Source organism: Dermacentor albipictus, chromosome 4 (assembly GCF_038994185.2).
Source record: "Dermacentor albipictus isolate Rhodes 1998 colony chromosome 4, USDA_Dalb.pri_finalv2, whole genome shotgun sequence".
In the NCBI taxonomy this organism is placed as follows: Eukaryota; Metazoa; Arthropoda; class Arachnida; order Ixodida; family Ixodidae; genus Dermacentor; species Dermacentor albipictus.
This window is the reverse complement of record NC_091824.1, coordinates 154918879-154990967: the sequence shown is the minus strand read 5'-3', so window position 1 is coordinate 154990967 and position 72089 is coordinate 154918879.

Below are 72089 nucleotides of genomic sequence, written 5' to 3'. Positions count from 1 at the left end.
TACTTGAGATGCGCCAGAAAACCTTTAACGCCTTCCTCAATTTATCATTCACTGCATAAAAGAAAATGCTCCAAAAGAGATTTGTGCTGACGGCGTCTCATGAGCCAGGTTCATTCACGGAAAATTATCTACGTAAACGGATAGCTTGGATTTTCTGCTCAACTTCATTGCCTCTTCTATTCTTAGGATAAAGCATGCGGCACTGAAACAAGTACGTTTATCTGAAAGAGGGAGAGAACTCCCGCGAGGGTTGTTCTCAAATTAAAAGAACTTGACGCGAGTTGCACTTGCATTTGTAGGCCTGCTCAGACAGTAAATCAGCTTTTCAACGCGCTTAGACGTATGGCCTAGAGTATGATGGCCACAACAGTCTTGATCATGACGTCGTAAATGCATGATGGGGTAAATGTAAGTAACGGCGAGACATTGGAAGAGTAGTTGTTCAATTGATCTTGCATATAGAGATTTTGGAAGCTCAGTGCCGCAATTGTCAGAAATCTTACATCGTGTTCCCACAATATCTGTCCTATTCTGCAGATGTCTTAGCTACAACTCAGCGCAACATATGAAGTGAAGATAGTTAAGATGCTATGCAAAATAACTAAGAAAATATTTGCGAGTTTTCGTGCTACGTTCTGACTGCAGCGCGATGCCTGTTGTCCAGTGGTTGTGCGTCTCGATGCGACGGGCTCAACGTGCACTTCTGAAATGTCTCAAAGATTCCGGCATGACTTCGTGTTTCTAGTTTTTCTTCTTTGTTAGTGACGAGACCTCCGACATTATTTTTTCGGCTTTTAGCACTCTTTTAATAGTGATTACTGATTCCTAGCATTCTTTTATTCATTATATGTTGTTCCCTATATACAACAGCTTTCTACCTTTTGTCATTGTTCTGCTTAAGCCATTCAGAATTGTCATTTTGTTATTTTCTTTTCTCGTTATCCTTTCCTTCTTCCTATTTTCCATTGTTATGTGTCTGTCTCCTCCGTCTTCTTGAAGAGCAGGCAGGCATTGCTCCCCTTGCGGTGGCAGCAGCCAGCCTGCTCCTTGCTCTCTCTTTCTCTTCTTAAAGTGTATATACGTTTTCAAACGAAATAATAATAAAAATGTATGCGTGGCTCTTCTATCACAAATACCAGAGACCAGCCGAGTTGGGGGAAGGCCAGAAAAGTAGTACCAGAGTCCTTCCATGTTTTTCTGGTCACGAAACTCCGCCGTCACTCTATGGGAGAGGTTCATATACTGCCCAAAGGTGCCGCGACGCGGCGCCACTGTGCCACAGAGGGCATCGTTCGCGTACCGAAATGCGTGCGCAGTGCGAGGCGAGCTGACTGATCGGGTGCGTTCTGTGCGTGTGCTGTGCTATTTTTCGAGTGTTGGGCTGTTTGGTTGAAGTGGTGGGGTGGGACAACGATGCCGAACACGTGTTGCGTGCCTGGGTGCCGTTCCGGCAACAAGGGCACGACTGAAAACGTGTCGTTGTTCTGTTTACCAAATAACAAGGATCAGCGCGAGAAATGGAAGCGGGCCATACCGCGGCAGGGAAGTGGCGGTTTTAATTTCGAATCGAAGTATACACGTGTGTGCGCGAGACACTTTGACGCCTCGGACATCGTCACAGCAAAGGGGCGAGCTTCATGTCCAGCAGGGGGTGGTAGGAAACCAACCAGTTGAAGTGGTACCAGTTAAAGGGACGCAGTAGGTATCACGATTATCGTGTAAAGGTGACCACCTACAAAAAATTGCGATGCTGATGATGAAGGAGAATAAGGGTGTTGTGAGATCTGATCAGGGCATTGATGACAAAACACATTTGCTTTATGCTTTGTTGCAACCTCAATTTGTGTTATACCAGGATAGAGTAGTTCACAGCAATAGCGCCCTTACCCCGACCATCTATGAAAGGTATAGCATTAGAATTCCTTTAAATGCAAGTGTTAAAACAGAATAATATGCATTGTTTTATTTTCCATTGTCCTTTAGTCTTGGCTATTGGTGGGCTACAATTCTTCAATTGCATGTACTTTTAAGTCTATAAGCTGCTATGAGTAAGAAGGTTATTAGCACACTGTTAGCTACATTTGTATTGTGATTTGCTGAGCAAGTTTTGTTTGCATGTTTAAGTAACAGCTGAAGAAGTAGAAAGGTGGTATCTCTAACAAGCCATTTAAAAAAAATTGCTGTATTTGTGATGTGGCTACTTGTGTTCGTTGAGCAGCGTGAATAAGTGCTGAGCTTACTGACGCTTCTAAACGACTGCTTGCTAAGGCAATTGCCTAATTACAGCTAGTTTCAACTGTGCAGGTCCTAACACTTCAGGTTCGCCTTAATCCGTTGTTAAAAGCCGCACCGAAGACATTTAGTAGCGAAGTTCGTCTTGCATTAATTCTACCTAAGTCTTATTCAGAAATGGCATCGCTTCGCAAGAAATCTTAAGCGCATGGAGCAGCTCAGTTCCCTTTTCTTTGTCATTAAGTATTCTACGGTAGCAGCCCTTTGCAATAGCAATTTCATTCTTTTGATCTCGTTATAAGATTCTGCCCACAGAGTCCTTCTCTGCCACAGTTTAACAGAAACTGAACAGCTGTGCTCGGCGAACAATCTGGCGCTATGCGCAACGGAGAATTGGCGCTTACTCATCTGGTGATAAGTGGGACCACTGGCGTTTTGTTGCGAATGCGCGGTGTTTAATTTAAGGCCAATATTAAAAAGCGGAGCCCACCGAAGCGTTGAGGCGAACGATGATGACGAAGCAATCCGGACCGAGACCGCCCGGCCGTGTACAGCGGACGCATTTCGACGGGGGCGAAATGCAAAACACCCGTTTATTTAAATTCAGGTGCATTTTAAAGGATCCCAGGTGATCAAAACTAATCCCGAGTCCCCCACTACGGCGTGCCTCATAATCGTATCGCGGTTCTGGCTCTTGAAATTCCAGATCTTTTTTTTTTTCGGTCTGAGACCGCCGCAAGCTCCATGTTATGAGCGGCTTTTTTTTTTTGTCCCTTGCGCTCATATCATCGCAGAAGACACGCTCAGGCAGTAATTTAATTATATTCAATGTTAAAAATAGTTACGTGAGAGTAAAGCGATCGTTGAGGAAGTTGAGAAAGCTAGAATACCGAGACTGCCCCACACACAACCACAGCGGTAGCGGCGTTCGCATGCCCTCTCATGCACGGTTGCGCCTCTAGCGGCGGGCGCTGGCGCTATATGAAACTGAGGCGGCAGTTTCGTGACCAGAAAAAACATGGAAGGACTCTGGTAGTACTAAACCACACACTTAGTCTAACTTCTGCTGTGATTCCCCCAGCTCCGCTGGTCTCTCGTGTTTCTGATAGCACAGCGACAGATAATTTTTTTGTACTGCCAGAAAGACGACGGCCGAAGCAAGCGCGCGGGTCTTATCGGAGAGAAATGACGCCACCCCACCTGTGTCCCCGCCGCGCCGCTACTTCTCCCCCGCTAGGCTGCACCCACCCTCGCCGCGTGGTTATGGTGCGCGATGCTGTTTTCATACTTTGCTTTCACTCTCTCTCAGTTCTCTCTTTCCCAGCTCGGCGAAGCTGCGAACGTCAAGAGAAACCCAGCGAGGTTCTAATACCTCCACTGTGTCAGAATTCCGTAAACTGGCATAATTTTTCGCACTGCCACAATGAGGTGAGGGTTTAGTTGTTGATTATTAGACCTTTTCTGCAAAATGTAGCCTGGCGATTCTTTTTTTTGAGAAGCCCCATGTAAAATTTATACCAGATAGGTCATAATGTTTTAATTATTTTAGAACCTATTTTTGAGAGAAACTGCGAACATCGCTTTCGGGCTTGGAACGTTCTACCGGTGCCCATCACTAAACGCCATGAGTAAATATCTGTAAGTGTCCCAACTATCAAATGGAAAACTTCTTGGTAGAGTTGGCTTTTATTGAACTGAACATTACACTGCAGCGAAAGATGTATGAGATCACTCTAATTGTAACCCTAAGTCATTGGGAATACGGGAGATGCAATCTGGCGAAAGACGCAATGTAAATGTGGAACTTTCTCTGTGCTGTATTTATCCAGAAGGTTAAGGTTCAGTCAGGGCAAGGAAAGCAAGCGGAATGGCATGTTGTGACACGTGCAATCCACTGCGGCCACACTGGGACTACCAATTCAGCTACCGCTATAGAGCTATAGAGATATAAGATAATGCAGAGAAAGGCAGGGAGGTTAACCAGAGGTAGTTCCAGTTGGCTATCCTGCGCAGGAGGAAGGATTAAGGGGGGTAAAAAGAAAAACAGAGTGGAAGGGGGAGATAGAAAGAAAAAGAGACAAGCACGAACAAAGCGCGTACACTACAGAGCGGTAGGGGGCGGCATTCTTAGAGTCTGTCGTGAAGCCCCGTAGGCCGCAGGAACCTTAATAACGCGAGTAAGGCCTTCAACGTGGATGCTCTTTTGGAACATTGGCCTAAAGCTTTTAGTTCTGATAGTGGACGATTGTCCAACTGGTCCAGTACTCTGCACATCACTTGTCTCTGAGCACTCTACCGCGGGCAGACACAGATAATATGTGCGGCGTAGGGCTGTTCGCCATTCCAATTAGGAAAGCATATGAGTTCGTAAAGGCAACGCCTAGCCACAGACGGCAGAGCATGGTCTGTTCACGTCGGGGTAATGCAGGCGGGACGTGCATCCGTATGTACGGAGACAATGAACGAAACCGACGCATGGTGAAGACATTTCAGTCCCACAGGGGCAAAGAACAATCACGGGACATCAATCGCAGCCCAGCCACAGCGTCTGTTCGCGAAAGCGGAATCAACACACTTTGACCACTTTTATTTGCAGATCGGGCGGCTTCGTCGGCGTGGTCATTCCCGCTGATGTTACAATGTCCTGGAAGCCACTGAAAGATTATGTTGTGTCCCTTCTCATGACTTTTATGATATATGTGCCGAATTTCTGAGGCCAGTTGTTTATTGGGTCCGTAGCGCATTGGGCTTCGTGTGCACTGAAGGGCTGCCTTGGAGTCACTAAAGACTGTCCATTGTTGCGGTGGTTTCGCTTAATGAAATCAAGTGCAGCATGGAGCGCCGCTAGTTCTGCACCCATCGATGTGGTCACACATGAAGTTCTTAATTTGATTTCCTCAGGTTGTGCAGGGATGATGACTGCAGCAGCAGGGCTGTTGAGTTTTACTGAACCATCTGTGTATGCATGTTTCCGGGATCTGTGCACGTTGTGAATGTGCTCCAAACTTGCTTGTTACAAAGCTTGCAATGGCGCTCCAGCTCTCTTTCTGATTCCTGGAATTGTCAGTTGCACTTGCGGCCGGTGCATACGCCACAATGGATCTGACAATCGTGTAGTGGGCGTAAATTATGATGGCAAGTAGGGCTGATGTCTTACAATAGCTTAGCAAAAGTTGAAGGTGGCTTTTTGCTGACAAGCAAGCAAGATGGTGTGAAGGAATCCGAGTCAGGTGTCGGATGTGCGCTCTCAGGACATCTGTATCAATGTAGACTGCCAAAGGAACGTCTCTGGTTATGGCCACTGTCGCTATGGATGACGTAGTTTTGGGGATGCCGAGACAAGCCCTGAGTGCTTGGGCTTGCACGCTCTGTAGCTTGCGGATATTCGTATTGCAAGTATTTCCTTGTTAAGCTGTACCGAAGGAAGCGCAAAAACAGTGCTACATATAGTTGCAACATTGACGGTACTGTTGCGCCCCAGGACTTCCCGCCGAGAAAGGCAAGAAGGTCTGCAATGGCGGCCAAACGCTTTGTCATGTACGAGATGTCGAGATGTGAAGGCTCCAAGACAAGTCTCTATCAATGATGACGCCAAGAAATCAGTGCGTTCATCTATATCGTATATTTTGGTCATTAATCCGCAAAGCATACGGGGCCATCGCCTTGCGAGTAAAAGCAACAAGTGCACATTTCTCAGCGGAAAGCTCCAGACCTTGTCTTCTTAGGTACGTTTACACAGCTGATGAGGCTTTCTGAAGTCCTGCGCAGGCTTGTACACGTGTCACGCCTGAAGCCCATATGCAAATGTCGTCTGCATATACGGAGAGCTGAACGGTTTGCGGTAACGAATGAGCGAGGCCAACGAGCACCAGGTTGAAAAAAGGGTAGGGCTGAGTACTCTACCTTGCGGTACACCACGGCTGGTATGGCTAGGCGGTGTTGGCGCGTCTTCAGTCAAAGTAAAAAAAGATCTGTCATTCAAATAGTTGCCTATCCAGCGAAAGGTGTGTTCACCAATCCCTACAGCTTCTAAGGCGGCCAGATTTGCATGATGGTCTACATTGCTGCACGCGCCTTTAACATCTAGGAATAGGGCCGCAGTGATTTGTTTCAGATGTTTCTCGTGTTGTACGTATGTTACAAGGTCGATAACGTTATCTATTGACGAGCGGCCGCATTGAAAACCAGCCATTACCTCTGGATAGACGTAAAATTCTACGTACCATTCTATTCGTGTAAGGATTGTTCTCTCCATTACCTTGCTGACACAGCTGGCCAGTTCTATTGGACGGTAAAATGACAATTCCAACGGGGATTTGCCAGCCTTGAGGAGTGGAAGAAGCCGACTGGATTTCCACGATGTAGGGACCAGGCCGCCACGCCATGATGTGCTGTATAGGCCAAGAAGGTCATCTCTGGCCTCTTGACGAAGGTTTGCAAGTGCAGAGTATGTGATGTCATCGTGTCCTGGTGATGAAGATCGCCTGCACCCAGCAAGTGCGGCCTCCAGTTCTTCGATGGAGAAAGGAGGGTCCATACGAGGATCTCTGGAGCAAGGGGGGACAACGGCAATAGGTGCGCAAGGTGAATACCTGAGCGCCGGACCCGCGGTCCTTGCGCAGTAATCTTCGGCTACCTCGCCTTCTCGGCGTCCTTGATGTAGGTCTAGAGACTTAAATGGACGACGCTGTTGAGGAGCTGTTCGAAGTCCACGGATTGTTGTACAGGCAACCGACAGAGGTTTACGCGGGTCGAGAGACTCACAAAACGATTTCCAGTGTTGATTTTGCAGTACAGCAAGGCCACGCTGAATTTTCTTTTGAATGCGTCTGGCCTCTCTAAGGTCGTAGAACGATTTGGTCCGTCTGTACCATCGCTCCGCTCGCCGGCGGACTGCACGGAGGCTCTGTATTTCCGAATCAAAATCTGTGTATTTCTCTAATGGCCGAATTGAATGCATATTATCCTGCATAGCCTTGGCGATCTCAAATTCTAGTGTGGACGAAATGCCTTCGTGGCATGCGTCTTCCATAAATGATTTAAACACTCGTCAATTTATTGTTTGTTTAAAATTTGATGGAACGGATTTGTTAAGGCCTTTTATCTTCAGGTAGGTAGGAATGTGATCGCTTCCGTGTGTTTCTATATCTGCGAACCAGTGGACGCTGGGAGTGCGGCATCGGGAAACAAAGTCTAAGTCTAAACAATTACTGTACGTCCGGCCACGCAGAAACGTGGGACTCCCATCATTTAGACAACAAAGTTCATGGTCGCAAGCAAAGGACACGAGGTTTCTTCCTTTGGAATTTATCTTGCTGCTTCCCCAAACTGAATGATGCACGTTGAAGTCCCCAACAACAATCCATGAACCAGGTGTCGCATCTATGATGTCACTCAGTCTCTGCCTATCGAAACGACTAGACGGAGAAAGGCAAGCGCCCACTAAAGTAAATGCAAGTTTTTTTTCACGGTCAAACACACATACTGATTATTGTCATGTGGCCGCATTGGATGAACAACGTAAGTCAGTTCGCACCATATGTAGATGATCACTTTGCTAATGTCATTGCAAGGCGATGACACATGAGGTTCATTGCCTGAGATCCGGATGGGTTTCTGTAGCTTCGGTTCACAGACGACAACAATGGGGTGAAAACAACATTGGTGAAAACGTAATGGCAAAAATCAACGCGAGATTTCGGGCCACGCGCATTCCATTGCATAATAGATGCTTCCTTGACTTGTCTGAAGAACGGCTGACGCGGTAGAGCCATAGTGCTTGCTACTCGAGGCTCGCAAGAACCGGATCCAGGCCGTCCTGCACTTGTAGTGCACCTCGAGCCGATGGCATCTGCATGTCATTTATGAACACGCGAATGACTTTCATTAGAGATTTTATTATGGCGATTACTTGCTTGTCTTGGACCTCACACGTGACCTGTGCCCTCATTGGTTCGCCGGTAGTCCACCGTCGACCTTTGTTGGGCTGGATGGCTTAATGTCGGAAGTGCAGGCCAGTCGTTTGCAGTAGAGGTATTCACTGCGTCACCAGACACCGTGTTGTTAGTGTCAGTGAGCGCCTTGGGAGCACTCGCCTCAGGAAGTAGCGTCTGTCTTGCGACGGTATCAGTATTGCTTGTAGACGAGGATCATCTGAGGTGACGGCGGACACGACGCCATCGCACTTTGGCGGCGGCCTCTCTCTGAGTTGAATTGTCTCTCACCATTTGTTTGAGGACTTTCCGCTCTGTCTTGTGTCTCGGGCAGTCTTTCGAGGATGCTTCATGGGGACCAGAGCAACTGGCACACTTGAAGTGAGTCGCACGACAAGTATCAGCGCTGTGCTGCTAAGAACATCTTGCGCACACGATCGAATTTTTGCATATGCCGCTGACATGCCCGATCTTCAAACAATTACGGCACTGAAGTGGTCTCAGAACGAACGGTCGCATTGGATGACGAAAAAATCCAAATTTCACGTGGGACGGCAAGATACCTCCCTTGAATGTTGTCCTCACACAGCGTGAATTTCCTAGACGACGGATTTCAATAATAGTTACATCTGCTATGGAGGGTTTTACCAAAATAGGCAGATCGTCGTCGCTGATTGACTCATCGACATCATAAATCACACCTGATATAGTATTAGTGCCCTGTGGTATTATGGTGCGAACATTGATCTTGCCCAGCATTTTCACTGTACCCAAGATATCCAATGCTGCTCTGTTCTTGACATCAACAGCGAGAATGTTCTTACGGGTGTTAATTCTCATATCCGTAATCTCATTTGGAACAATAGCCTTCAGTGTGACAGATATGGCTTGCCTGTTTATACGATTGAGGTGGTCGGTTGGCGTCTCGGGTAAGAAGAGGATGGTATGAGCCGCGTCATGGGCCTTTGCTGCCACCGTCGCCCTCGTTGAAGACGAGGAAGCCGCGACGATTCTCCTCTTTCCTTTTTGCCTCACAACTGTCAAGTAGTCGCCGTCATCCGACAGATCTTCTTCTGAAGCAGAGTATTACAGCAAGGTGTCCTCACTTTCTGTGTCGCTCATCAGGCGATTGCGCTTCCTCGGAGCACTTGACGCTGTGATGCCGGTCTCATCCGGACGTCTAGCGGACTCCGTTTCCACCGCCGAAGGTCTCGGGAGCGGCGCCTCCTAAAAACGCGCAAAAATACTCGCAAAATGAGAGCAGTAGAAAAAGCGGTTCCACACAAGAGCCACTTCTTCGTCTTCCTCCCTTAAGTTATAGTTGAACCAAGCTTCATCCGATCTGTATTCTTGGCTGTTTGTTCTAGTCTGCATTTCGTTCAATTGATGTCCGAGCGTCTGTTAATGCCGCTCGGAGTCCCGATGGCGGAAGTGCAAGAGTTTATCTGTTGTGTAACTGCTTACAGGGAGTTCGATGCAAAAAGCTTCGCGTGCCTTGGTGAGAGCGGCTGCGAAACCTGAGAGCCGTTATAAAAGAGTATCAAGGGAAACTTAGTATTCACAGCAGTGGTATCGGTTTGCATCCGGCGCTAATACTTCCGGCTTACATGACACAGAAGCACTTAATGGATAACATCGGGTCTAAGTGGTTTCAGCTGACGGAGATTAACGTTGCTTGAACTGCGGGGCTGTAAGGCAGGGGGAGGGGGGGTGCTCCTTAAGGCGGATCCAACAGCCTCACTAAGACGCCGCTATGGGCACATAGGGCAAAGCCGTGCACTTGTGCAGCCATCTCTTACAGGGCAACTAGGAGTGGCCTTCTCTTTCGCGTAAGTGGCATGATACGTGTGCTTACTTTCTGCCACTGTTGGAAGCATCCGAAACGCCTTTTCTACAGATGGAGACAGGATCGTATCAAGGGGGGGGGGGCTGGAGGGCTTATGGAGTTTCAGCCCCCCCCCCCCGGAATTTTTTCGCGCTGTCATGCACTGCTGACCAAAACAACCCTCGGTGCCGGAATTAATTCTGGATTTTGTCTGGTCTTTTTCACACTCGAAGAGACATTTCAGTGCGAGCATTGCAAACTCGGGCTAGATTTCGTGACAGTGCACATGGGCCGGGAGTCACATAACGCAAGGAGCCCCATCCGAGCACAAAGTTTCAAGGGCGTTTTGAAGGCGAGCAGGCTCGTCGCGACGTCTCGCGGAGGTCGTGCCATCTGTAGAGCGCATAAATTTCAATTCCAAAACTTTATGGGTGTAATGTTCTCAAAAACATTCATTGCGATAGCTGCATTGACATTTCCAAAGCCGCGCTTTAGATTTTCAATTCCGGAAGTTTATGGGTTGAATGCCGTTATAAAGATTTGACGTCAAAGGTGCATTAACTTTTCTAAAGTGGTGCATCGGACTATACAACGAGACGAGCGAAATCAACACACTAGCAGACAAGTTGACAAAGCACACAGTGAGCTCCGATGAGACGAAGCGTTGTGGTGGTTCATTTGTGCAGTCGCGTCATAGAAAAGAATATCGGCATTTTTTTAGTCTGTGCCAAAGCATCCATGTCAATACACTAAATCCAGCAAAGCTAACTACGTTCTTATTTATTTTTCTACTTTGACTTTTAGTCGCGAGGACCCCCACACTGATCCTCTTCGATTTTCGCGTTCTCGCTACCTGCGGGCTGCCAGAGTCAGACCGAGCGCATGCGTCTTTCTCGTGTTGCCCCGACCACCACGAGGCCCACTTCGATGCGCGTTTATTTTTGTCTGGCCGAGTGGATTTTAGCCTGGCAGAGTTTTGGAAGCTCTTTGCCTAACAGACGAGCAAAAAAAAAAACAATGGTCGCTCAGCGCCACCACTGGGGGAACTCGACGGATTGCAACGCATTCGCTTGAGCGTAACCTTTCCGGAAAGTCTTTTCTCGCCGGTGTAGGATACCGAGCGGTATGCGTATCGTTCTCTGTTGGCCAAGCCTCTCACGTTTTCTTTGATATTCCTTCAGTAGCCACATTGGGCGCCCAAAGTAGGCTTTCGACTGTGGCCAACATGCTTTCCCTTGCGCTTTTTTTAAAAAAAAGACATTGTTGCGGCGCAGCAAATAGGCGCATTATGAAAGTTCGATTTCGTTACTCCTTCTTTTGCGGAAAGTAAAGGGCCACAGGACGTTTCATTTGCCCGATACTCTAGTTATATTAGTGCAATAGCAGTTATATGGACACTCCAGGCGCATTCCTGCCGTCGCCGTCGCCCTCATGTTCCGTATAAAGTACTATGCGATAACATCATGACCGCGCGCCGCATGACGTATGTGTGAGCGAGTTCCTACTTTCTATTACATTTTGCCGGAGCTTTTTCTACTCCTTCGTCAGTCTATTGTGTTTTCTTTTCGTATGTACCTTTCTCCTCCTGACTGAGCCTTCTAAGGCCTGCAGTATTCCTAAATAAAATAAGTAAGGCGTAAGGGGGTGGCATGGGTGAGCCGACGATGGCGGCTCAGTCTTCTGTGCGCAAGGGAGAAAATTGGGGAGGAAGCGCGCTGTCTTTCATAGTGCGTGATACATCAGGGGGAGCGGATGAAGGGGGACGGGCCTTTGGATTCTGTAATCTGTGATAGTACAGCATGTTTATTTGCCTTGTTTTACGCATTATATACAGTGACCTTTCTATGTATACGTAGATTTATTGGAGACTTATACGCATATTTACATATCTTGTTGCGAAGCTTTGTGTATACAGGCAGTGAACTTTGTTTTCAGTGACACTTCTTGCCTTTAACAAGTTGTAACTTCACCTTTCTCATGTAGGAGGGCGAGTCGAATGATAGTGAGCCGACCATCCCGCGCAATAACGGTTCGGTTCATTACCTGCGAGGCACGCGCGTAGCACACAGGCATCTGTCATTTAGAAACATGGCCCGCAGGGGTGAAGATAAATGTTTTTGAATGCTCTCATACACCGAGTTGAACGTGGTTGCGTGACATATTGGACGCTCCAAAAGTAGAACAGCGTGGTGTCGTGGAGTTTTTGACAGCTGAAGGTGTCCCCCCCCCCCCAAGATTCGTCGTCCTATGGCTGCCGTGTACGTTGCACATTACATTTCATTGGCCACTGTGAAACGTTGGAGCAAACGGTTCAAAGGAGGACGTGAAAGTTGCAAAGATGGTCGAAAACCGGGCTAAAGCCACCGTCAGAAGTCAGAAGTCAGAAAGACAGAAGTCAAGTCAGAAAGACAAAGTTTAGCTAATTTCCTGTCTTAAGCATCATTTTCATGCTCGCTGAACAACCTACATCCGTCGACACAAGGTTCTACATGTAGACAGTTGCGCCATGGTACCATCTGTTAACTTTTGTAGGAAATTCGACGTGGTTTTCCTGCTCGACGAGTCGTGGCCTTATTTTTTGCCGGCTTTGACTTCCCTCGAAGTGCGTTATTTATTTATTTATTTATTTATTCTTACTTTCTTCCGCATCTGTTTTATGCACCGGTGAACCTCTAAGAAAGTTCACGTATGGAGCAATGCGAGTGCCGATGTTCCGAAGGCATGGAGCTCAGCAATACAGGCATCGCCTTTCAATTAGTGCTTTGCAAACTAAATGTTTGCAAATGCTTCGCTATATTCGAGCTTTGTATCGAGGACTGCGTCTTTCGTTTAAAATTATAAAAGGGAGAATCGATACGGTACAAATGTTCTCAGGAGAACGAGTACTGTTTAGGAAAAAATTATTTGCCATATATATAACACTAATGGACGTAGAATGATAAAGAGATGTACACTCTCTGTCAAAAGTATATGCGCTGTGTTGCCTCCGACTGTTTCGCTGACTTCATGCTGATTAAGGAAGTTCCTCGGGTATGACATAGGTTTAAACATAGTGGCCAATGAAAATACTCAAAATTCAGAGGTCTGCATTGTCATTAGCGCCGCAGGAACCGGACCACATCATCGAACGACATATATGATGAAGAGGCGTATAACAGGCTGTGCACTTTTGACAAAGGCTGTGCATGAGTTTCTACGCAGATAACGTCTGTACAGCCTGTTGGAATAGAGACTGTGATAAACTTACAAACATCACTGACAAAGCATCACACTGCAAAAAGGCGATGTACATTCGAGAGCGTTGTTTATCGCCATTGGGGTCAGAATACTACTGGTGAACATGAATACAAATGATACGCAACCAGTAGCACAGAAACTAGAGAATTGGAGCTCAGCGAGCCAGCGGGCCTAGCGTGCCATCGTAGATGCTACTACGCATGTTGTACCGCCCATGAGCATTGGAGTCTGCTCTCTCTCTCACACACACACACATATATATATATATATATATATATATATATATATATATATATATATATATATATATATATATATATATATATATATATATATATATATATATATATATATATGTATATATATATATATATATATACCCGTCGTGGTTGCTTAGTGGCTATGGTGTTGGGCTGCTGAGCACGAGGTCGCGGGATCAAATCCCGGCCGCGGCGGCCGCATTTCAATGGAGGCGAAATGCGAAAACACCCGTGTATTTAGATTTAGGTGCACGTTAAAGAACCCCAGGTGGTCGAAATTGCCGGAGTCCTCCACTACGGTGTGCCTCATAATCAGAAAGGGGTTCTGGCACGTAAAACCCCATAATGTAATATATATATATATATATATATATATAAGAGCGAACAAGGTCAGGAACGGCAGGGAGGTCAACCTGATGAGCACCGGTTTGCTACCCTACACAGGGGGTGGAGTAAAGGGGAATAGAAAGACGAAAAAATAGAGAATAGGCACTGAGTGCGTGTGGGAGGATGCACAGGAACACTACAAACCTTCTCTTAAGCCGGTGCGCTTGAAGTAGTGTACTAGTGCACGAATCATTTTTCGTGCCAGTGACGGGTGTGGCCACTGTCTGAGTATGTTTGGCTCGGAGAACAGTCTTGAATTCAGTCGGTTTAAAGTTGACCGCAAAAAGAAGCGTTGTACGCTGAGCTATAACTCTCTACTAGACAGTTATAGCTCAGTGAGTCAGCGGACGAGTGGGCCCAGCGGGCCAGCGTAGACGCCACCGCGCATGTTGTACCACGCATGCGCACTAGCGTCTACGCTGATCCTCTGGGCCCACTGGCCCACTGGCTCGCTGAGCTATAGCTCTCTACTATCGCTCTCTTAGAAAGTAGAGCTTATCCGAGAGAAAAGAACGCATCTGATACCCTGCAGGTGACCCAGTATGTGCCCAAATGCACGTTGCGACACCTAGCTCTGACAGCTGCGAAATGATTCTGCTACAGGCAGCCTGTAGCAGCCTGTAGCCGTAAGACTCCTGCTAAGCCAGCCTGTAGCAGGAGTCTTACGAAATGGCCCCTTGAGAAACGACTGCATGAAACATAGGCAGATATAATGTAACGATTATATTTCGATGTCATTCTTTTTCTCGCTTCGTCGGGGGTAAGTGCAGCGCCCCGCCCGCGTTATCATTATCAGCCAGCCGTGAACAGTGGATGGTAAAAGTGGCAAGGAACCGAAAGAAAGCAATCGCTACATTATACCGGCAAGAGTTTCCTACAAGAATTACTAGAGGGAACTCAGGCACTGGTTTATACCGCACGATCTGCATGTATTTTGGTTGAGTCAGCATAGGAATGAAGACCCAGTGCATCGATTTACCTGAAGGTCATCCTTCGGGCTTCTAACGACCTTGTGACTTTGCATGCAGCTCACTTTCAACACCGTATTGCGTTAAAAAATGAAAACAATGATAAATGATTGCGAATGTGGGCAGAGCCTAACTGCCTCACTGTACGTGTTTAGAAAAAAACTTGAGTCTTGGAAATTTGGAAGGGTAAAGCCTAGGAAACGAAATCACAAGAACGTATGAATCCACAAGCACGAGCATTAGACACATCTATTGACTAGTACTCATTTCCATGGTATAAGAACGATCACAGTGCAAGAGTTCCCTTTCGCAATTTTAGTAGGAAACTCAATGGCGAGAAATAAGCATCCCTAACCCCCTGGTCTCGCAACCCCGCATGGACAGTGTGCCAAAATACGTGGGCAACGACGCGCCAGAACCTTATCTGCCAGATAAGCAGATATCTGCAGATAATTGCCAGAACCTTATCTGGTTCTTGGCGACTTCAATGCACACAACTACCTGTGGGGCGACCCTCGTATAGATGCGCGAGGACGTCTTGTTGAACAGTTCCTTTTCTCTTCTGGTGCTTGTCTACTGAATAAGAAGGAAGCGACATACTATTCTCTTGCAAACAGAACATTTTCTTCAATAGATCTTAGCCTAGTCTCCCCGTCACTATTGTCTGAACTCGAATGGCAAGTTAACAACAATCCTTACGGAAGCGACCACTTCCCAATACTGCTTAGAACACCCGAAGAAAAGGAATATCCACCACAGGCTCCTAGGTGGAAAATTGACACTGCCGACTGGGAAAAATTTCGAACTCTATCTTGTATTTCGTGGGATGACATGTCCTCGCTAGAAATTGACGCTGCTGTCGAATATTTTACAGCCTTCATAATAGATGCCGCATCTAAATGTATATCACAAGTAAATGGTCTGTCCTGCAAACGGCGTGTCCCGTGGTGGAACGACGATTGTAGGATCGCACGTAAAAATCAGAACAAAGCGTGGGGGTTGCTACGCGCCTCCCCCACTGCGGAGAATCTTATTAACTTTAAAAAAGTAAAATCACAAGGCAGGCGAACCCGCCGGCAGGCCAGAAGAGAAAGCTGGCAAAAGTTTTTATCGGGCATCAACTCTTATACAGAGGAATCGAAGGTCTGGAACAGGGTTAACAGGATAAGAGGACGACAAACTTATTCACTCCCCTTGGTAAACCCACAAGGCGATACCCTGCTTGAACAAGCAGACTCACTTGGGGAGCACTTTGAGAGTGTATCAAGCTCTAACCATTATTCGCAATCATTCCTGAAATATAAAGAAATAGAAGAATGCAAGCCACTCATCAATAAATGCCGACAGAATGAACCCTATAATTGCCCATTTAGTGCTGCCGAGTTGAAAGCGGCCTTGAGCGCATGCAAGAGTTCCGCACCAGGATCTTACAAAACTTACACAATGACACGCAACTTACACTACTTACACTTTTCAACACCATCTGGGATGCAGGGTACCTTCCAACAGCGTGGAAGGAAGCCATTGTAGTCCCTGTTTTGAAACAAGGCAAAGACCCTTCCTCGGTGGCAAGTTACCGCCCGATAGCCCTCACAAGCTGCATTCGTAAGGTGTTCGAAAAAATGATAAATCGGCGACTCATTCATTTCCTTGAACAGAGCAAAATGCTTGATCCTTATCAGTGCGGCTTCCGAGAAGGGCGCTCCACAACCGATCATCTCGTGCGTGTTGAAGGGAATATCCGGGACTCATTTATACATAAACAGTTCTTCCTATCGATATTTCTCGATATGGAAAAGGCGTATGACACAACGTGGCGTTACGCAATCTTAAGAGACCTGTCAGAAATGGGCATCCACGGTATTATGTTTAATATAATCAAAAGCTATCTGTCAAATCGTACCTTCCGGGTAAAAGTCGGCAATGCACTCTCACGTCCTTTTACGCAAGAAACGGGTGTACCCCAAGGAGGCGTGCTCAGCTGCACGCTCTTTATAGTGAAGATGAACACGCTTCGTGCTTCACTACCACCCGCCATCTTTTACTCTGTCTACGTAGACGACATTCAAATAGCTTTCAAATCTTGTAACCTCGCAGTCTGCGAGAGACAGGTACAGCATGGCCTGAACAAAGTGTCAACGTGGGCAGACAGGAATGGATTTAGGATCAATCCAAACAAAAGCTCTCATCTTTTTACAAGAAAGAGAGGACTTATCCCAGATCCTTGCATAGAACTGCGTGGACAACAGATACCTGTAAACAAAGAACACAAATTTCTGGGTGTCATACTTGACTACAGACTCACTTTCGTCCCCCACATTAAATATCTTAAACAAAAATGTCTGAAAACAATGAATCTAATGAAACTTCTATCCCAGACTACGTGGGGTAGTGACAGGAAATGTCTAATGAATATCTATAAGAGCCTCATTCGATCACGACTAGACTATGGTGCCGTGATCTATCATTCTGCAGCCCCGAGCGCGCTAAAGATGCTGGACCCTGTTCACCATCTGGGTATCCGTTTAGCCACAGGAGCTTTCAGAACGAGTCCCATACAAAGTTTATATGTAGAATCAAATGAGTGGTCACTTCATCTGCAGAGAACATACATTAGCCAAACATATTTTCTGAAAGTCCACTCAAATCCACAACATCCCTGTTTCAATACCATCAATGACATGACATATGCTACACTCTTTCGCAATCGTCCCTCCGTTAGACAGCCTTTCTCGCTGCGTGTGAGGGAGCTTAGTGATCAAATGCATGTCCCACTCCTCGAGCTCCCCCTAATGCATCCAGCCAAGCTACTACCTCCTTGGGAGTGGCAGCTCATACAATGCGATATATCTTTCATGCAAGTTACAAAACACGCTTCAGACATTGAAATCCAAATGCATTTCCGGGAACTCCAGCACAAACACTCCTGCACGGAGTTCTACACAGACGCATCGAAGTCACATGACGGGGTGTCCTATGCAGCCGTCGGGCCATCCTTCTCGGAATCCGACGTACTGCATCCGGAAACTAGTATCTTCACGGCAGAGGCCTACGCAATATTGTCGACCGTGAAGCATATAAGGAAATCAAAACTCAAAAAATCAGTTATATATACGGACTCCCTAAGTGTGGTGAAGGCTTTGATATCGTTCTGCAAGCACAAAAATCCTGTTATAATTGAACTCTATTCCGTCCTATGTAAAGCATATGTATCTAACCAGCATGTGACTATATGCTGGGTGCCAGGTCATAGGACCATCGAAGGTAATGTTCTGGCGGACCAGATGGCCACGTCAGTTGTACGGCCTTCTGCTAATCCCACTGCTGCAGTTCCTGACACAGATCTGAAGCCCTTCTTACGGAGGAAACTACGGAACCACTGGCAACGCCTATGGGACGCGGAAACAAATAATAAGCTCCACGTGATAAAACCAAAGTTAGGATTCTGGCCCTCTGTAACAAAATCACGCCGAACAGATGTCCTATTCTGTCGTCTGAGAATAGGACACACATTTGGCACGCATAACTATTTACTCACTGAAAATGATCCTCCAACCTGCGGTAGATGCGGGGAGAGGCTGACCGTCCTCCACGTCCTCCTGGAGTGTCGGGAAGCCGAATATGAAAGAAAGAAACATTTTCCCTTAGCCTACCGGCAGCGCATCCCCCTCCATCCTGTTATGTTACTCGGCCAAGAACCTTTATTTGACACCAACGCAGTCCTGAGTTTTCTGAAAGATGTTGTCTTGCATGTTTTTAGCCCTACATGTTCATAGCGGGTCCTCTCTTCAGAGGACGCCGCTGTGATAGCTCCTTGGTATAGCACATGCCTCTAGACCCTTGTTTTCAAGGGCTCTGGCGAGGCAGCAGTGCTCCAAGTTATTTTACCATCTTATACATTTTATATTTTGCATCATTCTTGTACGATGGATTTTAATGTTCATAGTATTCATTAGTCATCGCCATAATTTTATAGTACGTAGATTTTACGCACTTTACAGCGAATATTTTTAGGCCACTCTACAGCCAAGTCACATCTTCATAATACACCATCAACATTACCACTTGTCATGGCGCTCTTTGGCCAAACCTGGCCCTTGCGCCACAAAAAACCACACATCATCATCATCAACGACGCGCTTGGTAGTCAACATTGACCTTAGCCAAAAGGCTCAAACGCGACAATCAAAAAGTATTTGTTAGTTTAGGCCCCTCCTATATATGACCATTAACGCGGAGCCGTTGAAACGCGACATGAGAAACAAAAATGTCGACTAATATAGAAAATAAACTGCGCAAAGAAGTACGTTGCTCTCTATTCCAGCGAGGTATACGCAAGCTAACATTTATAATTACTGATAATTAAGTTTCAAAGCAAATTCCGCAACGCAACACTTCATTGGCTGTTCTTTGATTTGCATCTGATGTCGAAAACACCGCCGCATGAAGAGCGTTTCTTAATCCCCTCAACAGCTTCGCTCTGCGCCTGTCAATGTTTCGTTTGCTCCCGGATGAAATCTCGCTCGTGCAAGGAGGCCACAGCCTAGTAGTTAAATTGGTGGACTTGAAACCACAGGCATCTTTTCTTCGATGCTTTGTGTACCTACTGAGTTGACTTCTCTTTCATTGTGTTGCGTTGCCATACTTTACCAAAGTAGCCACTTCCTTCCTCATAACTGCTTTTACCTGCAAGGTTCAACGGCCTGCGGCCTGAGTGCCATAGTTTCACACACACACACACACACACACACACACACACACACACACACACACACACACACACACACACACACACACACACACACACACACACACACACACACGCACACGCACACGCACACGCACACACGCACACGCACACACACACACACACACGCACACGCGCACACGCGCGCACACACACACACACACGCACGCACACACGCACACACGCACACGCGCACACGCGCACACACACACACACCTACCTCGTATATATATATATATATATATATATATATATATATATATATATATATATATATATATATATATATATATATATATATATATAATTGCCGAGAGCCCTCCACATGCCTGTTACGAGCACTCTTGTGAGGTACCCTTCCAAGTGCCTCATCCCTAAAGCCCCTAGGCATTACTCATAGCATCGCCATTAGAAAAGCGCCAGCAACGCCTCGTGCATGGCGATACAGCGCGTGTCTCCCATGCACGCGGCAGCGCCCGAGAGCGCTGTCCAATCCCCTCCCCCCTTCAAAATATGAAAACTTTCCGCATTTGCCTCAGACATTTGGCACATCTGTCATCGATTTTTGTTGCTCGTTAGTTTCATGTAACCCCTCTGAGTTTCAATATATTTCTCTATTGTCATCATTTTAGACACCGCGGGCTCCAGGTGGGAACAATGCATGAAAAGATTCATTTGCTAACTGGTATCGTCGCTACCTGTGTGCGTCACGATCAGGAAGATTCTTCCCAGAAGATTCTTTCAGACCCGTAGAAAGGCCATTTTCTCGAGCGTACAGGCATCAGCGCTTCTTCGGCATGGCGTCCGTCCACACGATCGACCGGGTGTGTCCCGCCGTCACCCGTGTCCCCGTCCAGGAAGAAGATCTTTCGGCCTTCCGGCTGCTAGCGCTCCACGTTACGAAGGTAGCGATTCCGCTGCTCGGCGATGTCATCCCGGTTGACAAGCAGGCGACGCACAGTACACCACTTCAGCGATGGGAGATCCATAGGCTTCAACTCGTTAGTAGTCTTCTCGACCATCTGTACCTCGTTTCGGCGAAAGAAATCGTGCACACATGACCTCAACGCAGACAATGTGAAGCTGCATACCTCGCGCTGCGTCTTCGCATTTCGTAAGCGCTTTAGCGTCGGCGTCGACAGTTTGCCACCAGAACAATGCGAAGCTTTGACCTCCCTCCTCACCCTGACACCGGCGCCGAGCATCTCGCGGCAAACTTGCTCGTGTCCTCCAAGCTGCGTTACGGCTCCCTGTTGCGTCAATACGTGTAGCAGTGGAAGATCATGTTGCGCAAATCGCTGTTCAGGACGTGGCCGTTCTTGGTCTTCTTGCCGAGGCTTCTTGGTGGTATGGAAATCGAGGCGACAAAAAGCTCGTTCGGCAGCAAGAGATGGCGTTCCGACGTCACTTTGCTGGGCTCCAAGGCAGAAAACTTGCACAGAATGCCATGTGCGAACTCGCAAAATTGTAGGTGCGCAAAAAAAGAAAGATAGGAAAGAACGGTGAACGGAAACCAAAATGAAATAAAGAAAATATCACATTCTTGAAGATAACTTTCTCAAAACACACAAAAAATATAAATCTTATGCTATTTCAAACCAAAGGTTTTTATTTTAAGCGATTATTGAAGCATTTTTGTACTTTTCCTGTCTCGATCGTCGTCTACCCCCGGTTTGTAATGGTTTCAATAAATACATATTTTTAAAGTAGTTGTTAAATAACAAGTAGTCCATTTTAAGTTCGTAAAACGAGTAGTTAATCCTCCGTGTACATGTAAAGCAGTGCAAAACCCATGCAGAGCTTCTCTCTGCCTTTGTTCCTTGCAATGAAGCTAAAAAGCAGACGACGCGCAGCGTTGTAGAAGGCACGTGGTTATTTTATGTCTCGCGATCCGGCATGTGCTGTAGCATTCCAATCACGAGAGCCTTACCAAACCAGTCATCGAGATACAAAATATTTGTTTATGCCTAAAATTACGCGCTTTAAAAGCACAATTTTTTGAGCGGCACAATTTCTTTAGTCGCGGAGGCATTCGGCTATCACGCTTCGGTCGTCTGGACGGCGCCTCTCCCTTTTTCTATAGTTGTACCCGACTATAGGCGACATTACGATAGCGGTCCCACGTCAAATCAACACTTCTGTGTCCGCCTCGGTATCTTTGCGGCTATGGTATTGCTCGAGGTCGCGGGTTTTATCACCACCGTGGAAGCTGAATTTCGATGGAGGCGAAATGAAAGAAGCTCGTTCACTTAGATTTAGGGACACCCTAAAGAACACCATGGTGCCAAAATCAATCAGCAGTCCGCCACTACGGCGGTCCTCATAATTCAGCCCCGTAATTCAATTGAAGTTTAATACTTCTGCCAAGATGCGATGTGCCATGTGAGGCAATGAATATTATCAAGCCTCTCCGATGTTAGGAAGTATAACGCATAACAATGCCTTAAGTGAACACGTCCCGCTGTGTGTTCTGTGTACTACGCAGACGAACAGCAGTGGTGCACGCAAGGTAACGTTTACCATCGACTCATCAATCTCGTGTTGGACTAAATGTTGAAGAAATTGAACATTCTCCGTCAATATATCGCTAATTATCGTCAAACAAACCAAATATCACAGAACCGAGCCTTTGCTGCGGTAGTGGTCTCGTCCTCGCAGCGGACCCTAAACGCCGCCACGGTACTCACACGTGTCCCCGAGGTGGCGGAGCAAGTGGCCATTGCCTTGGCAACACTCGACGACAAACGAAATACAATATTCAGTGACTCGAGACCGGCCACCAAAGCGTTCTATAGAGGAGTCGTCTCCGACCAGGCGTTACGCGTCCTCTACAGCGCTGATCCGAGTACTATCAAACACCACACCGTCATCTGGTTTCCCGCCCACCTCGGTCGGATCCCGGGCGCCCCACCCAACCTCAACGAGGCAGCCCACGACGCTGCGCGCGCGCTTACCCACCGCGCCGTCACCCCCGGACAACCGCGTCTCGATTAGTTGGAGGCGAACAGGGATGCCCCAGTAACATACAATTAAATCACCGAACACTTTTGCTTGGGACGACGTCTCTTTCCGCCCCCGCACCCCAAACTAAACAGGCCGCAGGTGCTAACGCCACGCTTGTTACAAACGCATACATATCCCAACCCCGCCACCTTACACATAATCTACCCGGACATCTACCCCGATGTTGCGCGCCCCTCGTGTGGGGTCACGGTGACATTTGCACACGGGCTCTGGGAGTGCAGAAACGCTCCGCCCGACTCTACCTCGGACAAGTGGGAGAAGACCCTAAGGAGCCCGCTCCTACAAGACCAGCAATGGGCCGTCCAGCAGGCTCGCGCAGCGGCCGCCAGGTACGCCCTGTCGGTCCCTGCGTGGGAAACGCCCACTGCGCGCTGACGTGCGTCCTGCAGGACCTTTATTAAAGTTTGTCCAATCCAATCCAATTCACTTACATCGATTACTAGGGTGCGTGGGAAAAAGTGCTTAATCACATGCATATGCAATGCACTATTTCCTTTTGTTATTGACATGGACACTGGCCGGCAAAGTTCTGCACCAATAGACCACGCGAAGTGACAAGATCTTAAGGCATCCGGGACGAGTTTGGATGAGAATATTATTTAGGATTACCGACAATGTAGCTGAGACAAGTAAACGGCATATGTTCTACGAAAAGTAAGCTTTGCAGTGGAAGAAAGAAAAAAGATCAAGCAGAGAGACTAGAATTCGGCGTAACCTGTCCGAGGCAGTCCCTTTCATTTGAGGAAACCAGTAAGCTGGCAGATGGAGAAATAAAAGTAATTTATTGTGCAACTTTAAACGCGTAAACTTTGTGTAATTAGATTTGTTTCGAATAAATTTACAAGGCGGAAGTAGATTCGCTATGAGATAACTGAATATTCACCTTGAAGAGGAAACAAACCACAAATGAAAGCATTTGTGCTTGCCCTACTTTTATGCCTCAAATTAGAAATTATTGCAAGCACTAATTTGCGCCGTTTGTTCTCGAGTACAATCACACACATAACTACAGTCCCGTCGGTGATGAGATATACATTTCATGGATATGTGCGATCATATCTCGTGTATTGCTACGCATATACCTCATCATGCAATCAGTTCTGTCTATTCCTCCGTTCCCCTCCTCCAGAGTAGCCTAGCTAACCAGGCGCTTTCATTGTTAGTATCTCTTCCTTCTACCTTTCTTTCCCCTCCTACTTCTCCTCCATATTCAGTTGCAGGTGATGGCAACCTGATTTTTTGACAATCTAGATATTCGTTAAAAGAGTAGCGGTATGGGTTAGTTGGTATGTCCGATTATTGTCATAGGTATGTCGTGATTACTGGGCAGAGCGGTAGCACTAATCAAAAGAGCACGACGAGGAAAAGCGCTCGTCCTGGTTCGTGCAGTCGTCCATTTGATCTTTTAAACATTCTACGCACTTTGAACCCATTGCACCTTTTTGAGTGCGTGTCCTTTTTTATCGTTTGATTTCGCATTCGTACTCACCGGGTGAGACGATTTGGAAGATGCACGGCTCCCCTCGATCCCCCTTAGCGGGTTGAGCCATACCCATAGGCAACAAACCAAACCAAACCTATGTTTGCCCACGCTGTTGGAGGCCCACCAAAAAAGAGAAGCATATATGTACTTAAGAGCTTTTCTGACTACAGCTCTGTCCAGAGCCGACGTGCCATTCACCGCGAGGCTCCGATGCGGGGCACGCGTCTCATAGTATTAACGCCCTTGTCGCAGAAACCTCGGGAAAAAGAACTCCGAACCACGCACACCCAATCGCTTCTTACCACCAAAATTGCTCATAATGTGTTTCATTCTGTGTAAAGTTATTGCTCGGAATTTTGACAGTGGCAGTTCACAAAGAAATGGAATGAAAAAAATGAAAACACCGACAGTGCATGCCCTTTGTGTTAGCTCTTCACAGAGTGAAATATGAAAAGTGCGAATCAATAACAGGAGATCGACCCACGCAAGAGGCCGCGCTTCTACCAGAAAGCTCGCCTTCGTGCATAGCGTTCGTAGCCAGCGTTTCCAGGTAAACGTTACGGTTACTTAAGCTGCAGTTGCCGGGAAGCATGAAAAGCAGAGAAGGGTCTTTGAGACGCTATCGTGTTCCACTCTTAAAGGCGACGCTTAAGCAACCTCCAAATTTTTCGCCATTCACTCGAAGCGCATCTCGACACTCAAATTGGCTCACACCTCGCACGAGCCTGTTGCTTTCACGTCGCCACGTACTCCTCTCTCTGACAAGTGTAGCACTCGGGAGACTCTGTTGCGAATGTCGCCAGACAAGCCGGCGGAAAATGAAAAAAAAAAGAAAATGTGTGGTTCACCACCCTATTTGCGAGAATCGAGAACATTGGGATTATGAATTGTGTGGAGACATTGTCAGCACGCAGAATTAGCATTTGCGAGGCAAAACAAAGATTAGAAAGAAGCGTCTATTACATGGTGTTGCACAAACGAAGTTGGTTCGTGATCAAGAGTTAAGTCAAATTCCTACAGTACGAAAATCCGTTGTTCAAGCATTAAAAGGAGCATACTGTTTCAATTAAATTGAAGCTAGTGCGCTTCATTGTGAGATCAGTACTGCGCTGCCTGTAGATATGAGATATAACTATTATATTAACTGAAAACGCAATAGTTGGTGGTTTACGAACAATGTCTCGCCGCTGTCAACTTAAGACGTTGTTACCTTCTTCGTCTTCTAGTGCTCAGCGCTTGTTTTGTTGGGCCCCGATTTCCAGTTAATTTCCTATTTTGCCGCACCAGCTGTTTTAGAAGCAGCCAATTGCATTATATTGTCAGTCTCGGGGTACTGAAGAAAGAGTTTGGCCAAGCTTAGCAACCTGCCTCTTCTTTAAGTGTGCTCATGACTTCGTTCGTTATATCTTGGTGTGAGATTCAGGAAAGTTGCAATATTAGAAGAGGGGTTCAAATAAATATGCTTGCGATTGAGGTTCGAAGCGATGACCAGAACGCAGTGAATAAAATATAAGCCAACGGAAGGCGTTCGTTCTTCAAACAGCTGCGTCATTTTCCCCTCGGCGAAATCGGAGCGAATAAGTTATAAGTAGCGTATTATTTATCAGTCGCTGAATAATGTTGGCATAATTTAGGCAGGAACGCATGGTGAGGCGACAAACTCCGAATGTTCGATCCACTGGAACGTGAATATGGGGCTCAGTTGTCCGGAGCTCGTTTCACCTCATTTCATATTTGCGTTGCACTGCGTGCTTAGAAGCAGCTGCCGCGACCACGTCAGAATATTTGAAGTGCCGAAAATGCCTTGTGGGTCGGAGAACAGCGCCTGAAAACAGATCGGATCAAATTTTATGACACAGCTAAAGCCTTTGCTTGAAGTCTAACAGGGAACGAGATGTTCATAATTCACGCAAGGAAACGCGCGTTAGTTAACGATAGAACTTTGTGTAGGAATTTCTGGGCTTCCGAAACTAGGCGAGGACATCGCCGATTGGCGTTTCATGTATGTAGCAGTCGCAAGACTTTCTGAAATTTAGTCTGGTGCAGCAAGCAATGTCATCGGCAACTATAGCTCAATGACATGTTGCGAGGCCTGGCGGCACCCTTTTACGAAGCTGCTGATGAAACACATGTAGCCTGTTATTCAATTATGTAGCGCCAGCTTTGAAATGTGCGCCTTGCTGCCTGTGTGCCTGTGAGCCGGCGAGTCGTTGCTTTTGATTCTACAAGGTTCTAGCTCTTGCAGTGCCATACGTCAGCGCAATGAGTCAACAGATGCAGCACTTCTGCTTCGTTTTAATTTTTCACAAAATTACACTTCTTCTATTTGCTTCAGTCAGGTTAGATTTGAAAATGCAGCATAACAACTAGAGGTGAAGGAGCGAAAGCTAGACGTCAAACTATTCAACCACTGTGGTGCGATATACAGGGTATTTCACGTAAAATAAACCAAGGATTTAAAAAGTGGTTAGCCGCAGTTGAATGAAAGCAACGGCATATGCTTTGCCGTCACGTGGCGCTCCTTAGGCTATTTTTTATATTGCGCTTAATTAGCTAATTGCTTACGATCAATTATGCGATTTTTTATATATTCATTTTAGGACCAAGTGCGTTTTGTTACGTTGTAGAGGGATTCGAAAACGACCGACCCAATTTTTTGTGGCAACGTACATGCTACGTGGCGATTTTTTTCTGGTGTTTAAAGAAAGCTCGTGAAATATGAATCAAACCACGTGACTGCGCTCCTGCGCTAGCATATATTGTCCAGCGCTCTCAACCGAGCTTCGAGTGAAAGTACCGTGTGCGCGGACCATGGGAAAGTGACAGACAGACAAAGAACTTTAAAAATGGTCCTGAGGAACCGGCGTTAGGGTACCCCCCTTTTCAGGGAGTCCCCGTAGCCGTCGCGGGCCGCACCCACGTCGGGGTCGGAAGATCGTGGTCCTCCGCCCTGTCGCGGGCCCTCTGGACAGCCCGTAGTTGCTCTGAGAGGTCGCCGCTCTTAAGGGCTGCCTCCCAGTCGGTTAGAGTGGTTAGCGATGAGCTGCGTAACGCAGGGCATTGCCAGAGCATATGGGACAAGGAGCAGTACGCCTCCCCACAGTCTGGACAGTGGGGTTCTACGTTAGGCGCGAAGTGACTGAATCTGCCCCTGGAGGGAAATGACCCCGTCTGAAGCATGCGAAACGCCGACGATTGTGGTCTATTAAGTTTAGGGTGTGGTAGCGGAAAGGCCCGCCGAGCAAGTTGATAATGTGTCAAGACTTCGTGGAAGGTGAGAAGCGAATCCCTATACAGCCCTAAGTCGCCGCCCGTGAGTCCACCTGAACCGCCGCGGTGTGTAAGACCTCGCGCACAGTCATGGGCCAACTCATTGGCGTTAACAAGCTCAGAGTGTACATTGATTCCCATATGGGCCGGGAACCATTTGATGCTATGAAAACCAGCAGCCCCCTCGCTGCCGAGGATGGCCGCCGCCTCCTTTGAGATCGAGCCGGAGGCGAAAGCTCGGGCTGCCGATCTGGAGTCTGTAAAGATATTGGAACGTAGAGGGTCCTTCAGAGCTATAGCTATAGCAACTTGCTCGGCTACTGTTGAAGAAACCTTCCGCACGGATGCTGAATTAATGAGAGTGCCATTACAGTCAGCCGAAACTACGGCATAGTGATCAGAGCACTCGTACTGGGCGGCATCAACGAAACATGCCTGATTCGGAGTGGCAGCAGCCGCTTTTAACAGGGAACGAGCCCTGGCTACCCGGCGCCCTACATTGTATTGAGGGTGGACGTTACGTGGCATGGGATCTACCTTGAACGTATCTCGGACCATGGGTGATAGGGTCACGTTGCGCTCCGTGATTTCCTGGTGACCGCATCCAACGGATTCGAGGATGCGTCTCCCCGCTCGCGATGATGATAGTCGAATTATTTGAGCCACTCGTTGGGCCTCGATCACCTCTGATAGGGTGTTGTGCATGCCTAGTTGCATGAGACGCGCGGTGCTGGTAGTGAGTGGTAAACCCAGCACACGCTTGATGCTTTTGCGCATGAGGGCGTCGATTTTGGCCTCATCCCCTTTAGACCAGCGCAACGCGGAGGCTACATAGTTAACGTGGCTCATCAGAAACGCGTGGTAGAGTCTGAGTAGATTGCTCTCGCTTAAACCCCCTCTGCGGTTCGAGACCCTGAGGATAAGCCGAAGCATATTCTCCGTCTTCGAAGTAATGCGGGCTATAGTCTGTGAGTTGCCCCCGCGAGATTCCAGCAAGAGTCCGAGGACCCTGATGGTATCCACTCTGTGAATTTGTTGTCCGTCCTTCGTATAGAGGGCTATGGGAATTTGATCTAAGGGTGTGGAGCACCTAACCCCCCGTCGGGTGGGCCTATACAATAGAAGTTCGGACTTGGTTGGTGACAGACTCAGGCCCGTGTCTAGTAGGAAGTGTTCTGTGATGTCGAGCGCCTCTTGGAGCGCACTCTCAACTGCAGCGTCAGACCCTCCCAAGCACCACACGGTAATATCATCCGCGTAGAGGGCGTGACCCGTTCCTCTTACTGTGGCCAGTCTGTCCGAGAGGCCCTTCATGGCGATGTTAAACAGTAGGGGAGAGATGACCGCCCCTTGCGGGGTCCCTCTCGCTCCCAATGTAAATTCCTTCGATTTGATTTGCCCTATTTTGACAGTGACCTTGCGATCCCTGAGGAAGGAGCTAACGTACGCATGGAATCGTGGCCCCAGGCCCAGATCTGAGATGGCGTCTAGTACGAACCGGTGCGAGATGTTATCAAAAGCCTTGGACAAGTCTAGAGCAAGGATGCCCCGAGTGTCTCTAGTGTCGACATCAATGATTTGCCTCTTTATAAGTAACATGACGTCCTGTGTGGAGAGTGCCGGCCGAAAGCCGACCATGTTGTGAGGGAATAACTCATTATTTTCTATATGCCTAGATATACGGTTGTGAATGACATGTTCGGCCACCTTACCCACGCAGGACGTGAGCGAGATGGGCCGCATGTTCTCCGGCCCAAGAGGTTTGCCTGGTTTCGGGATGAGCACCACTGAGGCTGTCTTCCAGGAGTCGGGGACTAGGCCCGTTTCCCAAATTTTATTGACCTCCCCGGTGAGCAGCGCAACTGATTGTTCGTCCAAGTTTCGGAGGAGCTTATTGGAGATGCCATCCGGGCCCGGCGCAGAGCGACCGTTGAGCGTTTGCAGCACCTCCCAGATTTCGGATTCCGTGAAGGGGGCGTCGAGCTCCCCCACCGCTCCCCCCCGATAACAAGGATAATCCCCATCACCGGAGTGGCCCAGCGGAAGATACTTTTCGGCCAACTCTTGCAATAGGACGTGTTCAAATACGCCCGCCGCCTTTTGATTATGAACTATGCGATCGATGGCTAGTCTCTGATTGCTCTTGGTTTGCGAGTCGTCGAGTAAGTGTTTGAGCAGGTTCCATTTGCCCCCCGTTCTCATCTGCCCATCAACCGAGGAGCACACTTCATTCCATTGTTGTTTGGACAGTTCGATGGAATGAGTTTCAATTGTACGATTGAGCTCCGCAATTTTCTTACGAAGCCGGCGGTGGAGTCTGTGCGTTCTCCAGCGGTGCAGGATGGAGTTCTTGGCTTCTAGGAGGTGTGCAAGGCGCGCGTCCATACGATCTACCTTTAGGTCGGTCTTAACCACCTTGGTCGCAGCTTGTACGTCCTTCTGTAGTCTTGTGAACAGACTATCGAGATTATCGTAGTCGGTCTGATCCGCCTTCCGTATTTTCCGGAAGGCATCCCAATCCGTCACTTTAAATTCCCTGGTAGGGGCTGTGCTAATCGTTAGGGAAATCTCCACAATGAAGTGGTCGCTGCCCAGGTTCTCTTGCAAATTTTGCCATCCTGCTCCGGGGGCGTTCTTGACGAACGCCAGGTCCGGAGTGGTGTCTCGGACTACCGACGTGCCGGTTCGCGTCGGGTATTGAGCATCCGTAATCAATTCCAGTGAGCAGTCAGCAACTGCCTGGACAAGGAGATTGCCCTTGGTGGATTGGCGGGGGTATCCCCAGGCATTGTGGGGGGCATTGAAGTCACCCGCTATCACTATGGGGGCTCCCTTGCTCAGGGCCACCGCCTTTGTCATGATCGTGGCGAATGACTGCCGTTGATCCGACGGCGAGCTGTATATGTTTAAAAGAAAGACACTGCTCTTAAGCCAATTGTTAGGGATAATTTCGACCATAATGATTTCCGCCCTAGTTCTGCCAATTTGTAATTTGTGTACTTGAAAGGAGCACTTCCGTGCGACCAAGGTTGCTAAACCTCGCTTTCCTTCCTCCCGTATCGATACAACCCGGTATCCCGGGAAGGTGGGCGCGTCATCGAGAGTTTCTTGTAAAAGAATTACGTGCGGTTTGACCGCCTGTGCCGAAACGAATTGCTGCAGCGGAGCTTTGCGCCGTTGAAAACTGGCACAGTTCCACTGCCACACAACCAACTTATTGGGATTGACCGCCATGGTGATTGCCTTGGATTGGCCATTCCACCGTCTTGTTGACGGGGACGGCGCTTGCGGGTAAAGGTGCCCGACGGGGCTCCCTCGAAGGCTGTCTAGCCGTAGCTAACGCGGCCTGTGCACTTTCCAGGGACGCCATCCTTTTAAGGAGGACAGTCACGCTTTCAGCGAGCTGCTGAATAGCCCGCTGCATGCTTTCTAAGTCCTTGTTATTGGACTCGGTCTCCATAGAGTCAGCGTCCCCCTCTGGGGGCGCGGCCCTACGTTTACCCGAGCGCGCCTGTGGCTCCCCTGAGGGGGGCACCGGTTGCTTCTCGACTTGCGAGGGGTACGACTTACGGAAAGACTCAAAGTCGGCCCTCATCTGCTGCATTTCTGCTTTGAGTCGAGCATTCTCTTGCATGAGTTGAGCGACTCTGGGATCAACCTTATGCTCCGGCAATGCTACCTGCGTTACCTTTGAAGCCGGCGTCGTCTGCTTCGACTTGACACGATCGGCCCAGGTTGGCGTTTCCTGGATCCGAACCCGGGAGTTAGAGCGCCCTCGGGAACGAGAGCGCCCTCTGGAGAGGCTGCGTTGTCGACCAGAGGGCGTGACGGAGCGCTCCCTCCTGGGGGCTCCCGCCGCGCTGGAGCCACGTGGCCTGTTCTCCTTGGCCAGCTGTTGCTGCTGGTGCTTGTTGTTGGCGCGCTTACGGCGCCGTCGGCGTCTGCGTACGATGTATGGGACTTGAAAGCGCTGCTTACACGTTTTGTCCGCCGTAAGATGCGCGCCTCCGCAAAGGGCGCACTTCGGCGAACACTGGTGGTCATCGGGTGGTGAGCTTAGTCCGCAGCCCCGGCAATCCTCATTGGTGGGGTTGGGGCAGACGTCCGCGCGATGTCCCAAGCCGCCACACGCGTAGCACACCTCGGTTTGGCGTTTGTAGAGCGTGCAGCGCAGAAGGCTGACGCCGCACATGACATAGTTAGGCACTTTCATGCCGTCGAAGAGGACAACCACTGTGGTGGTGTTCTTAATTCGTTTGACTTCCAGAGCCTTCGGGTTACGATGGTTGACAATCATGCGCTGGAGTTGGGCCTCGCTGATGTCTGCGTCGACCCCTCGTATGACCCCTTTGCAGGTGTTGTCTGGGGCCGCTATGTATGCGGCTACTTTGTAGAGTCCTTCGCTTATGCGGATTTGCTGGATTCCTGCATACGCGGCGGCGTTCTTCTTCTCCGGGGTGGATACGACGAGAACGTTTTGAGTGAAATTAGGGCAGATTACGTCGCCCTCAGTTTCTGTGGGGGCTAGTGCAGCCGCCATGGCCAAGGCTTGAGCCAGCTTGATTTGGCTTATCTTCTTGACGTCAAGCCCGCCCCTTGGGCGGACAATAATTCGTATGTGCTCCCTAGGTAGTCTGGGGAGCCTCGACGAGGCTGCGAGACGTTGCAACACGCCTTGCGGGGCAGCCGTGCGGCAGCCACCCTTCGAGCCCATGTGAGCTCTCTTGCTCGTTGAAACTGGTGTTTCTTGCAGGGCTTTCTTGTGCTTGCCCAACGCTGTCGTCCAGCCTGGGCTGTTGGCTTCTTCAGGGGAGATTGCCTCTCCTAACACCATTTCTACTTCGGGCATAATGCCCCTCTTCGTCGCGTTAGGCCTAAGCCTACCCGCGCCTAGCGTCGCCGCGGCGTGGTCTACACAAAAAGTTCCACGGCTTCCGCGCAAAGGCCACTCACCAAAGGAAGTCCTCAGAAGAAACCGTGTCGAATGGCGTGCATTTCCGTGGTAGGTGACACAAAAAGCAGACCGAAAATATTTACGAAAGCGGGAGCCGATCTTTCCACGTCCGCACTAGTCGGCGCCTTCCTGGGAAAGTGAGCGGCTGCTGCTCTACACTATAAAAACTGTTGCACCCTTTGGGGTGTATATTTGCCGCGGAACAATTATCGTCATCTGTGTTGCTTGCGTTTCCTTTCTTGAAAACGCTGCGCTCGTTACTTTCCTGTCGGGAATGCTATGTCATGCTGGGCCGCTATATTGTAGCGATGCCTTATGCCTTATTCTATGCTATTCTTATCATCCACCACACACGGCCGCCTGATCCCGTTGATAATGTGGGCAGACCGTCGCTCTGACCACTGGCCAAGCGCGAAAAGCCTGAAAAAGCATAGAATCGGAAAAGGCATCGCTACAAAATACCGGCACTAATTACGCGCATGCAATGCGTTACTAAGAAGTACCGGGCTCACAGCGTTAAAGAAAGGAAATGTGGGCAAGACAGATGACGATTATTGTTCCGTGGGAAATATACACCGCAAAGGGTGCAACTGCTTTTTATAATGTAGGCATCGGCTTCACAGTACGTCAGCATCTTTGACGGTGGCACACGGAAAGCAAGCCCCGTCGTCCCTGATAAGCGATAGGCTCGACACACGCTTAGCGCGCTGAAATATCATAGTGGCCGAGTGCAGTCACGTGATTTTATTTCATGACTCGCGGGATTCCTCTAAATGCCTCAAAAAACCACCACGGAGCACGTAGTACATACGTTGCCACAAAAAATCGTATGGGTCCTTTCTAAACCTCCCCTACAACACAACAAAACGCGCTTGGCCCTAAAGTGAATAATAAAAATTTTGCATGCTTCATCATAGGTATTTAACTAATTAGGCAAAATAGTAAGAAAATTATCGGAGGAGCAAAACATGACGCCAAGCTATATGCCGCTGGTTTTTTTCAGCTGACACTAAGCACTCTTTTTAAATCCATGGCACAAACGAGATGAAATGCCCTGTATATATATATGATTACTATACATGACTTTATGAGAAGAAGACAGTGCAATATACAGTAGTATGCGAAACGGTTATGTGGTAATGGGTGATGTGTAGGCAAAGCTTGAAGTGGGCGGGTAATTGAGACTGTGGATAAAAATTACGTATGTCTGTGTTCTAGAGTGTTATGAGCGTTCCTAACAAACCGGGCATAATTTTAACCATTCGCCCTGCCAGAACTACAGATGTCACTAAGATCAAATTTAGCGAAACTAGACCCGCCGCGGTTGCTTGGTGGCTACGGTTTTGGGTTGCCAAGCACGAGGTTGCGGGATCGAATCCCGGCCACGAAGGCCGCATTTCGATGGGGGCGAAATGCGAAAACACCCGTGTACTTAGATTTTGGTGCACGTTAAAGAATCCCAGGTTGTTCAAATTTCCGGAGTCCCCAATTAAAATTAGAAATTAAATTATGGGGTTTTACGTGCCAAAACCACTTTCTGGTTATGAGGCACGCCGTAGTGGAGGACTCCGGAAATTTCGACCACGTGGGGTTCTTTAACGTGCACCTAAATCTAAGTACACGCGTGTTTTCGCATTTCACCCCCACCGAAATGCGGCCGCCGTGGCCGGGATTCGATCCCGCGACCTAGTGCTTAGCAGCCTAACACCACAGCCACTGAGCAACCGCGACGGGTAGTCCCCAACTACGACGTCGCTCATAATCAGAAAGTGGTTTTGGCACGTAAAACCACATAATTTTAAAAAAGTGATAATAGGTGCAACGTTATGAACATCTCTGCGCGAAGTTAAATGTGCTGTATCAAAGACATGTTTTGTAAAAAGAAATGTTTTAGTCAAATTTTTGAACATGAGATATGGCTGCTATCAGCTATGCTGCCCATTGTCCCGACGTAGTTGTAATATAAAAGTTTATATTTCGTGGAAATGGGAGCGTCAGTTGTGATAAGTGCCATGTATTACAAAAATTTTACGTTCCTGGTCCAGCTAGAAGCATTGAAAATTACTGAACCCTCGTTTTTTCTTCACCCAATTTCACGCGTCGTAAGGCAATTCCTAACATGAAGTGCTCGAAACCGTTGCACGCGGGCAAGGTTTCAGATAGAAACGTCATATACGTGTGTAATTACAGGAACTAAAGCCCTTATAGGAACTGCTCGAAAGATACAGCTTCGTGGAAATTGGTTTGTAATTCGGCAAGGAAGCAAAAATCTGACGTTTCCTTTTTTTTTCTTGTGAATTCTTTTATGTTGACTGTATTGTGTGGTATATAACATCTGCAAAACCATTGCCTTGACTGGCAATAAGTTTGCGTTGTAGAGTTATACCCAAGAACTTTTATTTGTTCATTCAGACTGTAGCAAACGTATATTTATATACACTGTAATGCTGTTACTGTACGTGGTCAGTGACTTCTGCCAGGCAATCATTGCCTTGATTGCGCTTTGTCATTGTGTCATTTTGAGGTGCTGTATCATTTCTGGGAATATAATAAAATAATTTTATACTCCCACCATGGTTGACCATGTCTAATTGATAAACACGTATATGGCCTGTAATTATGACAGACGCATATATAACAAATAGTTGGTGCGTCACTGCTCAATGATGCAGGCCAGATGCGGCAAGCGACAGCTGTGGAGGGTCTACGAAGGACCAGAATAAGGGAGCGATTAAAGCACATGGGACAGATTGAGTGAATATAGGAGTACATGGGTGGTGGTGGTGGTGGTGGTGGTGGTGGTGGTGGTGGTGGTGGTGGTGGTGGTGGTGGTGGTGATGTTGAAGCAGGTGGGGTCAGCCTGGCATACATAGCCGGCAATTGTTCCGCCTGATCCTCCTTCGAGTTGAGATCAGTGGTGTGTCACCAGGTGTCGATGAGCCCCGTGTCTCGCAGGAAGGCTATCAGCAGTCGTTGCGCTCTCTTCCTGAATGCCGCGGGCCCTCCGGGGAAAACAACGTCTTCAAAGGTCCTGCGCGTGAGACCGCTTTTTTGTAGGTTGTCGACCATCACTTTTCTTTCTGTGTCAAATACTCATTTGCGTCCGTTTCCGCTTTCTATGTTTTGAACTCAGCTCAGGACCTTTTGTAAGCACGTGAAAGGCGTTCTCCTAACATTTATGCGTGACGTGGATCTCTCTGAAACTTTCTTGGTGTGCCTGTGGGTTTGTTGCAAATGAGAGAATCAAAAATGATTATCGGTCTAGAAACGGCAACAACAAAAAAAACTTTTAAATGATAAGATGGAAATTGTTGTGCGATATATTCATTGTTTTCGTTTTACCATGTTTGTCGCAGAGAAATATTAGTGAAAGTATGAAAGGTCGAAAGCGAGAAAAAATATATCAGTTCCAAAATTTTAAAGCGAAAGTTATCTCAAGAGAAATTGTGAAAGAGGTGGTGGTGGTGGTGGTGGTGGTGGTGGCTTTTAGCGACAATCATGTCAAGCCTGGCCGCTGGGACCAGAAATTTCTCCCCTTGAGAGAAAGAGAAACAAAGAGGGAAAGGTAGGGAGGTTAAGTAGGGACGTGCCCAGTTGGAAACCCTATGCATGGGGAGGGCGGAAAGGGAAGAATAGATAAAGAGAGCAAAGAAAAATAATAGGGAGTCATTCACAGTCAGTCACCAAGGAATCTTCACTGTCACAAGCATTCATATATTCCAGGGTCCTTCAAGAAATGCAGAAGGGCTCTTGTGGCCTTTTGCGTGCAAGAACGCATAGGCCATGGTCCAAGGATCTTTTGTTCTAGGAGCGCTTTATTGTCTAACAGGTTGAGTTTCGCTTGTAAAGTAGGTCGTTGAGTGTCAAAGGATGGGTAATGACAAAGAAGGTGCTCGAGAGTCTCATAGCATACGCACAGATTGCACGTCGTACTGTTGGCCATTCTTATCAGGAATGAATATGAATTTGTTAATGCGACGCCCAACAACATGCGACACAGTAAAGTGGTTTTGCGACGGGAGAGTCCAGTTGGCAAGCGAAGTCGCAAGTTAGGGTCGAGAGACTTAAAGCGTGTTCGATGAAACACGGTGAATTCCATCGCAGAAGTGTGATGTGGTGAGCAAGTGATTGAAGTTGTCGTGCAGCATCAGTTCTTGAAACTGGTACAGGAACCCGCAGATGTTGTTTGTGAGCCGAACATGCAGCTTTATCTGCGCTGCCATTGCCTGCAGTTCCGCAATGGCTTGGCAACCCCTGATATGTCGTGACCTTTCTCGAGCGGGTGATTACGAGCGTGCCTTATTTCGCGCACTAGCTGCTTGTGTAACCCATGACATAGGGAAAACTGCAGAGTTTGGTGGCTGCTGGAGCACGTACTTGAGTGAACCTTGAAGAGCCGCAAGTTCCGCAGCTGTCGACGTAGTATTGTGCGAATATTTAAACTACAAAAGTCTCATGGAATAATTACTGCTCCGGTAGAGCTGTTGCAATTGGTGGAACCGTCTGTGTAAATGCGGATGCAGTCAAAATAAGACTCGATGAAGAGAAGCAGAAACAACTGCTTCAAGACTAGCGGTGACAAGTCTGCCTTCTTAGCAATCCCACGAATTAAGTGGCACACGTGAATTTGACGGAGACACCACAATGATGATAGTGGGTATTTCGCAGGCTTGAAGCCAGATTATATCGAGTCATGGTGTCTAGCCACAATACCACAGAATGTAGCTTGTGGTCTTCGCACCGGCAAATGGGCTAAATTGTGGGATGGTATCCGAGGAAAGTGTCAAATGTGCGCTCTTAGCGTCGCACCGATTATATGAGTGGTGATCGGATGCTCCTCTGCAATGACAACCATTGCAGCTGTTGAAGAACATCACGGGAGGCCAAGGCATGTCCGAAGTGCTTGGGCTCGTATGATCTGTAGTGCGAGAAGATTATCCTTGCATTTGTTGGACAAAAGAGGAAGAATACATCGCAAAAACCCGAGAAAAAGTGCTGTGTATAGCTGCAACATGTAGTGCGTGGACGGTGCCCATGATTTTTCAGCTACGCATTTAAACATATTCGCAATACATATGAGCTTTCTCGTCATGTATGAGACATGCGGACTCCAGGTGAGGTCACGATCCACAATAATACCTAAGAACCTGTGGGCTTTCTTATACGCGATGGGCTGACCCTCGATACACACCAGGTAGAAAGACATCGCTTTTCGTATAAATGCCACTAGTGCACATTTCCTTTGTAGAAGTTGTCACACCTTGTCAATGAAGGTATGCCGCTGTCAGAGTTGCCGCTTTCTGTATTCTGGCGCGCACTTGTGACCTTGCCATGCCGGATGCGCATATGCACATGTCGTCATCGTAGAGCGAGACATTATCAGTCTGTGGTAGCGTTTTGGCAAGGTGGATTAGGAGCTATCCCTCACGGAGATCTGTGTTTGTCCTTACAGATGATAGCCCGACAAGTAGATATATCTCTAGTCATGGTGTCCCACAAAGCGGAGTGTTGAGCTCCACTCTTTTCAAGTTCTGCTTTAGCGTGTGTGACAATGCTATTGCGGTACGTCACCACATGTTCATACACCCAGCCTCTCTTAGGAATGGAAAAAGATGCGAATAGTCTTTGCAGGCTATAAGTGATTCTTCTTGGAACACGAAAATGTCTTCCTTCGTACGTTCGGCAATAGTCATACGCATATATAATGAACATGAAGGTGAACAGGAACACTCACCGCGAAAAGAGATTTGCATAAGTTTTGCGAAATTTATTTTCGATCAGCTCTAGAGATGTAAAACAGTGGGGAAAACAGCTGCCACGCGTGTTGCCGTTCGCCAATCTTGATCGAACCCTCTAAGAAGTCTGAACGAGTGAGATGTATTACGAAAGAAGAACCAAGTTTAGAGGCGCGGCTGTTAGCGTTCCATCATCGCGCGCTTGTGGGCCTCTTTACCATGGCTACAAAAACGTTGAGTTCCCATGCTAGAACGTTAAATGGCAATCACACAGCGCCTCCATCTTCAGAGAGCCACTGACCTCGCTTCTTGGCGTGTTTGTGTTGTCTGCGCAGCAAGTCAGCTCAGCACTCTGGTCATGGGCGCGCATTACGAAGGTGACCGCACTCGCTGTGGATGCGCGTTCACGAGGTACCATGTGATGATGCTGCAGTCGCTCACGTCCTTTGAACCAGGTGACCTGTGCCTTGGGCCTAGGCCGACGGCACAGGTCTCTGTCAACACCAAAATAATGGCTTTACATAAAACGTTTGTTACAGCTTTCAAGAAAGTATACATAGCCGCATTCTTCCTGATCTTTTTTGTATAAGCGTGACGGGTTCATGTACAAGCGTGACGGGTTCAAAACCGCGCAGAAGCTGGCATCTAGAATTGTAAGTTGGCGCAGCTCCACAGACTGCGCTAAGTACTTTAACCACCGGAAGATAAAGGTAACTCTGGAAACGATTCCTCCACCTCGGTTGGCTTTACTCTGCAAGGAGAAACTTTCCGTAATACTCAGTGCTGCGTTTTTAGTTTTTTGTGAGCTTAAAAAATTTTATCGCATCACAGGAGCCCAGAGCTGAGCCCACAGCTGAGCCAATGAGCAAATGTGTCCTCCCAACCAGGTGCCATCCTGGGGTTCTTCGTCAGTGACAGACTCCAGCTATGAAAAACACGCTTGAGTGCCCGCTGGCTTGAAAGAGAGAGATACCACAGTCGGCAAATGGCTTGCCGACTTGCCTGCGAAGTTAGCAGGGCATATGCGAGGCCGTAGCCCATTTGGCACATTGCCTGGCTGAAGGATAATGCAGTTGCCTTTCGCTCTTCTCAGGCTGCAGGGAAAAAGACATCGTTGGCAGCTCATCGAGGAATGGAATCCACGTAGGCCGCAGATACCACCTTTTGAGACGGCGAAGTCTCTAAAAGAGGTCCATCAAAAGCGCATAGCAGAAATACGAGAGCTTGTCCTGGCAAATGAACATTCCTGAAGAAACGCAGGCGTTCGGCCAAGGGTCGCTTGTATACCAAATCAGCTCGGCCGGAGCATCTCCTACGTATGAAAATTGGTATTCCAGAAGCATTGCTCGTCGATCAGTAGGACCGCGCCGCAGAAACTGGAGGAAAACAATAATGGTTAAAGCAACGGCGCTACAGTCATAGTAAGTGAATATTTTTACACTACTGCAGCGACGGCGAGAGAAAATAAACGACCCGGCTTTGTCTGCTGCCACCTCAACGGCAGTCAGTGGCGCAGGCGGGGGGGGGGGGGGAGGCGGCAAAGGGACGGGGAAGGGCGGTATGGCAGTTAAAGGCAGGAGAGATTAGGAGACCGAATTCACTGACCTTCTGAAAATTTGCGGTCGGATATTTCTAAACTTATGCTAGTCTCGGGCTTTCTGATAAGTGGACATTCCTTAAGCGTTGACTAGTTTTAATTCCGTTACTGACACACGCCAGTATTGAAATAAGCTACTGATAGGAAGGTTACCTTTAGCTTATTTATGTTGACGTACAGTAATTGACTACGCATTTTTGTGCCTGCTGGTGCGAATATTATGCCGTTGGAAAAATATGTTTAATTTTACTGTATTGGTTTGAATTACTACTTAGAGTTTCAGTGAAATGCTTAAACATTGATAGACTGATAGCGATGCTGTGTTACTTTCGTGAGGAACCACTGCAGTTTTAGAAAACGTTTGCAAAGCGTTAGGGCAGACGCTTACTATAACAAACGCATTTAAGCTTTCCAAGAACTTGCAGCATTTATGGCTCTAAAACAAAGCGGCGAAGGTGCTTGGCTTTAGAGATCAAGCATTGGCTTTGTTTTAGACGGCATGCATGCTGAGTCGACTAGTGGATAATAAAAGACAGTCTGGGAGTGGGCAGTATATGCAGGATGACCAAGCTTAATTGGGAGCGATTTTCTTTCCGTAACTGCTCATGTCAATTTTGGGAACATGCATGAGATTGAAAAAACGCAATTATCTTCTAATGTGGCATTCAGGTGGCAGCTGACTGGCTCGTCGAAAAGACCTGATAAAAGAATGGGAAGTGTGCGCCATTGATTCACGGTTGCAAGTTAATTGCATTGTCACCTGGTAATGACGGTTGAGAACACAGCAACAAAACTTTGAATGCCAACCTAACTTTACTGGGCGAACCTGTGCCCAGAAAAGACAGGCTACACTCGATGCTCAAACGGCGAACACAGTCGGCAATCACCGAAAATCTGATCTGCGGGTCAAGCGCGTCGGCTTTTATACATCAGTCGTCGAATGTTCCAGAGTAATCCCTGGGACCCGCGTGCCTTCCACAATGTTCTACACTATTCGCATCGCGCAAACATGCGATCAGATTACACAAGGTTCGGTGACAGACATCGGATGGAACCATCGATAATATTCCAGAAACTTTGGATACATGCAGGCGGGACTTGCGCTGTGCGATAACAGTTATTAGGCTGTGAAAGGTGGTCGCCTGATAAAGATAGGCAGTAAATGTGTCAGTATCATTAGCTTCAAGTCATAGCAGCCATAAAGTTCAAACATTGTTCTGTTCTATCCTGCCACTTACGACAGTGCACGCGCGCACGCGCGCGCGCACACGCACACGCACACACATGCTAAATCACAAAGGTTTTTTTAGATAACCTGTTTTAACGATATGTTGAAAGTTTAATAGCCAAGAATATTTATGTTGATGCTGTTTGATATCTAAAAGTTGTCAATTTGGCGCAGCGATACGCGGAAACAACCAAATAACATCCGAAGGAGTGCAGTCGACAACAAACTAAATTCACATGTACCAGTTCAGGAACGATTGTGGTTGGTCCTGCATATCTGCTACAAAAACTTATGCCGTATTTCTAGCACGAGGCGAACGAGAGAAAAAAAGAAGTCTGTGCTTTCTCCGCCCCGTCGAACATGCTTTCAACTCTTCGAGCGTGACCCAAAAAAATAATATTTCTTTTTCTGATCGAGAACCTCGACATATGTAAGCGGGGTTTGAAAGCGCTTGAAGAGAGGAGACCGTTCTTCCTGCCCTGAAATGTAGCGACGGAAAATCGTTGACGTATCCACATTTCCATCTCCGCTGTGGGAAGGACGGACTGCAAATCCATTCCTGCGCTATGGTACAGTGGCGAATCTCCCTTCGGAGCGATTGAAATGCATAGCGTTCAACTTCCTCTAGGCACGAATACGACGGAGTGGTTGTTCCTGCCAGGTTTAGTCAGTGCACGTGCGTCCCAAACAGTACTGCGGCTGCTGTACGGACTGCATGTGCTCGACTTCCGAACAGCTTGGGCTGGCGGCGCTGCGAACTTGCTCGAACACTTCTCGCCCGCAGTGTGCACATTGCTGCGGCGAAAAGTGAACTACTGTGCCAGTTTATTGTCTTTTGCCTTGCCGCGTAAAAGATACCCATAACTCTCTAAGTTTCTGAATCTATAAACTTCAACTCAAAATTGCCGCCTCGTATAGTACTTCCGCTTTGCGGTGCCTTCGTTCTGGAGTAGACATAAAATATTGATAATAGTTCGATGGTGAAACAAGCTTCTTGTTTGAGGTGGACACCCTAAGCAATAAACAAGCAATCACAAAAAGCGATGAGAAAATAAACGAGTGGACTTTTTCGGAGTCGAGTGAGTACCTTTTTCGTTCAGAATTTCACCAGGTCGACTTCGTACGATGAAACACGTGAACGTTAGGGGAACGGGGAGGACGCAGAGTTCGTTTCTTCCGCTAGTAACATTTAGTGCGTGTAATTTCTTTCAAATATCTTGTTCGACGCTCAGAGAAACACTTCTTACGAGCATGGCAAGGGCATATAAAATCATGACAACAACATTACATCGCGTTTTCAGTTACTCATGATAAATTCTCGTTCGTGAGATTAATAATAATAATAATAATAATAATAATAATAATAATAATAATAATAATAATAATAATAATAATAATAATAATAATAATAATAATAATAATAATAATAATAATAATAATAATAATAATAACAATAATACCAGTAATAATTATAATCAACTGCGTATTACAGTGTCCAGGAACAGCTACGGAGACTTCTACTGGTGCACTTAAAAGCCATACGCCAGGCATAATGTACAGAGAAGGCAAATGTGCTAGACCAAACAACGTGAGATGGATAAACAAATAGGGTAACAGAAAACGAGGAGATGGCGTAGATTATGGGGTTTTGAATATGAGGCACGCCGGGGTGGGGATCTTTGGTATAATTTTGACTACAGGGTATTTTTTACGAGCCCCCAGTGCACTGGACACGAGTGTTCTTCCATTTCGCCCCCATAGAAATGCGGCCGCCGCGGCTGGGATTTCATCCCGCGACTGCGTGCTTAGCAGCGAAACATCTTAGCAGCTACGCCACCGCAGTGGGTGGGAGTTAATGATGTGACATAATTATCTACTTATATTCAAAACAGAAAAAATCTGTGATATATATAGATAGAGGCAGAATACTTATTACATGTTTTTTTTTTTTCTATCAAGCCATAGAAAAATATCTGACGCAAGAAGCTTGCACTGAAAACACGGAATGCTTGTATACTTTTTCGACATGGAAAATTGCACATGATGAAAAGCTTCGTATAAGGTATAATGCCATGAATCGCCTTATGGAGGAACGGACGGTCTGATTTAACACGTGTTGATTTTCGAGGTATGAATTGAAGTATAATTGAGATTGCTGGACTATCGTTGCCTGAACGGTAAGAACGGTGGTTAAAGATAGATATCAATTGAATCTGGACGCGTTCAATGTGGTCAAAATTAGATTTGCACGTTCTACCTCAAACGACAAAAAGCGCTTCTCTTTGACAAAAGCGCTTGTTTGATGCCAGTTTTGCGATGATATTTCTCAAAGTGAGAGTGCAATCCATGGGCATACCATTTACTTCTCTTGATTCTATGCAAGAAAGAGCGTTTTCTGAAAGAAGTTAGTAGAACTACAGTGGAAAGTTACGGCGATTTTGTTGGCGCATATGTCGAAACTACTGTCACTCTTGAAATTACGTTTAAGTGGATGCACCTTGGAAACTCACTGGCCACAATTCGTAAATTGCAACATGCACCCTAATGTAATTATTTAAGAAATTAACTGCAACAGGCAATCTTTAGAAATTCCGTACAACTTAAAAATAATCAACATGTTTATAGCCAATGCTACTACCGCTAAAAGTGCGGTGGGTAACGGCTTAGGCCTCTACGGAATTTGTGCAAAGAAACAAGAAACGCTACCTAAATATCCGGATTGTAATAAATATGCGCATTCAAGGGCATCATTTCTTTAATAAAGCAAATGGCGTTTTCCGGAAGCATTTCATTATTCGCTTACATTGGCAATCGTCGTCGGTGGTTTCTGCACAATTCTTTTCAAAAATTCTTTTTTTAATTTCTGGCAGCTGGACTACACCATTCTGCTTAGTGCAGCCCGATGGTGCGGCTTAAGCAATTCGGAATTTTGACCAACGAAATATACCCACTCTGCCCATTTCTGTTCTCCTTAACAAATCATTGAAATTCTGGCATCAAACATGTACACATAATGTCACTTAGAGCTATCACTCAAGCACACATATTTCTTAGTGAAGTAGCGCATGCTACTCGGTGGCTTTGATTTTCTTAAAGTTTTTATGTTACGGCTACTCCACTTTTTGGGTTATTGCGTATGGGCTATCAAATGTGTGCCAATTTTTTGGCCAGTCCTTCATCATGGGAATGGGCGGTGTGACACAAAGGGTACAGAAAGCCTAAATATATCACAATATACGTTGCTTAGACCTCTCGTCACAGTTCTTTCCTCGATAAGTACCATGTATTGCCTGATCTTCTTAAAGATGCTCCATAGACGTGCCACTCTGGGCATCCGCCTTCCTTGGTATTTGGATTTAGACCTAGCTTGTGAATGACGCATTGCAGAAACATAAACACTGGATGAGATTAATGTTTGTCCCTTGTGGGAGTCACACGAACAAATCACTCCCTCTGGCAAAGCTTTGCAGTTAAGGAATGTTTGATAACCCGCGACGCCCTAAAGATTTCACCTAACGTCAATTTACATAGTGCGTGAGATCTGAAACATTCTTAAAGTGCATACAAAGCACGGCAAAACGTGATTTTGTGCACTCTTCTCCCATGGGAATGCGGCAGTCGCCGCAGAAATCGAACCTGCGCGGTCGCAGAACGCAGTACTCAGGGAACCATCCGGCGAGTGTAGTTAGAATTACCAAGAGTTACAATATAGTATCGGAATCCTTAGAACTTAGATCGGAATTCTTACACCATAGACAAGAGCGCTGAATTTTGGGTCATCTTCACCGACACAAGAGTGGCCCGCAGTTTCTGAAATCTCCAAGCAAGCAAGAACAACTTGTTATGGACATTAGACATCTATGACATAAAGCCCGCGAATTACATCGCAACACTGGGCTGCTGTGGTTACCAGGCCAATGCAGTATACGAGGCAACGTCCAGGTTGACTGCTACTAAAGCTGCACACGACACTTCAAGAGAAATGGTTAAGATATCGGTTTCGAGAAAAGATACCGCGACACTGGCATCTGCACATGTAGGCTAGAGTGAGTGAGTGAGTGAAAAACTTTATCAGCTCTAGATTCGCTGGTCTTCTGCGGTCTTCAGATGGAATCGTCCATCTTCTAACACAACGGTCGGTTGCCCTTAGTCCAGGGCTCCGCTGGATGCTGCTGCCAGTTGTGCTCGCCGAATCAGACCTTCTTGGTCGACCTGGCGATCGCTGGAGAGCACTCCCTCCCATTGTTCCGCACTCGGGTTTGGTATAACGGGTGCCACGTCTAGACGTGGCTAGACGTGGCTAGAGGCTAGACGTTTACAGCGATCCTTTTGGACAGATTCAAGCCATGAGTGCGGACCCCCTATGTAATAGCTAGTCATCCATTTATATTTATATGCTACGAGACCTCAATAAGCGAGCGGAAACATGCCTTCACCGCATCAGACTCAACGTGACCTTCATAACTAGATTTCAAGTGCAAGATTCAGCTGACGGGCTCACCAATGTGCTCTGAATATAACTAACGCCCCTGAAGACTTGTTACATGTTCTGTGCGACTGCTGCCTCTACGCGTCCGAGTCCTTGAACATGGCACAGCATCTGCAAAGGGAGTCGAGCTTGACTACATTCTTGGCCCGTGGTAAGGCACCACCTGTGCGTTATGTGCCACGAAAGTGCTGCTTATGTCCTTGCAGGCCACAAACCTTAAAACTTTGTAGACATTTCTATAGTGTACATGTGACTGTATTTGCTACTTATGTGTTGATGTGATCCCTATATACATCATATTTAACACCCAGTCCCTGGATTAGCATGCCAGGCTGACATCTCCAGCCTATCATGAAGGCTTGTATCCCTCTAAACTTTTGAAAGCAGTGCTAATAGTTACGTTGACGCTCGCGTTACGTCGCAGCGAATGCTCCAAACTTACGACTTCTGTTTCCGTTATTGGAAGGCGGCAAGAACTTGTGCACAATGGCGCAGAGTACAAAGACGAACACGTAATGTATTTGAATTTCTCATCACTACAGCAGTTAACAAATCATATTCATCACTAATGATATAATGTGGTTATGTTCTCATTTTTGTACGCTACCGGCTAGCTCCTTAATAGTTTCTTTAGAGTGTTACATTTTGCATTTCATATGGACAAACACAAGCGCTTAACAGAAAACAGCTTGACAATACAAAGAATCGTACGGTGTCTCAGCACGCTTTCCAAATATCGTCGATACGAGACCCCATTCAGTTTTGTGCCATTGTATCAACCTAAGACATTTTTAAGCGTCTTTAGAAAGTCTTTGTGCAGGGTTGCTTTAGGTTCACACACTTCATGCGCACTTTTGTATCCCACACTGCGCTCAAACGACAACTGAGCGAATTGAATTTTACAGTGCATTTTCCGCGTACCTGACTGGAGAACAGCAGAACCACTCTCGAACCACGGACTGTATTGACGGGCACACAAAGCTTCCTCAAGCGCCACATGCGTGCCCGAAGTCATTCTGTGTAACAAGCACTTCTGAGTCTTCGACACTCTTAAAACGCAAGTTTTGTACAGAGGTGCGGGGCCTGTGCTTTCAAAACGTTCCACAACACGGAATCGATGCTTGCTTCATTTTTCTTTTCTGCTTCCAGGGAGCGTCCGGACATCTCACCTTTTCTTTTGCGTTCTGAAAACCACCACTTATACCCTCCCCTCCCTAATTTTCTCCGCTAGCTCTACTCGATTTGTTTACCCTCACTTCTCATTATTGTTTATCACGCGAGCGGCAGCAAGTATCTCAGCGCGCACTATATGCTGAATGGAGAGGTGCCATGTACGTAAACTTGAGTAACTCATGCGCGAAAAAAATGTGATGCGAAATAAAGGCAAATGGACACAGTCATCTGGGTGGCGTTATTTCGCGCTGCCTTTCTCGAGAATTCAATACCAACTCACTCATACCGGCGCTCGACGTCCTAGCAGGACGGGATCACTGCCTCTCTCAAAATCAAAAGTTGAAGTTCTTTTTCACATGAGGTGCCCTAATTTATATATTTCTGTTTTGCTGGCATCTATGAAGGCCTCGTCTCGATCAATTTACAAACACTTAATTATTCCACTTTAATGCCTTTCGGGCTACTGCTTTTATTAGTGCCAGCACCAGGGAAAACGCATCCTCAAGTGCCCGCGCTTGTGCAAAATAAGAATATTCATCATAATCAAAATTGTTATTATCCTTGCTATCAGCTGCGTGGGACAATTAAATGCATTTCCTGTTTGATGAACGCTGTTTTTGCTGCGTACTCTGAATTCAGAAGAACGTAATAAGCAACTGGTGTCTTAAATTTCACTGTGCATGGTTTTACCAAATTCGTATTTCGCCTGCTCCGGTTCGCACCATTGCTGTCGGTCTACTTTCTATTAAATTTCAGAACTGTGCCTGAAAAATGAAGTTGGATTATTCGATAGTAGAATGCACAACTTCGCCTAAGGCCTCGGTTGATAGCGCTTTTGCTTCACGCTGTCTTCGGTGTATCTATTTTGTCCGCATTGCAAATGCGGTAATGAAGTAATGTACTTCAGTAATTACTTCATTACTTCACAGTAATGAAGCACACATATAGGAGATTCTTCGGTAAAGCAAGATTCATAGTGATGCAGTTATGTAAAATCAATGCAACTTGGGTAGCAACAATCGGCTTATTTCAATTAAATCGTGTATCCTCTATTTCAACGTAATAAAGCGCGCCGACCTCTGGGCGAAGATTACGTTTTTGTAACGATTAGGGAAAGTAATGGAACGCAAGTTATTTTCTTTTTTTCCTTCACCAGCGTCACCGGCGTTATTAAACTCCTTTCCGCCCTTTCATTATTGCACGTTGAGTGCTCATAAACGGCCTCATATGGTGCAGTAAACGCATGGTAATGAGGATTCTCTGTCATCATGCGCTGCAAGACCCGTTCATTAACCAGCCGCTTGCGCGCGAGCGCAATATCCTCGAGAACCTGATCATTAACGAGACATGAAGACACACACACACCCAACGACGTCCAGAATTTATCAGCCGATGCGCAGCCATGCAGACCACACAAGCTGCGCCGCGGAAGTCCCCGAAAGAAACAAAAATAGTCAAGCAGCGATACGAGCTGTTAAATACCCGCAAACACGCTTGCAGTCAAGTAGAGGCAGTCAACATGCATAAACGATGTACATACATTTGCCGGGGAAATTATATTATGAAGTGTCATCGTTAGAGAGAATGAGATACTTGTTCTGTCAAGCGTCAGTTGCAATAACTTGCATCACGTGAGGGGACAATAGAAGACCGCTGTGTTTGCAGGAAGATTAAATGGCAAGAATGGCGAAGCCACTGTGAAACATTGTGACACTCGCGCGCTAAAAAAGCTATCCGTTATTGCAGCCCTCCGGTTTTAAGAAGACCTTGAGGGAAGGTGTCAATACGTACAGAGTAAAGGTACCCCTGCCGTCACGTAATTAAGCTCTATATAGCGCGCTGCTCATAGAGAGTGAGTGAGAGAAAGAGAGAAAGAAAATAAGAAAAGAAAGACGAAAGGAGACGGGCTAGCCATAACAGAAAATTTGGTTTTCTACCTTGCACTGGGTAAAAGAGCAGGGGGTGCAGAAAGACTAGAAGACAGCAAACAGGGTGAACTTGAATATGGTCAACCGCGTGAAAGTAGCACAAGTCATATTGGAAATCTATACAGGCTTCTCGGAAATAAAGCTTCGAAAATTAAGAAAAAAATTCCTAGTTTTCCTCCTTTCTCATTTTGTCAGTCCACATCATCTGCCTACCGTCACTAGCGATCAAGTGCGAAAAGGCCACCCGAAGAAATCGTTAATAAATTCGCACCTATATAGAATGCGCCTTTCTAGCTTCTTCATCGAAGTAAACGCGCGCGCAGTCAGCTGCTGTTTCATCAAATTTCTGGAATGCATAAAATCTCTTTTGCGTGTCGTCGAAAGGTCGCATAGTTAAAAACTGCATACACATGGCCGGAAGCGAGAGGAAGACTTCAGCGGAAATGAAAGAAGGCTGCGTTTCCCGGTGCCAGCCTCCGTTTCCTCTTTTGCGGTTGACAGAGTGATGTGATTGCATTAGAATGCATCGAGCCGGGGTCGCTGTTAGTGCGTCTGCTAATGGCTCCACGAAATGAGAAGTAAGCAGGTGGATAGTTTACAGCATCAGAGCTTTAAGCAAATTACTTCCGGAATGCCAGATTTGTGCCAGCAACAAAAACCTTTAAACAAGTTCTCGTGCAATGTGTCTGCGAATCCATTGTGAGGGTTATCTAGTTAACTGCGGGTATGAAGGATAGCAGTCTCGTTACTTTTTCTTTCATTTCTAGAGCGCCAGTGACTTGCCTCAGTCCTAGTTTCAATAAAGTGTCGGCAGTTTTGAACTGTTTTAGAATCACTAGGAAACACTTTGGCAGCATGATTTAGACACTTGCATTGTTCTTGAATATGTGTTCGGCCATACCTAATATTTACGCGTCGCGAATGAAAACGCAGTACATGCATAAGCAAGCTTGTATTCTCTGTTGTTGTTCTTTACGTGAAAAATTTTTGCTCTACAAGAGCAGCACACAGTGAATGTTGAGCTCTTCCAATCAGCTAAGGAAAACCCACCTCATGGTGTTCTTCTTTGGCTAGCTTAATGTTCTTAGAAAGTTTTACGGTCTTCAAAGCAGAGAAGGGACGTACTTTAGTCTAGAGAGCAACCGAGTGTGAGCTAGCATCCTCTTTTCAAGTGTTTTCGATAAAGAAAGAAAATCCATCAGGTCGGTGAGTTGAACTGTACTGCTCAAGACAATACGACCATTAATCTGGTGTTAGAGAATTGAATGAAACTGGCGAGTTACGCGCCTCTCGACATGAAAAAATGCCATGACGGCGCTTCGTTGATTCTGCTGCTACACCGTCGCGAGGAACACTCGTCAGCAGGAAAACGGGCCAATATGAAAGAAATGAAGGAATCCAAATTCTGCATAACAATATTTCATAATCACCACCTGCAAAATTCTAAAGATATATAAACGGTGCTTCCCGTTATCTTGAGGCCAATGTAAAAGCTGATGCAGCTCAACATTGGCAACAAACAGCTTTCGTAAGGCTGCTGTCTGTCACATCGCGAAATTTCTCTGGGCAGCTCAACAAATAGAGTTTGGCTTTCAAGAATCTACGAGATCTTTTTTAGACAGCGAATTGATAAATTCTTTGTGAACGGTAGTCAATGTGCATTTTCAATATTCACAACGGTCACATCGCCTTTGCAGTGTGCAGCGATTGAAACGCGATACTTGGACCGCATGGCGCCAACGGTCTTTGCGTCCCCGGTGAGCGCTGTGTGGTCGCCTGAAAAGTAGGGAAGAACGGGGACGGGGGGGGGGGGGGGGGGTAGCAAAATGGAGCACAATGGTGCTCGCTCTCCTGTGATACCAAAATGCATCGCCACGGTGTCCCCAGTGGCCACTGGTGGCGCGGAAAAATGGCCGACAGTCCCGCGATTGGAGTATCGCGTTTCAATCACTGACTTCCATGCTCGAGTTCTTTGAGTGGTCTAATAACCTTTTTTCTTTATTTGTTTTCTCTGTGTTCTACAGACTCGCATAGTTAGTGTTTTGCAGCTTTGTTATAACCTTTTGACTGTTTTGTATTGTTATTACGTTTTCTTTCTTTTTTTTTGTTGTTGTAGATTTCGCTGTCTACAATTTTGGGATGATCGGTGGTACATACTTGCGGCCAAGACGTTCCATTTTTCACATTTAATAGAGAAAAAGGAAGTCGCAATGACGGTACGGACCTGCAAGCATATAGAAAGCGATAAATAAAAGCTTCGAAGGCTTTATGGAGGTTCGTAGTAGTGCTGTGCTGCTGTAAATCTGGCCTGATGCTACTCCATCATTGCTCTGCCATTGGAGTTGCATAGTAATGGTGGCTTGCAAGGACATATGCTGACGACATTCCAGCCTCAAGTCTCTCGTGCTTCCCGGTGAATACAAAAATCGCGAAATGAAGAAAGAAAGAAAGAAAGAAAGAAAGAAAGAAAGAAAGAAAGAAAGAAAGAAAGAAAGAAAGAAAGAAAGAAAGAAAGAAAGAAAGAAAGAAAGAAAGAAAGAAAACACATCGTCCTCGTCGTGCGCAGCTCTTACACGGCAGGCTAATGGGGAGCCTGTTTTTCACTTGAAAAGCGTGGTTTGCTGGTATTTCCTAATCTGGACGGGCGATAAGGCACACCAAAGAATCTGAAGGTATAACTAAAGCTTAATAAAAAAACACTTGCAAAAAGGAGCTGCTTGCAAGCGCAGCGATTTCCGCCCGCGAAGTCTCCAACACGAGAAGAGTCAGCGACGAGTGGTCGGGGAATAGGGACGATGCTCCCCGAGGAGACCTGATTATGACCAAACCCACGACGGCATAACGCCTCTGGTAGCCTTCTCTCGTTCTCCGATCAGTGCTTAGGCTTTTTCCGAAAGGAGGTGACAGCACGTTCTGATATTTACTTTCCGGCCTTCTGTGTCGGTCTGTCTAAGCAACATTATAGCCTTCTCGGCTTCACTGCTTAGAGTATATAGTTCATGATGTTTATGAGCACTATAAAGATAGGAAAGAAGAGAATAAACATGCTGGAGGAAAGAAATTTATCACAACTTAAAAAAATGAAAGAGGTTCTTTACCTGAAGTCTATGGCGTGCTCTTCTTCACAGTGGTAAAAGTTGCTGCCTACGTTCGGTGAATTAAGAACGGTACTTCAAGAACATTTCCAAATTAGACATTGATGACCTGCACGAGCAACCAAGCTCTCCTTTTTCCTTTCAAGCAGGGATACGCCGCAAACACCTCTTTTCCGAAAGTGGTTTAAGGAGCTACGGTAAGGATATAATGAACCTATTGCATCAGCCCCAGTAAGGCGTTAAATACCATTTTGAAGGAGAAAACTTTCACTGGAACTTCAGAAAGCATCATCACTGACGCAGCGTGTAAGTGAGCAAAAGATTCGTGAGGATGTTATACTCCTGTAACACGTGAAAATGAAAGCCTGCTGCACACTTCGTAATGCACCGTCTCGCATGGTCGCCTTGCTGCTTTCGCAGTTCGGCTGCATCGCCTCGTCGTAACGCGATAGCGTTAAGGGCCCCGTATCGCAACAAACCTGGCGCTGGCGACCCGCGTCCGGCGTCGCTTCGGCAAAATTGATTTCAAACCACGAATAGTTAACCACGCGAGTCCTCCATATAGCGCAAAGAATTTGCTCAAGTAATTGAATTTCTCGAAGTAAAATACGTGGAAAAATCGTAAGGTACGACTTACACGCAGCCTACGGGCATCATAGCATCGGACTGTAATTGAATATACGAGAAAACACAATTATGTTACACGGAAACTCAAACACAAACCCCACTTAGCGTGATAGCGTTTTCCAGCTACAGTTTGAGGCCTGTCTTGGTAGGAGAAGTGAGGCCCCCTCGGTTCTTTGCACACCATCAAAAAGAGAACCACAAGGCTCGCCTTTGTACATAGCGTTTGCCGCCAGCGTTTCCCGGGGAACATTAGGGTTACATGCTGCCGGGAAGCATGAGATGCACTCAGGAGTCTATGAATGCTATCGCGTTCTACTCTTAAAGACGAAGCTTAAGCGCTCTCCAAAATTTCGACGCTTAGCTGCGGCTTCGCACGCTCGTATAGCGGGTGTTCGCGCCAACGACATTTACCTTCTACTTTACGTTGCGTCCTCACAGCAGGGGTTTGAAGCAGCGCATGCTGTTCGTTGTGTTGTAAAGGGTAATTTTTTTAATAGAAAGTATAGTCTTTTACGTGCCAAAACCACGATCTGATTATAAGGCACGCCGTAGGGGAAGACTACGGATATTTGGACCACTTGGGGTTCATTAACGTGCAGTTAAATCTAAGTACACGGGTGTTTTCGCATTTCGCTTCAATCTAAATGCTGTGCCATGGCCAGAATTTGATCCGGCGACCTCTTGCTTAGCAGCCCAATACCATAGCCACTAAGCAACCATGACGCGTGTGTTGTATGGGTGATTTCAATGCATTTATGCACTGTTCGCTTCATTTCGCTCAGCGCTTGTAGCCTCAGCCTTACGAGGGTATGAGCCATTGCTTACGGGGCTATGAGTCCTTGAGAAAGTCACGTGTTTTTCAAAGCGAAAGCTTTACTGGCCGCGAACTTGAGTCTTCGCCGTGAAGGTGCTCCGACGAGGAACATGACGTCACACTGCGTTCCTCATCACACCGCATTCCTCGTCGTTGTGCTCGCGTTCGCTGGCTTCGCCAGCTGCGTCGCATGCCTGATAACACGTCGAAGGATTGAAAAGGAGAGCTCGCGTGCGCCGCGACCACAGTTGAGGGGAGTATGCACGGCGACAATTCTGATAAGCAGGAGGAGGCCTGAAATCGACATTAGAACGAGATGAAGAGGAAACGAATCGGCCGGGAAACAGACGAACAGCGCGCCGAACGACTCGCTAAACGCCACAACATAGCTTGACAACCAGACTAACCTGGACTTTCAATCAAGATTAGCCAAGGCTAACCATGCTATGCCTTAGCTTTCGCTACGTATATGCTGGTATAGGCGAGCTAAGCCACTGCCAATTTTTTGTGCCACTCGACCAGACGCGGCGTTTCTGCGCGTTGTATACGTGATTCCAATGAATGTACGCACTGTACGCTTCACTTTGATGAGTGCTTGTAACCTCTACATTACGAGGGGGGTGATTTATTGCATTTTGTGCTTGCAAACTCAGTGGCTACAATTCGTAAATTGCAACATGCACCGAAATGTAGTTATTTAAGAAATTAACTGCAACAGGCAATATTTAGAAATTCTGTAAAACTTAAAAATAATCCACATGTTTATAGCCAATTCTACTACCGCTACAAGTGTGCTGGTTAACGGCTTAGTTCTCTACGGAATTTGTGCAAACAAACAAGAAACGCTACCTAAATATCCTGATTGTAACAAATAATGTTGCTGTTTGTACCATTAGACCGAACGACGTCTTTCTTCTTTTTTTTTTCAGGGCCATTGGGGCCACTTATGACTTCCGCCTTAATAACGCGTTCATTGCATATCGTAATATTGCAGTCATCATTCATTCTCTAGACATCACACTTCCGCTCAAGAACCTGTTCGGTTTTGTAGCGCTATTGAGGTACTTTATTTTGATGCGAAAGCAACAAGTGGCCCATTGAGCGTAGGAGCCAGCATCTCTGTAGCAGTGAAACGACATCTAAATTTCCATTGGCTGCGACGCCACGTTTGGTACGGCCCTCGACGGAGCAGAGCGGGCAGAAGAGAGAACCTCCTGCCACTCTGGCGCCACTTACTACGCGAGGAGAGAGTGCATCGCCGCGACGCCACATCACCCCTCGCGGGCTTGTGTTATCTGCGCGTTCTTACTCCGTGCAAGCTATCGCCTGCGTTCCTACTTCGCCTCAGTAATCGCTTTAAAGAAAGTAATGTATAAAATGGCAGAATAAATTAGAAAGGCAATACGTTGGCGGCGGTGAGTTTCGAACCTACGAGGCTGCTAAACCATGCTACATTGATTAAGCACGCACATTGCGGAGAATACAGCCCCTACAGCACGCCACCCTTAACTCTAGTGCTCTGAGCACTACAAAAACTGACGTCGTTATTGAACGGCAATACTAGCCGTTGCTGTTGATGGCTACGATATTCTGGATACCGACACTACAAAGAAGTCTACCAAGTGTTCGTGTTTTGTACAACAGACAGCAGTGGCGTATTCTACACAGTATACCAAACGACAAACATAACTACCTGTTCGTAGCTTTTAGAAATAGTATTTCTTTTATTTGGTTCTTTTGCTTTGGTTTCTTTAGTTCACGGTTATCTTTTGGCTCATATAATTTCGTAAAGTCCATCGAAACTTTAACAAGCGTTGGCGTCCTATATTTTAATTAATATTACAAGTCTGAGGGCAGACAATAACGCTTACTGTGAACGGAGTAAGGATAAATTTCGGGAAAAAATATTGAAGATGTGCAAAATACGGAAAGTAGATTTGGCTACCGAGCACACGAGGTGTAGGCAACGTCGTAAACGAAATACAGCCGAAAGTGATCCGCTAACAAACTCAGTCTTGCTACGCGCTTCCAAGTTCGCACGCTCGGTGTGGATTTGAGCGCATTTATTAGCGAGACAACACAAATTTTAGCAACAAGTATATGCAATTGCTTGAACAATACTGCCGTAACAGCACCAATTTACAATGAATAAAAAACGTGGATGATAACAAGGGCATTACCATGACGTCTTGGAACGACATAAAGTTCAGCTAGTTGGTTACGGTTTCACCGTGAAAGAAGGTCACACGTGCAAACACGGTCACAAGAGAAGAAAACCATACAGCTCAAACGCCGTTTGTGTTGTTTCGTTATCTTCTCTGGGGTCCCTGTCTGCATACCTCACCTTCTTTCAGCATGGTATTATTTAGTTTATAACATAAACTCACAATCACTTGTGTTTCTGTACGCTATCGCATTTAATCTATAAAACTAAAAAGAACAGCCTCAATCTTCCGACTGATGATTTATAAAGAAGAGTGTCATCCATTCAGCTAGGACACATCCGTGAATTATGAACTGAGGCTGCCTGTGCATCTCACGCGATGAAGGCACTTTTAAATTTCGTCGGAGAGACTGGTTTCAATGAGATAGTTTAGTTTATTGAGTGTTGTGGTGTGCTTTGTGTACGTTGCGCATCTGTGTTGTGCAAGGTGCACATCATTTATTTTTCATCATACCCAACCGGAGTATAACGCTAGGCGTGCAACTAGGCCATTAATTCAGTAAAGTGTCCCTCTCCCTTCCTCCATAAACGCATGCACAGACATTCTACATATGCAAATTAAAACACTCAATGCACCCGCGAGACACGAAGTGTACATTGCTGCGATCACTAGCCTCACATGAATTGTAGCAATCTGAAATTGTAAATTTTGTGTGTGTATATTCGTGGCCTTGGGCCGTAAACAAAGGGAAACTTATCGCACGCTTTGTTCTTTACGTTTTTTCATTGGTTTCTTTAGCGGCAGAAATGCCCTACACTAAAAAACAGACTAGGCAAAGAACAAGTTTTCGCAGAGTCGCGAGATAGCAAAAGCCACTAGATGCTTTTGCACCGTGCAATTCAGACTTCCTGCTCGGACATCCTTGGCCGTTTGTGCTTAGGGATTTCTGTCACTACCACTCTCCACGTATGTTGTTTGGCCAAGCCGCAGGTGCAAACATGTGCCTCTGAGAACGTGATTTACTTGCACTATTCTGTTTGCCTGCCTTGCAGCAGCAGTGATAGCTTCCTGGATGAGAGTTTGTGTTGAACATACAAGACGGTGCGTGTCGCATATAGTGGGTATTTCGTCAGTGTGGTATATCTTGACAGTGTTTTGTATTTTTAATTATAAGTTCTTTCTACCTATTATTTTGGAATAACCGGCATCACCTGGCCCAAGCTTACCAAGTTTTATAGGGCAAGTGGTGTTCATGCAAGCTGCCCGATGCTTTGAGTGTGGAGGGTTCGATCTTTTCTTTGTTTAGGTAAATGCAATCGAGGATTCGGTAGATGGACCCAGCTATTCTTCTCAGACACAATCATCATGCTTAAAACTGTTATTACATTAGAAGCTATGATTGCAAAATAATAGTTGGATCACTTTGAATGCTCACGTAGGAAGCAAATGTTTCGTCATTTCTAAAGTGTATGCGCAACACTAATGTTCTTGGAGGGTAACGATATGGGCAGATGCGAAATGAAGCTGTCTTGAGTGTCGCATTCGAAGCTGGAAACTCGCAAGCACAATATCAAAAAAAAAAACGAAGACGAAAAGGAAAACATAAGCGCGTACTTAGGCTATTTAAACAAAAGAAACACGATAAGAATTACAAGCCCAAGGAAAATTCATGCAGAAACTCACCTGGGAGTTGTCTAAGCATCCGGAAGCATTGCGCCACTCGCTCATCTCCACGCAGCCCGGTGTCATTATTAATGTCATGAAACTTGATCCGACAACATCACTGCAGCGCCATAAACTGCTGTTGGCGGCGACGCAATATAAATTGATGACGCAAGAAAACTACTGCAGGTGGCGGCGCCAGGTGCGCTGATGACGTTCCGATCATTATAAGCCATTATCGCTCTTCAGCGCCTTATCCATCTGCGTAGAACCATTGTGAACCGCAGACAACCGTATTCCGGCGGCTGCTGCATATGGCGCGGCCACGCGGGCCCTATCTTGAAAGCGATCTACGATAGAGACAGAGTGCGCCGAGTGCTGACAGCTTCGTGTGCACTTTGTTCTCGCTGCTTAGCTCGCGTTGAAACGAAAGGCAGCACGGAGGTCAATTCGCTCGATGCTGTCGGCGCTATGTTGAAAGCCATTGGCTTACGTAACGGACAGAGGGACGGATTTCCTCGTTGGGTAAGCATAGAAATGCTTACTAATTTAATAACAGGAATGCGATGAAAGGAGACAAAAACAGGTTTAAAAGCTTTGTGAAATTCTTAATATCTACAGAAACTGTACTACATAAGGCGTGCACCGGGTTTTCGATTTTTTTGTGTGTGTGCCAGTTAATAATATTCAGCACCCGTATTCCACAAAAGCATGGATGGGTGTGGGTACCAGAGCATCTAGATGCCAAGAAAGTCGTTATTCTTGCAGCCTTACGTAGTGGAATAAAAAAGAGTAAAAAAATGACTGACGCTTGCGCGAAGTGGATAATGAGTTCCTTGACAACGTTTCATTGAAAGAACGGCTGGTAAAAACGTGAAAAAAAAAGAATTTGAAAGCAATAAGCCAGAGGCGACAGCATCTGGTTGCGAACACGTATGCCTGGTTCTCGAAAAGAAGTGCTTCTATTGAAAGCCCAAGTCGCAAAAGCAGCGGCTTGTTTTGAAGTTTGTTCTATGTTAGCTCTGAACATTTACTCCACTTACATTTAATGGCATCAGCGTGTTATGCTATGGTGTCTCCGTGCCTTTAGGTGAGCATGAAAACAGGACTAAGACTTGCGTCGCGTCGCTCTTCTCTCCTATTCGGCAGGCACTGCTAACAAGCAGTTTACAGAGCGTCATAGGCAAAGCGAGCATAGCATATATATTTTCTAACCGTCTGAGAATAATGATTACTTTTTATTTGAGATTGATATCCCCATTCTATGGCGTCCGGCGTAAAGGTGACAGTTGACAACTGGTGCCTAAAAATAATAGTTGCACACGTAAATGAATGACGTAGCTATGATTATTCAATTTAATGTAAACGTAAATATGTGATCCATGCCATTTAGGTATAAACAGTGGCAATTCACATAAACATTTAGTAAAAACAATTGCAAATGAGCAAATATATACTGAATTGCTCATCTGCTCACCCTATATATGAGGGAGCGCTCCTCATGCAATAGAATGAGCCACTTCATCCACAAACGCATACTTCAAAACGGTCAAAATAGAATTGTGTGCACTTCCGCACAAACAATCTATACCTGCTGTGCAACAAACTAATCTCTGGAGTTCAGTCAGATTATTTTATTAGGGCCACTGCATTACATATCTCAAGCAATCCAATTTAATGCGAAAGAAGGAAATCAACGAAATGCAGCGTGTGAACCGCTGCCATTTTCAGCCACACGTGCACGAACCTTGTCAGCAAACGGTGTGGTGCTATGATATAATCGGTGCTTTTAAACATTGAAACCATTTTTTCTTTCATGAGAAGTGGCGCGATGATTTGCAAGTAATATGTAGCCCCTTCTATCATTCATATGAAACCTGTGATGAAGACTCGTTACCAAAATCTGTATTCGTCGGACCGCAACACTTTGACCACATCACTTCGGCACTGATATACTTTGCAAACTGAACTGTTTATGACAGATGGCGAACGCATCTGTAAAGAAATCCCAACATGAAAATATCCCTCTTAAGTGCCCCGCCCTCTCCTTATGCAGAAACACGAGCAAGGACAGAAACAAAAAAGCAACCAGAAGCATGTTTGATCTTCAGGTCCACCATTCACATTGCGTAGGGCTTAAATAGGGTACTTATCGAGGGTTGCATTTCTTGCATGACATATCCTGTCCTTTTATGTAAAATCTATTGCACTTCTTTTCCCTTCGTATGGAAATAGGTGTGCGATGCGAAGGCAAACTTTGTCCAATTTTATGATAAAAGTAATCTTGACAGAGGAAAATGGACGTCACCACGGGTTTCTTAAGTGTGCTGCGGAACTGGAACGCGCCAGAATGGTTTGTTCCACATTTAGTAATAAATATTGTGTAGGTTAGGCCCAGTAACTCGCGTGAATACACAATAGTGTCGGTATTTCCATATATTTTAAAGAACACCTTTCTTCGCCTAAACTTCCGGTTTTGCCGCGCCTGCTGCGGCTCCTATTGTCTGCTGTTGAATGAGTCGGCATTTTGGAGGATATATATATTGTTGCGGGAAGAAAGCAGGCCCACGAGTGTAAAATAACTTATATTTGCAAATGATGGATATGGCGTTCAGGCAACCGCCAGACTTCGTCTTTCTCTAGTCCAATTCAACGTCTTCCTTCACTTCACCGTAACATCACCCTCCCGGTGGGGGAGCTCCGTCCCGGTGCAAGTTAAACAGCCTCACTTATTGGGGGGACATAGGGCTTGAGCCTGGTGACGTGAACAACATCACTGGTTAAGTTGGGAGGCACGGAAGGCTGACCGAGTGGGGCGATCTCGTAGGTCACGTCGGACAGTTGGCGTAAGATCTGGTACGGACCAGAAAAACGGGACAGTAATTTTTCCGACAAGCCGACACGACGTGAAGGCGTCCAGAGAAGGACAAGGGAACCAGGTGAAAAATGGTGGTCTCGGTGCCGAAGGTCGTAGCGTCGCTTTTGAGAAGCTTGCGAGACTGTGAGGCGATGACGGGCGACATCTCGGGCCTGGGCGGCTAAGTCAATAGCATCGCGAGCGTAAGCAGTGCTGGGTGACTGTACTGCGGAAGGTAGCAACGTGTCAAAAGGCAAGGTGGGGTCGCGGCCGTACAAAAGGAAAAATGGTGAAAATCCGGCAGTGTCGTGACGGGACGAGTTGTATGCGAAAGTGACGTATGGTAAAGCGACGTCCCAGTCGCGGTGATCGTTGGAAACGTACATGGCGAGCATTTCAGTGAGTGTGCGGTTGAGTCGCTCGGTGAGGCCGTTCGTTTGAGGGTGGTACGCGGTAGCAATCCGATGTTCTGTAGAACAGGAGCGGAGCAGATCATCAACGACCTTCGATAGAAAGTAGCGGCCGCGATCCGTCAGCAACTGGCGAGGGGCGCCGTGGTGCAGGATGACGTCTTTTAGTAAGAAGTCGGCGACATCTGTAGCGCAGCTGGTTGGCAGGGCTCGTGCGATGGCATATCTAGTGGCATAATCGGTTGCTACAGCAATCCATTTGTTTCCTTTGATGGAAATTGGAAACGGACCAAGGAGGTCGAGGCCCACACGGAAGAAGGGCTCTGTAGGTATATCAATGGGTTGAAGCAAACCAGCGGGAGACATAGCAGGCGTCTTCCGGCGCTGACACAGGTCGCAAGAAGCGACATAACGGCGCACAGAGCGATAAATGCCAGGCCAGAAGAAGCGGCGCCGCAGGTGGTCGTAAGTACGAGTGACGCCCAGATGTCCAGCAGTAGGAGCGTCATGAAGTTGCTGGAGCACGGTGAGTCGAAGGTGCTTGGGGACGACTAGGAGGAGCTCCGGGCCGTCAGGACGAACGCTACGACGGTATAAAGTTCCATCGCGCAAGGTGAACATCCGAAGGGACGGGTCATTGGGCGAGGAGCTTAGGCGTTCCATAAGTGTTCGAAGAACAGGATCCTTGCGCTGCTCGTCGCCAATGTGGAGGAAGCCGGAGAGGGACAGAATACTGATGTCCGAGTCTGCATCGGTATCGTCCGGTTGATCCACGGGATTGCGGGACAGGCAGTCAGCGTCTTTATGCAGGCGTCCTGACTTATATATAATAGAAAATGTATATTCTTGTAGGCGCAATGCCCAACGTGCAAGTCGTCCAGTTGGGTCCTTCAAAGAGGAGAGCCAGCAGAGGGCGTGATGGTCGGTGACAACGCAGAAGCTCCGACCGAAAAGGTACGGGCGAAATTTCGCGACCGCCCATACGAGCGCGAGACATTCTCTCTCAGTAATGGAGTAATTTCGCTCGGGCGTGGAAAGGCGGCGGCTAGCGTAAGCGATGACACGGTCTTGGCCCTGTTGACACTGAGCGAGGACAGCGCCGATGCCATGACCACTCGCGTCAGTTCGTAATTCAGTGGGCGCAGAAGGGTCAAAGTGGGAGAGAATCGGGGAAGTGGTAAGCCGCTCAATCAGGGTAGAGAAGGCTTTCTCCTGTAGCGGTCCCCAAGAGAAAGAGGCGTCTTTCTTAAGAAGGTCAGTGAGAGGGTGAGCGATGTCCGCAAAATTTTTCACAAATCGCCGAAAATAAGAGCATAAGCCCAGAAAACTACGGACATCGTTCGTTGAACAAGGTACAGGAAAATTTCGCAAAAAAGAAATCTGAAATTCTTCCAAAGGAGTGATATGCGCTATGGCGATACCGTGTGGCAAAACATGTGACGAGAACCCAAAATTGAGGATGGGCACGCGAGCGCAGTTTTCGCGGATCCGAATTAAGGTGCTCGGTAGGGCAATATTACGCGACAAAACCACGTCAGTAAGCGGCGACAGGACGTACTCGCCATCAGGTACGGGAGGACAGGGCGTCAGCAGGACATTTGTAGCAGCCTGTGGAGACAGCCTTGCAAATTCAGCAGCACATAAGCGGTGTGGAGCACAAGTGGTTGCGTCGGCAGGAAGCGGCAGGTCCAACTGTACAACACCTGCGGAGCAGTCAATTTGGGCAGAGTGTTTCGAAAGGAAGTCGAGGCCGAGAATTAGGTCGTGTGGGCAGTGTTCAAGGACGATAAATAGAACAACGGTATAATGGCCCCCAATGGTCACACGTGCTGTGCACATTCCAAGGACAGGTGACGTACTCCCATCGGCGACTCGCACGGTGCACGGTACGGCGGGGGTCAGAACCTTTTTGAGCCGGCGGCGGAGAGCAGCGCTCATAACTGAAAGCTGCGCTCCTGTATCAACGAGAGATCTAACAGGAACGCCATCGACTTCAATGTCCAGCAGGTTTCCACATGTAGGCAGGGTCAATAGAGGATTTGTGGGCCGGGTCGGAGTTGCAGCTTCACCTCCGGGAGCTGCACCGCCTAGTTTCCCGAAGCGAAGCGACCGGTTGCAGAAGGGGACGAAGAGCGGTGAACGAGAGGCGAACGGGACCTACGACCTTGCGGAGACGGGGATCGGCTGGATCTTGGTGGAGCACTGTCGGCGTTGATGTTCCTAGTCGGCGTATAGGGCGAGAAAGTGCGATTGTCGGGTACTTGGCTGTAGTGACTCGGAGACGACCACCGAGGAGGCGACGACCAGTGGTTGCGGCAATGACGGGCGATGTGTCCAATACCGGAACAATTAAAACAGATGGGTTTATCATCCGCTGTGCGCCATTCAGCTGGGTTGCGACGGAGTGGTGGAAAGCTTTGCGTCCGGGAGCGAGCGGTCGGAGAAATTTGGTAGGTGTTGGTATGGCGGACTGAGCAGAGAGATGGAATGCCCAAACTTGCTATTTCCTCCCGAACGACCGCTTGTATAAGGGAGATAGCGGGTACGCTTTCCCGACAGTCTGAACGAACGGGAGCCGGGGCCATGGCCTCAAGCTCACGGCGAACGATGCGCGTTATTTCTTCCGGTCCTGCGGGCTGAACGAACCGCGGCGGGTCTTCGCAAGAAGATGTCGCGGCGGTATTGGGCAACCGGTCGAAAGTTTGAGTGACGCGGCGGCCCTTCGCTTGTTCGAAGCGCCGGCACTCCTTAATAATTGCATCCACAGTGGCACAATCCTTACACATCAAGAGATTGAAGGCATCGTCTGCAATACCTTTCAATATATGGCCAATCTTGTCTGCCTCGGTCATGTTGTCATCAGCCTTGCGACAGAGGGCCAGCACATCCTGTATGTACACGACATAGGATTCTGTGGACGTCTGAGCGCGGCACGCAAGTTCTTTTTTAGCTGCCAGCTGACGACCGACAGGTCTGCCGAACAGGTCTCGCATTTTTTCTTTGCAAACATCCCAGCTCGTTAGGTCAGCTTCATGTGTGTCATACCATTGCTTCGCAGTTCCCTTCAGATAAAATATTACGTTTGCAAGCATCATTGTAGGATCCCACCTGTTGTTGTCGCACACTCGCTCGTACATCGTAAGCCAGTCCTCGACGTCGACGTTGTCCGTGCCACAAAATGTTCCCGGGTCCCGTGGGTGAGTGAGGATGACCGTGGGCACGGGCTGCCGAGGCGTTGTCGCTTGTGTCGGTTGATTTGCCATTGTGGCAGCAGGTAGATGACGTCCGCTGCGAAGTTCCGTGGTGGTACCCCGCACCTCCACCAAAATGTTGCGGGAAGAAAGCAGGCCCACGAGTGTAAAATAACTTATATTTACAAATGATGGATATGGCGTTCAGGCAACCGCCAGACTTCGTCTTTCTCTAGTCCAATTCAACGTCTTCCTTCACTTCACCGTAACAATATATATATATATATATATATATATATATATCCATATACATATATATATATATATATATATATATATATATATATATATATATATATATATATATCCATATACATATATATATATATAAGAGCGCTGCATGAGCGCCGCATGCAAGTACCCGCACATCGATTTGGGAAGCCTGTGAATGCTGAGTAACAAAATGGCATCAATAAGGGCACCTTTACTCTGCATAATACAAAGTTAATTAGCACATACCGCCTTAACTCGAAGAAGCTGAACCGAGAGACACAATTTTTTGTTTTTCACAACCATAGTTAGATTATAGGGAATGCAAGAAAATCACAGGTGGAATTGTTTGTACTCTCTACTTGAAGTGTAGAAGTGATAAGCTAAAGGAAAGTAATAGGTGACAAAAAATAAACAACTTGCCGCACGTGGGAGCTGAAACCAAAACCTCCGCATTGCAGAGAAGTTGCACTACCTGTTGTGCTACCATAGCAGCCATTCTCACATCCCCATTCTCAGGTGTTTATTGTGTGTACAGGATCTCACCCGGTGAGTGTTAGCCCGCGCCCCTCACGGCTGCAGCTGCGCATGTGGAACATTCTGTTCCCAGATGGCATCCCGTATTACGCGGTCTTTACTAGTGGGCAGCGAACAAAAAAAAAAAGGTCTTAATCTACTTGAAGGCCTCAAGCATTCCGGAGCCGAGACTCTTGCTATGCAATGAACGAGAAAAAAGTGGATCGAGGGGCCCGAGTTAGTCAAAACCATATGTATGCAGCATGCATAGAAAGGCTCTCGACTGCGGCAGATATGATCATTCATGTAGCGAACGAGGGCTTATGGGTCAGCTGCCTGTTCCTAAAATTCCCGTACTAGCCCACATGACGCCATCGATCAAAAATATGCTTTCAATCCGCCACTATGAGGCTGTGCGGCACTGGCTAAGACTTCCGGTGTCAGTTCTTTTATCTACATAAATACCCCATAATGTGGGCGTAGGAACCACAGCCACCGCAGAAAAATTGGTAGTTGAATGTGCGCGTAATTTAGGGATTGCGGGTCTCGTTCCCTCCGGCGGGAAGTTTTTTTTTCGTCAACTTTTATTTTCCTTTGGCTTATAAATTCTGCACTTCGAATAAAAACTAGACATATCTTCTCCTGTGCTTTGTTTGGCTTTTTTTTTTATCTGTTAGCTTCGCATGGTTGTGACTATAACAAAAATCGGGCTTCTTGGTTTTCCTTCATCTTGTACAATATATGAATACGACATATAATATTCCGCAATAAATAGCAATAAATTCTGCAATAAATAGTGTTCAACTTAAATGAGCCCTTTGGACGGAGACGGCAGCGGTTAATTCGCATCGGAGGCAATATTAAAGAGCCGATATCTCGAGACAAATGATGCTGTACCACCAACGAGTTTTGCAGGAAAAAGCGCATAGCGTCATCCTCGTTTCCTACAGTCATGCTTTTGGTGGCCTCCGAAAAACATCGCACAAGCGCCACCACTACTCAGTCTGTGCGCAGCAAAAACCTTGCACAAATCGCAACGGATTATTACTGCGCAATAGCACAATAGTTGGCGCATGCCGCTCCCAAGGGCACAGTAATCTTGTGTATGACGCACGGTCAAATTATAGTATAGCGGATGTACATAAAGTTTTGCTTTAGTGCTTACTTAGCTACGCAGTGCGTTTTGCCCACATTCGTTTGTAATACTTGACGCATTGCAACAGCTTGCGTTTTGAATCATTGAATTCCATGCGTCATTAAATTAGCAGGTCGTAAATATTTACTCTAAATGAATACACTTATAAAAACAGGAAATATAAACACGCGAGCATACACCTTTGGTATTTTCTCCAAGAAACGAAGCACAATCTGCTTGTGGCAAATGCGAATAATCATTATGCCAAGCGATTTACTAATTACATGCCCAAACCTTGTAAATGCGATATGTCCTCATTTGAGTGATCTTTACGAAGAGCAAATATCAGACATTCTCGTTTTATTATGGGAAAAAGGCCACCTGCGCCTGGCAAGAATGCTTTTAGACTTTTAGAAGAAATAAGTGTGGTAAATGGCCTTTGAATTCGTGTTAACACAGAAATCTCTTATTTATAGTTACTAGTATTTGTTATAACTTGTGTTTAGTGAGCACGTGCTGGTGAGCGTGTTGGTTATACATATTTATGAAGAAGGTACCAAATAAAACGACGGACGAAGGAAGACGACATCGGACAACCACGTAGGCACCTACGTGGTTGTCGCGTGTCGCCTTCGTTGTAAACTGGTGTTTAGAGCATCGTAACTTGAGACGCTTATGCGCCAATAGAACACACACACACACACACACACACACACACACACACGCACACACGCACACACGCACACACACACACACACACACACACACACACACACACACACACACACACACACACACACACACACACACACACACACACACACACACACACACACACACACACACACACACACACACACACACACACACACACACACACACACACACACACACACACACACACACACACACACACACACACACACACACACACACACACACACTGTAACTGTAACCTGTGCTTGCGTCGGAACCTGCACAGTTTATTCTTACATGTTCTGTTGTAAAAACAGGAGAAATATCTCGTTTCTTCAGGTCTCGGAAGCTGATTAAATCGCAGTTCACTCAAACCAGGGCACCCGCTCGAAAACTTCAGCTATTCTTCATATTCCATGTAGGAGTTTGCCACATGGCAATGATTACCTAGCTGAGAGGTCCCTCTCAGAGATACAACTTCAATATGCAACTTGGATACACCATTTGCTAAAAGGCGTAGCCAATTGAAAACAAAGAACTGATTACGTCTCTTGCAGGTCTCTAAACAACACCGTACGCCAGAACTCACAGTGTATACATCCTGACAATGTACGTACATGAAAATATTACTGTTTGCTTGCGGGCTGCATTTTGACCATCGACAATCAATATGTCGGGGTGGGTTGAGTATGTTTAAAGGTAAAATTGAGTAATTTCTGCTGTTCAGAATACCGTAGGAAATCATATTTCACTGAGATTTTGCTTCACTTAGTGCTTTCGAGAGATACCGAATTTTTAAAAGATGAAGATCTACTTTATTTCTTTCTTCGTATAGTTTGCCATCGCTATCGAAAAGAATAAATATACCATATGTTATATACTCGGTAAAAGAAACACGTGTTTGAAAAATCCCACAGCATCGCCGAATCAACGTTTATGCAGGAGGCTTCCTTCGACCTAGGTAGAGTTATCAGGAATCTTTATTTCGGGCCCAACTCCGACGCGGCCTATTCAAACACGTGTAAAACGCAAGAAAAACGCTTTTTGGGATAACCCCTGGACTGATTTCAAAGAAATTTGTTGAAGTTGAGATAGAAAGTTAAATTCTACTGACTGTTGCAAGCAAAATTTCGATTGAAGGCCTGAATTTTGTTGAAAGAATTTTCAAGAATTCGAGAGTTTGAAAGAAATAGTAGCACGAAGTGTACAAATTAATACCTCTGCATCAAGAACAGATAACGTGGTTATGTAAACTACATCCATTAGATCATTTAAAGCGGACACATTACATATGCCAATGTATATCTTACGTGAATTGTGTACATTTACATTGTGTACAAGGCTTCTGCAAAAGCTTTATTTCCAAATTATTTAATTTTTTAAGTTCATGTGTAACATATTAACTTTTTTTGTCCACTTTATATGTACTATCACTTGCAATTCGCATGATTATGATATCGATTTTGCTTGCTGAGTTAGTTGTAAACTTGATAGTTTTGTCTTCAGAAAATTTTGGATTTTTGACCATTTTTAATAAAATATTGACAACCTCGTCAAATTTAGCCGAGTGGTTGTCTAGAAAAAATGAACTCTCCTTTTACACGTATTTAGACAGGAGCACTCGAGCTAAAGCTTCCTCTTAAGTTGTATATCTATCGCTTTTAGTTTTGTGTTATTATGCTTAAGAAGAATTCGCGTGTCCACCAATCTAACCACTCTCATGTTTTTTCTGCTTCTCATGCAAGCGACAATGTAATTGACACACCGGTCCTGAGTAAGTTTTTCGTGGTTTTGTGCTATATCCACAGCGGCAGACGGAGCCGTAAGGTAGAGAGTCTCGAAAGCAGATGGAATATGGCCAGGAACACGAGTACAGCAACACAAAGCACAAAAACCTGAATGATAACATGGCAAATAACGTGATATGGTTACGTTTATGACATAAACCCACAAACTCCTGCAATCACGCTCGACAGAACCGCCATTTCCCCAGTGATCATTTATAACAAACGACTGTCATTCCTCGAGCTAAGACACGACCGTGAATCATGGACTAACGGTGCCTGTGCATCTCGCGCTGAGAAGGCACTTTTAAAATTCCTCGGAAAAACTGGTTTCATTGAGATCCTTTGTTGAGTGTTGTAGTGTGTTTTGTGTACGTTGTGCATCTGTGTCGGGCACAGTGCATACGACTTGTTTTTCATCAAACCCACCTGGAGTAGGACGGTATAGGCGTGCCACTGGGCAATGATCTCCGAGGTTTATCAAAGAGCGTCCCCCCCTTTTTCTCGCCATACCCGCATGCACAGACATTCAGTATCTACAGATTACAAAACTCAAAAAACAGGCAGGCCACAACGTATGCATAGCTGTAATCAGTAGCCACACATGAATTGTTGTAATCTGAAGTTGTCAATGTTTTGTGCATATATTTGGGGTCTGGCGCCGTGGGCAAGGGCAACTTGCACAGGCTTTGTTCTTTATGCTTTTGACTAGTTGGTTTCTTTAGGGGCACAAATGCCCTACACAAAACAGACTAGGCAAGGAACAAGTTTTCGGAGAGTCGCGAGAAAGCAAAAGCCGCTAGACTTTTTGCACCGTGCAATTTAGACTTCTTGCGCCGACATTCTTGGCCGTTTGTGCTTAGTGATTTCTGTCGGTACCACGCTCCCCGTATGTTGTTTGGCCAAGCCGCAGGTGCAAACATGTGCATCTGAGAACGAGATGTACTTGCACTACGTTGTTTGCCTGCCTTGCAGCAGGAGCGATAGCTTTCTAGATGAGAGTTTGTGTTGAACATACACTGCGGTGCATGCCTCATTCTCGGCATGTGCCATTGGGACAGATAAAGTAATATTTAGTGTTTTGCCGTTAAATTATAAACTTTTGTAAGTATTTTGTGTTTACTTTGTATGTTCTTGCTTTTGTTCTTTTTCCTACCTATGATGTTGGGATAGCCACCCCTGTCTGTGGCGAAACTTCCCATGTTTTACATTAATTAGAGAAGGAGGAGGAGAACAATGCTAAATGCAGACTGAACAATGGTTCAAGTTAGGCGTGTTAAAACTTGATTTGTTGCATTTTCTTGCTAAGTGTATTCAATGAGGTGTTCGTGTCTGTAGGCGGAGCCCGTTACTGCTCTTCCGCAACATGACAGTTTTGCTTGAAACGATAATATAATATTAGGGGCCATGATCAGAAAGAAAACTGTCATTGTTTGTGATGTTCTCGTTAGAAATAGAGGTTCCGTCATTCATAACATTTACGTACAACACGACAAGGGGCAGGTGCAAATGAAGTCCTCCTTGAGCGCCACATTTCAAGCACAGCACTCTCAAACAAATGAACCATAGAAACATGAAAACGAAGGGGCAAACATAGACACTTATATGGGCTCTTAAGAAATAAAAGAAGCAAGTAAACAATACCAGTTACAGAAACAAGAATATAAGGAATAGAATAAAAGTTACCAGAACCAAATTAAGCAACTTTTTTATATTCCTAGTACCTGCAAAATGTGTACCATTGTGTGCGCCAATTTCTTCCATTTTTATTTATCTAGACTAAAACTGAAGTGTGCGAACTCCAGAAAAAGGTTAAAAAGTACACATACAAGACCTTTAGGTTGTGAAACAAAAAAATTAGCCTTAGGCACCTAGTGATCGCTGTTTGTACGGACGCTTGTGGGCATTCGATAATGGGCTCCTTGGAAGCGTTTTATTGCAAGAACGTCAGGTAAGAATATGAGAAGATGAAAAGTCGCAGAGGATTAAGTATGACATGAGCTGTTTCTAAATTCGCGTGTCTCGTTAGCGAAAACAAGGGCTTCACTTCAAAGCAAGCTTGCCTTGCGGTTTATCTTAAGTTCTTTTTACGGTACACTGTGAACATTTAGTGAGCTTCTCTGTACTGCAATAAACATAACAAACTGTAACGCTAAGACGTCATTAAATGAGCGTAGAAACGAAGCCCCAAAGTGTGTCGTTCTGATTCCCAACTCGGCAGGCACTGTTAAGAGTTTACAGAGCGTTATAAGCACAGCCAGCGAAGCATATACAGGCTGTCCTAGCTAAGTTCAGCCAGAGTTTAGAAATATGGAAATGCCACGTAGCTGAACAGAAGTAAGGTAATCTTGTTTGTCGTCGCTTTGACATAGTAAAACTATGTTTTTCATTCCACTGAATAATATAATTAGTCCTTATTCATTATTCCACGGCTCAATTATTCTAATTAGACGAAAAGTGTCAATGAAAAAGTTAAAGAGCGACACGAAAAACTCCCCATACAGCTTTCAGTTCCTCAATACGTGCGACATAAAAGTGTTTTTCTGAGCGTCAAAGAAACCCACGAATACACGCAACTGCCTCGAGCGGCCAGTAGCGTGGCGATTTTGTATGCCCTTGCGTACCCCTTTCGCGTTCTGTGAAAAACACTTTTATGTAGCATGTATTGAGCAACAGAAAGCTGCATGGGGAGTCTTTCATTTCGCTCTGCAATTTTCTCATTGACACTTTTCATCTACTTATAAGATTTGAGAAGTTAAATAATTAAATAAGACTATTTATCCAATTAGGCGGGATAAAAAATAGCTTGAGTTGCATATTTATAAACTCTGACTAAAGCTGGTTCGTACATACTTTCTAGCCTGAGAAGAAAAGATATTGCTTCTTTACTTGAAGTTGGCATCCTTATTCTGTGCTGTCTCGCGTAAAAGCGAAGGTCTACAACTGCTGGCTGAAAAAAGAATGATACTACCATTATTCCCCTTTAACATGATTGATATTGCCCAATTTAATGTAACCATAAATATGCGAGTCATGCCATTTGAGATAGAAAGAGTGTATTTTACAAAAGCATTCCGTGAAAGCAACGGCAGATAAAGAAATAAACGTATACTAAATCACTTATTTCTTCGTTCTGTTAGGTAATAATCCTCGTGCCATGAAATTTTAGCCACCTTAATCAATAGAGCATGTGTTTAGGATTGGTCAAAGAAGCAGACATGTATATTTGTGCGCGGACAAGCGATGCCTGCTCAGTAGAAAATTGGGCTTCAAAGCGTGCACAGTTCCTTTCATTAAGGTCATTACTAGTGCGATTACATTAGTTCCACGCTATTGCATTAGATATTCCACTTGGTATGCACGAGTTCTATCTATTGCGCAAGAAGGCAATCACCTAGATGCGATACGGCAGATGCTTCCATCTACGAGCGTCCATTCCCGAACCTTACTTGTAAACGGTGTCATGCTGTAGTCTAGACCGTGCTGTCACGCAGTGAAAACGCGTTTAGTTTGTTGAGAATTAGGGAGACAATTGACATTCAGGGTGTAACCGGTTGCGTCATTAATATCCAACCTATTCTGAAGATTCGTTTCTAAAATATTTGTATATTTCGCCACTCGTTCAGATTCAGATGGTTCATGTCGAAAACGAGTTCCTGTAGAGCTAGGTCTCAAAAATAATATAAAGTCATGCTGCACCCATGTTTCAGCTTTCACAATATTCGCTACAGGAGGTGGCCAGGCACTATTTGCTATTTACTTTCCTCTCATTGATCTCCCTCCCTCCCTCTCCCTCCCTCCCTCCCTCCCTCCCTCCTCTCTCTCTCTCTCTCTCTATTACTTTCCACGTAAGGAAATCTGTGAAGTTTGGTTTGCAAGAAAACTGTGCTGAAAGCAGTACAAAACAAAAGACACAAGTGCGTGCCTTTGACATTCCGTCATTCGCTAGCCGCTATTCTAAATTAAAGTGTAGCGAGGTGTATGAATGCGGCTAAAATAAGTTCGCAAGCGTTCCCCCCTTTTGAACTCCTGATGAAATATAATTATATTATATAAAGAGAAGCTAACATGACCTATTACGTTTTCCTTTAAACAATTTGCTGTTGCAAGCACTGCCTTGATTGGAATACATTGCCTTCTTCGCCGCAGTAATTCCTATGCCATATAGACAGCTAACATCAGATGACACATATTAAAATATTGCGCTGTCTTGGTGGTTTTTTTTATTAAAGGTGTACTTTATGTGTCAATATGAACAGGGTTCTTAATGGCTCACTACATGGCAGTTGATTCAATTAGGTCAGCGAAAACAGCAGTTGCCAGATTAAAAGACGCAGTTCCGAAGTTGCTAACTGAGCCCCACAGAGCATGGGCCATGCGTATGGGTCGCGATCGAA